Source organism: Entelurus aequoreus, linkage group LG04 (genome assembly GCF_033978785.1).
Source record: "Entelurus aequoreus isolate RoL-2023_Sb linkage group LG04, RoL_Eaeq_v1.1, whole genome shotgun sequence".
Classification (NCBI taxonomy): Eukaryota; Metazoa; Chordata; class Actinopteri; order Syngnathiformes; family Syngnathidae; genus Entelurus; species Entelurus aequoreus.
In genome coordinates this window covers 38,228,929-38,299,781 of record NC_084734.1, presented here as the reverse complement: position 1 = coordinate 38,299,781, position 70,853 = coordinate 38,228,929, and the positions used below count along the sequence as shown (strand labels likewise).

General features: G+C 42.4%; 4 protein-coding genes and 1 non-coding gene across 7 annotated transcripts in view; 2 read left to right on the top strand and 3 right to left on the bottom strand.

Moving 5' to 3' along the window:
- LOC133648573 (mitochondrial peptide methionine sulfoxide reductase-like) overlaps nt 1-7,732 on the bottom strand; it is a 16,742-nt gene extending 9,010 nt beyond the window's left edge. The window contains exon 1 of the mRNA XM_062044800.1: nt 7,519-7,732. Coding sequence (XP_061900784.1) covers nt 7,519-7,657 — 139 coding nt within the window. The 5' untranslated portion in view covers nt 7,658-7,732. The remainder of the gene's footprint in view (nt 1-7,518) is intronic.
- An 8,072-nt stretch (nt 7,733-15,804) lies between these two features.
- LOC133648572 (intraflagellar transport protein 172 homolog) lies at nt 15,805-44,261 on the bottom strand. The gene is made up of 48 exons (XM_062044799.1): nt 44,050-44,261; nt 43,630-43,773; nt 43,382-43,494; nt 43,274-43,313; nt 43,136-43,201; nt 42,913-42,992; nt 42,743-42,830; nt 42,230-42,444; nt 42,044-42,167; nt 41,863-41,958; nt 41,591-41,752; nt 40,183-40,236; nt 39,980-40,083; nt 39,209-39,294; nt 38,796-38,908; nt 38,519-38,686; nt 38,279-38,415; nt 38,060-38,167; nt 36,466-36,550; nt 36,296-36,388; nt 36,121-36,198; nt 35,558-35,806; nt 35,376-35,454; nt 35,174-35,294; nt 34,555-34,699; nt 33,762-33,851; nt 33,579-33,676; nt 33,358-33,493; nt 33,169-33,285; nt 27,831-27,973; nt 27,656-27,749; nt 27,309-27,373; nt 26,942-27,122; nt 26,108-26,217; nt 24,352-24,481; nt 23,752-23,850; nt 23,565-23,674; nt 23,376-23,439; nt 23,129-23,215; nt 22,924-23,040; nt 22,684-22,788; nt 22,475-22,594; nt 22,307-22,402; nt 18,670-18,729; nt 18,171-18,269; nt 17,932-18,085; nt 16,784-16,875; nt 15,805-16,709 (listed from the first exon to the last, which is right to left on the bottom strand). Exons 1-48 carry the CDS (start codon nt 44,086-44,088, stop codon nt 16,620-16,622), a joined length of 5,244 nt encoding a protein of 1,747 aa, XP_061900783.1. The 5' UTR covers nt 44,089-44,261; the 3' UTR covers nt 15,805-16,619.
- Nucleotides 44,262-45,133: 872 nt separating this feature from the next.
- On the bottom strand, nt 45,134-45,205 carry trnaa-ugc (transfer RNA alanine (anticodon UGC)). The gene has a single exon. It is a non-coding gene; the product is annotated as a tRNA-Ala (tRNA).
- A 136-nt stretch (nt 45,206-45,341) lies between these two features.
- On the top strand, nt 45,342-47,369 carry LOC133649194 (dynein regulatory complex subunit 4-like). Its single transcript, XM_062046028.1, has one exon. It carries the CDS (start codon nt 45,549-45,551, stop codon nt 47,367-47,369), a length of 1,821 nt encoding a protein of 606 aa, XP_061902012.1. The 5' UTR covers nt 45,342-45,548.
- A 4,304-nt stretch (nt 47,370-51,673) lies between these two features.
- On the top strand, nt 51,674-69,746 carry LOC133648571 (CAD protein-like). Of its 3 annotated transcripts, none has more exons than XM_062044795.1 (44): nt 51,674-51,983; nt 52,071-52,291; nt 52,782-52,921; nt 52,986-53,115; nt 53,183-53,325; nt 53,403-53,544; nt 54,113-54,284; nt 57,574-57,759; nt 57,903-58,236; nt 58,388-58,519; nt 58,589-58,822; nt 58,901-59,122; nt 59,223-59,411; nt 60,508-60,632; nt 60,704-60,837; nt 60,949-61,061; nt 61,145-61,309; nt 61,375-61,460; nt 61,527-61,773; nt 61,844-61,942; nt 62,014-62,238; nt 62,326-62,508; nt 62,584-62,802; nt 62,872-63,039; nt 63,122-63,304; nt 63,372-63,476; nt 63,566-63,811; nt 63,888-63,969; nt 64,055-64,221; nt 64,294-64,458; nt 64,575-64,706; nt 64,790-64,991; nt 65,067-65,257; nt 65,378-65,518; nt 65,596-65,673; nt 65,750-65,891; nt 65,961-66,154; nt 66,224-66,298; nt 68,041-68,253; nt 68,349-68,474; nt 68,544-68,699; nt 68,782-68,883; nt 69,031-69,125; nt 69,270-69,746. In XM_062044795.1, the coding sequence occupies exons 2-44, from the start codon at nt 52,186-52,188 to the stop codon at nt 69,367-69,369; spliced, it is 6,789 nt and encodes a 2,262-aa protein (XP_061900779.1). In that variant the 5' UTR covers nt 51,674-51,983; nt 52,071-52,185; the 3' UTR covers nt 69,370-69,746. The 3 variants fall into 3 exon arrangements, with proteins under 3 accessions (XP_061900779.1, XP_061900781.1, XP_061900780.1); XM_062044797.1 differs by having other exon boundaries at nt 51,675-52,241; nt 57,903-58,012; nt 58,094-58,236; XM_062044796.1 differs by having other exon boundaries at nt 51,675-52,291; nt 57,903-58,012; nt 58,094-58,236.
- The last annotated feature ends 1,107 nt before the right edge of the window (nt 69,747-70,853 follow it).

The window sequence follows — 70,853 nt, the reverse complement described above, 5'->3', positions numbered from 1 at the left end:
CCTTGCAGTAGCTGGTTGAGAAAGGTTTTTCTAAAAAACTGTTCTACAATTTGCTCACGCATTTGTTGACAAAGTGGTGACCCTCGCCCCATCCTTGTTTGTGAATGACTGAGCATTTCATGGAATCTACTTTTATACCCAATCATGGCACCCACCTGTTCCCAATTTTCCTGTTCACCTGTGGGATGTTCCAAATAAGTGTTTGATGAGCATTCCTCAACTTTATCAGTATTTATTGCCACCTTTCCCAACTTCTTTGTCCCGTGTTGCTGGCATCAAATTCTAAAGTTAATGATTATTTGGGGGGAAAAAAATGTTTATCAGTTTGAACATCAAATATGTTGTCTTTGTAGCATATTCAATTGAATATGGGTTGAAAATTATTTTCAAATCATTGTATTCTGTTTATATTTACATCTAACACAATTTCCCAACTCATATGGAACCGGGTTTGTAAAATCTAATCTTGTATCTCACGTCTGTCTGTCACGATACATGCATGACATGCTGCGTGACTCACTCAATGGACAGTTGTCTGTTTGGTCCAGCTGATCGGGGATGTTTTTTCGGTTTATTTGGGTAAGCACTCCATTTATGTTGAAATAACTTGGCTACAAGTACCACATTTTGCAGCTTCAAGTCACTTTCACTTCCATCTCTCAGCTTCCGTATGCTCCGTCTCCGTCTGTGATGTATTTTTTGTGGTGGGGAATACCGATGTTAGTGTTTTTGGTTCTATTTTATCTTCTGCCTATACATATTAGTGAGCAATATTTAGTATTTATTACTATTTTTTTTGTTTTTAATTACGCTTTACTTCTGTTACTGTTTGTAAAAACCTGCACTGCAACAATGTAATTTCCCCATTGTGGGATGAATAAGTCTATCCTATCAAATGTCTCACTCTTCCTTGGTGCTGGCTTCAAGAACAGTAGTTTATCCTCCATATATTCAGCTTCAAAAATATAAGGTTGTGAATCCTCATTTGTCCAAAAATAGTTGTCTTCGTTGTTTGTTATCGAATCTGCCATGATTAGAAGACACACACACCTTTGACACATAGTTGTTGCCAGAAGTCGGAAGTGCGATGCTATGGAAACGGGAACAAATCTGCAGAGGAATTAGTTCCAGTAATGATTAAAATGACCAAAATGCAGTAAATATACCTCTCATAATGCATAATGATTGTGAACTATAGGCAAAATAAAAAATACAAAAGTGCAGTTCAACTTTAAAAGTCAACCAGGAGGTTTAATGTGTTTGCTGGTTTTGGTTAAACATGCCAATGTGGATATTCAGATTTTTAAAAAAAGACGGACGGACCAAAATATCTCAGCAGCAGAAACATTTCTCGGTTGGGTCCCTAGAGGGCTATTGTAGCTTCACATCATACATTAATGTAAAGGAAAGTGGATGACATGAATCTTCAAGGTGGGTCAAGTCCCAAAAGTGGGTTCTGGACAAGCTCCAAGGAGGTGCCATTTGCATGACTTGTAAAATGGTGTTTGAAGGCATTGCACAAACAACTTAAGCTGCTGTTTATTCGGCCCCCAACCATATATACCGTGTGTCCTGCAAACAAGTTTGCAACATCTCCACTGGTTTTGTAGCCCGAAAAATTCCACAGCATCTCCTCCACGCTCCATCCATCATTTTCTTCTGTGACTGCACAAAGGGAGCTCTGTATGAGGGGCCGTTAGGGACATTATTCAGAATTACCTCTTACATACACTACTGAAATGCTCTCACATAAACAACTGAAATCTTTTTCTTTTATACACACTACTGAAACACTCTTATAAACACTACTGAAATGCTCTTACATACACTACTGAAATGCTCTCACATAAACAACTGAAATCTTTTTCTCTCACAGACCCTACTGAAACACTCTTATAAACACTACTGAAATGCTCTTACATATACTACTGAAACACTCGTATAAACACTACTGAAACACTCTTATAAACACTACTGAAACACTCTTATAAACACTACTGAAATACTCTTACATACACTACTGAAACACTCTTACATACACTACTGAAACACTCTTATAAACACTACTGAAATACTCTTACATACACTACTGAAACACTCTTACATACACTACTGAAAAACTCTTATAAACACTACTGAAATACTCTTACATACACTACTGAAACACTCTTATAAACACTACTGAAACACTCTTATAAACACTACTGAAACATTCTTACATACACTACTGAAACACTCTTATAAACACTACTGAAACATTCTTACATACACTACTGAAATGTTTTTGTCTCACGCACACACACACCTGGAATTATTTTTCACTAGTATGTATAAACGGGTTTCACCTGTGTGTGTGTGTGTGCTTTTTACACGTGTGTGTAAGGGACAACAATTTCAGTAGTATGTGTGCAAAGATTTCAGTTATGTGTATGAGCGCATCTTACCATTGTGTATACGAGCATTTTACCACTATGTGTAAGAGCATCTTACTAGTGTGTGTGAGCGATGTTGCATTCCGGTTCCGGTATAATCCCCGCCCCTTTTCAGACAAGTTTATTTTTACTTTTTTTAAAGCCAAGTTGTGGAGAAAATGTCTGCCGACAAGTAGCTTAACCGAGGCGGGAGCTCCACTTCATAATTTGAGGGCTTCAGCGGAGAATATAATAACACTTTCAATGCAACAAGGGTCGGACTGCCGCCATGGGTCTCCCCCGCAGGACGCGGTACCTGAGCGGCCACACAGCGGTGCCTTTCTCCTCCCGACAGCCGCAGCCTGGAGCACTCGTTCCATTGCGAGTTTGCACCGCACACATGCAACGTTTCAGTTCATGGACATCGGGGCAAAAGGAGGAAAAGGTAATTAGACATTATTTATTTCTAAATGATTTGTTGAATCACACGAAATGTAAGACAACATGGCATTGTAGTGAGCTACAATGGTAACATGTCGAAATGTGAGTCACGTCGTGTTACGTCAGTAGCTAATCATATACTAATGATAATGGATTGCATTTATTTAGCGCTTATCATCGACTAGATAAGGGGTCCCCAAACTACGGCCCGCGGGCCGGTTACGGCCCTCCAAAGTCCAACATCCGGCCCGCTGGGAAAAACAATTTTTTTGTATTATTATTTTCAATCTGTCTTTTCTAATCCAATCCATTTTTTGGTGTTCCCTAGCCGCTCAGGCAAATCATATTGTCTACAAATGCATTTCCCTGTATGACTTATATTGTCTTAGCTGTTTTCATGTGATCTGATTGTTACATTCTTATTTCAGAGTCACCACACAGCTGCATGACCATTTCAACAAGGACGGAATAAACAACCTCTGGATTCATGGAACTTCTTTGCACACAAATATATTAATTGGAATATTCAATAAATTTCACATAGAAACATTGTGAATATTATTTTCAACAGTGTGTTGAAAACAACCTTTTTTGGCTCAGAAAGGTTCCTTATGTCTCATTATTCATATCCTTTCAATACTTGTCGGTGTGTAATTCCAGACATAGATGTAAACATTAATGAGACAACAATGAACATTTTTCAACAAGTGAACCCACTTGAAAATGATGGCAACTATGGAATAGACATTTTCACTTCAATTCTGCACTTTATTCAGTGGACAACATGGGAATAATAAGGTTTGTTAAAATGTTTTCTTCACTTGTGCAGTGTATTCTGCAAATTAACATTTTGTTTAAACATTTTGTAAAAAATAAATAAATAAGGAACCTGTTATACAGACCTGTATGAAGTTGCCCACTTTATTATTGCAAATATCAGAATAACACCGCAATACGTTTGTGCTGTGAACATTTATGTTTCTACGGTTGATGTTTTTAAGTTATTTTATGTTCTGACTAGTAATGTCATCCAGCCCCCACCACCACACACACTTTGTCAAAATCTCCCCAAACTTGTCCCAAACGCTTGTGATACACAATTTTTTTGTCTTATGATTATTGTATTTAGGTTAGGGGCTAGGTGTAAATATTAACACATTAACTTAAACTATAATTTTAGACAAACAATATCTATTGTCTGACTACAAGAAGCATTGAAAAGTATATAAATAATAAGGCATAGGGAACCTTTTTTGAGAAAAAAAAAAAAAGATATTTAATATGTTTATGAGAAATGTATTGAATATTCCAATTAATATATTTGTGTGCAGAGAAGTTCCATGAATCCAGAGGTTGTTTATTCCGTCCTTGTTGAAATGGTCATGCAGCTGTGTGGTGACTCTGAAATAAGAATGTAACAATCAGATCACATGAAAACAGCTAAGACAATATACGTCATACAGGGAAATGCATTTGTAGACAATAGGGATGTGCGTATCGAACCTGTGGTATCGATATATCGATACTCACACGCTACTCATTTGGCATCACTTTTCAGAAAAAAGCATCGATATAAACCAAAAAACGGCGTGTGGGGGGTACAAGCATCACATTCAGATGTTTTTGATGACTTACTTAACTTACTATGTGCTGGGACACCCCTGTACCTGGCAGAGTATAGAGCTGGCCCAGTCACGTCACAGGAGACAGCGAATGAGCGTCGTCAACGTGCAACACACACACAGCCAGCCGACAGCGATGCAGCCAGGCATATCCAGTGTCAGGCATTGTTTATTTTATTTTTTTACTGAATATTTTTGTTTAGATGATTATCCTAAATTCAAATAATTTCCACTCAGGGGAATTTACTGTTAGTTGAAAATTGCTTGAGTATTTAAAACAAGATAAGAAAGAGATACATCTTTGCATCACAGTTTTATTTTTTTCCAAGAAAATCTTGAAATATATGATTGAATGTGATTTTGGTTTTAATCTGTAACATGATTTCTTACATTTCGAAAACATTAGCCTATTTCATATTTCATTAATTGCTAATTATATCACAAACTTAAAAAAAATAACTGCAGCTTCTTGCGATTCGGATTTGACAGTTAATTGGAAAGCCCTAATATGTAATTATTATTATATATAATATATAATTATTATTATATATAATATTAAATTTATTTTTCATATTTATGTTATTTATTTTAATTTTACTTTTATTATATATTGACCATAATACATGTGGTATAAATGGTCTGTATGTGTCTTGTGATTTGTCTTAAATAATAATAGTAATAATATTTTTGACTGACAAAAATTGCCAATAAGAAATTAATGGTATCGATGAAAATGCAAGAAAAAGTATTGGTATCGTATCGAATCCTAAAAGTGTGGTATCGCCCATCCCTAGTAGACAATATGATTTGCCTGAGCGGCTAGGGAACACCAAAAAATGGATTAGATTAGAAAAGACGGATTGAAAATAATAATACAAAAAAATTGTTTTTCCCAGCGGGCCGGATGTTGGACTTTAGAGGGCCGTAACCGGCCCGCGGGCCGTAGTTTGGGGACCCCTTATCTAGTCGATGATAAGCGCTAAATAAATGCAATCCATTATCATTAGTATATGATTAGCTACTGACGTAACACGACGTGACTCACATTTCGACATGTTACCATTGTAGCTCACTACAATGCCATGTTGTCTTACATTTCGTGTGATTCAACAAATCATTTAGAAATAAATAATGTCTAATTACCTTTTCCTCCTTTTGCCCCGATGTCCATGAACTGAAACGTTGCATGTGTGCGGTGCAAACTCGCAATGGAACGAGTGCTCCATGCTGCGGCTGTCGGGAGGAGAAAGGCACCGCTGTGTGGCCGCTCAGGTGCCGCGTCCTGCGGGGGAGACCCATGGCGGCAGTCCGACCCTTGTTGCATTGAAAGTGTTATTATATTCTCCGCTGAAGCCCTCAAATTATGAAGTGGAGCTCCCGCCTCGGTTAAGCTACTTGTCGGCAGACATTTTGTCCACAACTTGGCTTTAAAAAAAATAAAAATAAACTTGTCTGAAAAGGGGCGGGGATTATACCGGAACCGGAATGCAACATCGCTCACACACACTAGTAAGATGCTCTTACACATAGTGGTAAAATGCTCGTATACACAATGGTAAGATGCGCTCATACACATAACTGAAATCTTTGCACACATACTACTGAAATTGTTGTCCCTTACACACACGTGTAAAAAGCACACACACGCACAGGTGAAACCCGTTTATACATACTAGTGAAAAATAATTCCAGGTGTGTGTGTGTGCGTGAGACAAAAACATTTCAGTAGTGTATGTAAGAATGTTTCAGTAGTGTTTATAAGAGTGTCTCAGTAGTGTATGTAAGAATGTTTCAGTAGTGTTTATGAGAGTGTTTCAGTAGTGTTTATAAGAGTGTTTCAGTAGTGTATGTAAGAGTATTTCAGTAGTGTTTATAAGAGTGTTTCAGTAGTGTTTATAAGAGTTTTTCAGTAGTGTATGTAAGAGTGTTTCAGTAGTGTATGTAAGAGTATTTCAGTAGTGTTTATAAGAGTGTTTCAGTAGTGTATGTAAGAGTGTTTCAGTAGTGTATGTAAGAGTATTTCAGTAGTGTTTATAAGAGTGTTTCAGTAGTGTATGTAAGAGTATTTCAGTAGTGTTTATAAGAGTGTTTCAGTAGTGTTTATACGAGTGTTTCAGTAGTATATGTAAGAGCATTTCAGTAGTGTTTATAAGAGTGTTTCAGTAGGGTGTGTGAGAGAAAAAGATTTCAGTTGTTTATGTGAGAGCATTTCAGTAGTGTATGTAAGAGCATTTCAGTAGTGTTTATAAGAGTGTTTCAGTAGTGTGTATAAAAGAAAAAGATTTCAGTTGTTTATGTGAGAGCATTTCAGTAGTGTATGTAAGAGGTAATTCTGAATAATGTCCCTTACGGCCCCTCATAGCTCTGGCCACATTCGAGCATGTGCATTTATATTCTCAGGGCCTTTCACCACCCTTCTCACCTGTGCACTCCACAAATATTCAATCAAGTCCATCTAAAGCACACAACTTTTCCATGTATTTCAGACGTGCATCCCTTTAGTAGAGAGGCCAGTGCGTGTGCCTGTGTGTGTGAGTGGGGGGGGTTTGCATGTGTTTGCCAGGGCAGATCTATTCATCAAAAGCCAACACTCAGCAGCTCCACTCCTAGTGAAGAGGAGGACACTTTGGTGCCAATAGAAGCAGCTGCCAATTTAAAGCTGACATATAGGAACTCTAGTTCGTCCTCGCTCGCACTAACGCACACACACACATTTTCGGTGAAATGTTTCTATGTCAAGCACAAAATATATTTTAAAAAGTGCCATATGTTGTACTTTGGTTAGTTTATTGTTAAAGGAGATGCGCATGCGCACATCTGTCCATAGCAGTTGGAACGTTAAAGTCAAATAATGACAACACTTGTCATTAAACAACGTACGTCGTAATACTCGCGTCTTGTAATGTGTTTTTGGGACAGCAAATGTTTCTCAGTTATAACAACACTAATAAAACAAAGTTATTTTTCGTAGACCATAATTGCCTTGTCATGCCGTAACTAGCATGCTACAGCTAATCCACTGTGGTGAAGTGCAGCACACTTACCAGAGACTCTGAGGGCTTCAGCCCGACCGGGCAGCGCTGCTTCCGGGCTTGGCATCTGAGTTTTGGAGGCCATGTCTCCCATTCGAGTGTTTACTAAATGTCGCCACACCAGACGGAGCCTGGAGGAAGAAGAGACCATTGAGCTGAGAGCCGCACTACAACAGCCCCCGGCGCTAACTCGGTTAGCTTAGCATAGCTCTGTTTCCGTTTAGCTAATAAGAGTGAAGTTGTGTAACATACTTTACATAACTTTAACAACACATATGACGGAATAATATAAAGTAATAAACCCACTAAACATTGACCTATCGACGCACATCCAATTACTCACATACAGTAAAGATGTATGTTGTTAGTTATAGCGTTACTACTACAAAAACAACCATGAAATGACTACATTTTAAATGCGGTTCTGGATGTGTAAGTGTATCATTGTTGATGTAGTTTGCAGGGACATATTTTGGTACAGTAAATATCAGAATAGAAACACAAGACAAAGACTTCTCATTATGTACATTTTAATCAAACCTATTTGAGAACAATTCTAAAAAGGTTTACAGACATGTTCACATTTAGTGTGGACGTGAACGGACAAACAAGACCGTTGGTGTTCAAATTTGGTTTAGGTAGCCTATATTCGAACATGAATAACCCTTTAAATGTTTACATTAAGTACGTCTATTAACATGCAGTACTTTTATTATAATATGTGCGTCTGTGAATGGAACAACACATTTTGTTTTGTTAATATATGTGAATGTAAAAACACAGTTGGGGTTAGGGTTCGAAATTAGGTTGATAAGTATTCTACATGTAAACATAAATATCATTTTAAATGTTGTGTATCTAATTGAACATATCCATTTTCTACCGCTTATTCCCTTCGGGGTCGCGGGGGGCGCTGGCCTATCGCAGCTACAATCGAGCGGAAGGCGAGGTACACCCTGGACAAGTCGCCATCTCATCACAGGGCCAACAGAGAGAGACAGACAACATTCACACTCACATTCACACACTAGGGCCAATTTTAGTGTTGCCAATCAACCTATCTCTAGGTCAGTGGTTCTTAACCTGGGAGCGCTAGGGGTTCGGTGAGTCGGCCTGAGGGGTTCGGCGGAGCCTCCGTCGCAGAGGTCAGGACACACCCGACTCATCGTGTAAATAAAAACTTCTCCCTATCGCCGTATTATGGATACAGCAACAGCAGAAGTCACACTGATTTGCAGGTGTGTAATTTGTTGTGAGTTCATGCATTTTCATGAGGGAACTTTCCTGAAGGAATCAATAAAGTACTATTTATCTATCTATCTATTGTGTTGGTTTTGTTCTTTGAACAAGGTGATGTTTATGCACGGTTCATTTTGTGCACCAGTAAAAAAACATAACTTTGTCTTGAATTTTAAAACATTTTATTTTTCACTAAAGAAGGGTTTGGTGAATGTGCATATGAAACTGGTGGGGTTCCGTACCGCCAACAAGGTTAAGAACCACTGCCCCTAGGTGCATGTCTTTGGAAGTGGGAGGAAGCTGTAGTACCCGGAGGGAACCTACGCAGTCACGGGGAGAACATGCGAACTCCACACAGATATATTACACATAGAACATATGTGTATTATAACTCGATTACGTTCATCATGTCTTCTCAATTAGATGGGTGCAGTGTTCTTTTGTTCAAAGTTTTTTGTGCAAGAGATGTTTCCCGGTAAGCTGTTTTTAGACATGTCACCACACCTAGTCGCTACATCAGCTCTGACGAAGGCTAAAGTGCCAGCTGAAACTGTTAGCCGGTAGGAAACATCTCTTATACAAACAACTTTGAAGATAAGAAATTTGAACGTATGTATTTGTATTAAAGTTATACTAATGATTGTCACACACACACACTAGGTGTGGTGAAATTAACCTCTGCATTTGACCCATCCCCTTGTTCACCCCCTGGGAGGGGAGAGGAGCAGTGAGCAGCAGCGGGGGCCTCGCTCGGGAATCATTTTGGTGATTTAACCCCCAATTCCAACCCTTGATGCTGAGTGTCAAGCAGGGAGGTAATGGGTCACATTTTTAAAGATTTAGGTATTATTATTATATTATGTACGTATGTGAATGGATAAACACACAGCGTGCCGTGCCAGCAACTTGAGGGTTCCTGGTTCAAATCCATCTTCCGCCATCCTAGTCACGGCCGTTGTGTCCTTGGGCAAGACACTTCACCCACCTTGTCCCTGATGGGTCGTGCATTGGTCAGCGCCTTGCATGGCAGTTTCGGCCATCAGTGTGTAAATGGGTGAATGTGACATGTATTGTAAAGCGCTTTGGGTATCGTACTAGTATGGTAAACTGCTATATAAATACAGACCATTTTTATGTGAATGGACAAAAAAGGTTGGGTTGAGGTTAGGGGTTAAAATGTTGTTAAGTAACCTGTATGCGAACATGAATACACTTTTAAATGTTTACATTAACTGTATGTATATGAATAAACAAATTGTTATTATATGTGCGTATGTGAAAGGACAAACAGACATTTATAGTGTGTATATGTGTGAATGGACAAACATAGTAGGGTTGGGGTGCAAATTAGGTTTAGGTAACCGATATGCGAACATGACGACCAGTGCCGGCCCAAGCCGGCACTGGCCCTCATCGGGCTCCTCTCGATGTGGAGGAGCAGCGGCTTAACATTGGCCTCGTTCTGAATGACAGCTTCTCACCCTGTCTAAGTGAGAGCTCCGCCACCCGACGGAGGAAATTCATTTTGGCCGCTTGTACACCCGTCATCTTGTCCTTTCAGTCAAAACCCAAAGCTCATGACTATAGATGATAGGAACGTAGATCGACCGGTAAATGGAGGCCATGTGTGTGAATGGAAAAACAGATATATGCATTATGTGCGCATAGTGGATGGACAAATATTTACAGTATGTATGTGTGCATATGTGAATAGAGAAACATTTACAACAAGTATGCACTCAAAAATGCTGGGTTGAGCCTGTTAGATCATATTTATGGCTTATTTCTAAGGAGTTGGGTAGTTTTTGTAAACCAATCCTTAACCCAGACAGCTGGGTCAGCTCTGGGACGTTGCGCATCCGCAAAACTCAAGTAATAACCCAGCAAGGAGGTACAATTTACCCTGCAGCTGCGGGTTACATTGTGGAGTGATTCTCTACTGAGACGGTGTGTCAGCCTCGGGTTTGGGGAGTACAAGAAAAGGTTTGTATGTATGTTACCTTATAACCTGTCACATATGAGCGAGAAATATCACTTTCTGTATAACGCAAGTCTGCCTGTAAGGGGTCGAGCTTGGCTACCATTGGGTGAGTCTTATTCGCAGAGTGCATTGCAGCTAGACTTTGTATTTTTTTATCAATTTTGGAATACATTTATTATTTTGTTGCTAAAAGTATATTTCTTGCTTGTTTAGAACATTTAATTGCAATCAAACTCAGTTAGAAAGACACAATGTTAAATACACTTTTAAGAAGAACCAAAAAGTTAAAACTATGAGTGATGATGGTGTGTGGAATAGCTAAATCCTTGGATGAGTCCCACAGAAAATTATAGCTTCAACGTGAAGAAATAATTGTAATGATGCAGACCATGTTGAATGGACTTCACAACAAATTGAAACTGGGTGCGAAAGCAGTTCAAAACTACACATACCATTGTCTTATGATTAATTAAAAGCAATCTTCATAGACTAAGTATATGCAGTGTAGTGAGTCTGGTCTACAAAGAAAGATGGTGGTCAAATTAAAAACTTCCAAGTGGAATGTTTTACTTCTTCCTGTAGGCGCCATAAATCATTGTGACGTTTGGACTACAAAAACATGAAAACAACCAATGTATATAGTATAATTAACCCAGCATTGCCATTAAAATGACCCAGTATATGATTTGAAAATACAACTAATTTATTTGGTAGAATTAACCCAGCATTGGAGTTAAAATGACCCAGCATTTGGGTTGATTATATAACCCATCGAGCTGGGTTAAATTAATCCACCATTGGTTTGGTCCAATAGTATGTGTGTATTGTCACAACCTGTCACATCTGGTCTGACAATATTCTTGTGTTTCCTTAGTTTGCTGTTTTTTCCTGTCCAGCGCTGGCTGTTTGCCTCAATTGCCTGGTTGCCAATCAGGCCTCTTAATACGCCAGCCTGCCCTGCTGCCAGGACTGGAAGATTGTTAGCTCTATGCTAATGTTGCTAACTGTTTGTGTTTGTAAGTGTTGCATATGTTTGCCAGTATAATTGTCACCTGTGTTATCCTGCTTGCTTTGTTGAACTTGTCAAGCTTCCATATGCTTTTGTGCACTTCCTTGTTGCTCAACTGCTTGTTGTCCTGTCTTCTGCACCTTGAGGTTACATAGTGTTACCATATCTGAGTTATTGCAGAAATATGGGGAAACAACTACAAATGTGCACTTCATTCACTAACAGTGTTACAAAAAAGATCAATTAGAATAATACATAATGTTGGATATAGAGAACATACAAACTCTTTATTTATTGAATCACAAATATTGAAATTCAACGATTTGGTGCATTTACAAACAGTTAAAATTATGTAGAGAACAAACTATAACCTGCTACCCAAGAATGTACAACAATTCTTCTCAACAAAAGAGGAGAAATATAACCTTAGAGGAAAATCTAATTTAAAACATTAGTATGCTCGTACAACACTTAAAACCTTTAACATATCAATATGTGGAATTAAATTATGGAATGGATTAACCAAAGAAATCAAACAAAGCACCAATATGATTCAGTTTGAGAATGTTCAAACTACAAGTGTTCACAAAGTACACAGAACAAGAATTATGATCAACATCTTGAACCCTTTTTTAAAAAAAATTTATTGAGACAAAGATTCTTTATGTATTTAATATTTGTTTACTTACTATGGTATATTATATGTTTATTATTTATTTGTTCACTGTTATGTTACAGAGAACAAGGGAATAGGATAAAAATGCTATGGTATGAAAAGGGGTAAGGATTGAATAAGCTCAGCTTCTTCCTACTCCTTTTCAGACGTGCTGTAATGAAACTGGAAATATGTGATGAATTACATTGTGTTGTATGCATGTTCGAAATAAACTGAAACTGAACTGAACAACAGTAATGCATGACCGTAACATGTATATGTGAATGGAAAAACATTACAATATGAAGGGAATAACCTTGCGTTATATATGTGTGTGCGTGAATATATCGACAAACACATTTACAGTATGTATGTGTACATGTGAATAGACAAAACATTTACAATATGTATGTGTGTATAGCATTACAAAATCTATTTGAATGGACAAACATTACAATGTGTGTATTGGGAGGACATTTTTTAACATAAACAGAAGCAAACTGAAAAATTCTGATCAGTTTCGATCCGATACTGATACTATATCCATACCATCAATATTTGCAAATGCTGCTTGACCCGTAGCTCCAAAATGAGTGTTGTGCGAGTGTTTTCCATGTGACGTAGAGGGCATATTTACAGTACTGTGCATCTCTATAGGGGTGTATCCTTAATAAGATGGAAGCTGCTGATGCATTTCATGTCTGCAGTGGCGCAGTCCAGCCCCCATCAGTCAGTCTGGCTGGCTGCTGGCTTGAGTGGGGGAGGAAGTTGAGCCATAGCGTGTCATTATTACTCTAATGTGCCAGTCATTGGACGTAAAGAACGGTGCATGAAAGGAGTAAGTGTGCGGTGTTCTATTTTCAAGCCATGCACAAAAACAAACCGCATCCTTTTTCAACGCCACGTAGGCCGCACTTGATGTCCTCACGTGAATGAATGTTTCACAATGGCAGCGTCAATTCCTGAAAGCATAAAAGTATCATTAGTGGACATTCTCCTGCCTAATGTGGCAATTTGGCTGATATTTTACTGGTAATGTTGAATTGACTGGGCCCTGTTCAGCTGGCAGAATCAAGAGAATGCAAATGGGGGAGGGGGTGTAGAGCTGGAGGCTGAGGATGTAACAACCTGGCTTCAGAGGACCACCCCTCCCCTCCCCTCTCCTCCCCTACTCTCCATCTGACTGCACCCAGCTCCTCATCCTCATCCTGCAGCAGCCTGAGTGAGCTACCAAAAATGCTGGACTATTTGCGACTCACGAGCTTCCCTGGACTCAGTTGAGGATGCACAAAAAAAAGGGACCTCCGCATCCCTCTCCTCCTCGGCATCGTCATTCCCGCCTTGCATGGACCTCCGGCGGAGGCCTCCGAGGATCGGGTGGCGCTCGTTCACCAAGCCGCATGAAAGCGTTGAAAAGTCGGAAACGGGCTGTCGCTCGTTGGCCTCTTCCATCGAGCTGCTTTCAAGGATGAAGACGTGCGGGTAAAAAAAAAAAAAAAAAAAAAAAAAAAAATAGCCTGCGGATGAAAGGTAGTGTTGCGACTGTGATTAAGGTTTTTTTGTGTTTTGTTTTTTTTCATTTTATTAATCAAATGTATTGCCTGGTGTGTTGTTGTTGTTGCGTGCCTTTATTAAGCACTTGACATGTGAACGTTAAAAAGACGCAATATGCGGATGTGCTTTGCGCAACTTACGAGACTGCGCACACGCCCTCACCCTAAATATATGCAGCGTTAGAAAGACGTACACATATAATGCGGGCGTAATAACATATCGTGCCCAATAATGCCTTCTATTTAAAATTATATTACAATTTGACTGGTTTCGGTTTGTGAAAAATGATACAGGCAGAACGACCCCCTCCCTCCACAAAGGATAGAAGGCAGGCAGACACCCCCCCCCCCCCTTTCCTCTGCATTTGCTGCACGCTATCTGGGTCATTAGCATGTGATGCTGCATTTGCACACAAAATACTGCAGGAAGTGATGTTTTTTAGGGATGATGAGAAAAGGGAGGAGGGGGTGATGAGGATGAGCAGGTCCCAGCATCAGCAACATTTTCCTCTCCCTGCAGCTGAGCCATTAATGCAGTGGTCTATAAGCAGGTGCATTATGGCTGCTGCAGGATAATGGAGGCTTTAAGTGCTGCCGAAAAGGACCTTCCCACTGCTGTTACCTGTATTTAAATAATAAAACTGACACCATTTGCGCTCCAAGCTGCTCGGCAAGAGAAATCCATATTGCATCCTGTCTAAAAATGCTCATTTTTTGCCTTTAGGTCTCTGGAAAACTGCTGAAATCAACATTAATGACAATTGTATTTAAGGTCATTAAGTGTAAGTAAAGTAAAATGCCACGTGAGTCATTTTGACGTAGCGCTGTATCGGGGGATGACGGACGGATGAGGACAAAATGTACGATGGTGGTGGGTTTTTTTGGCTGCAGGAAAGTAGGCCATGTGACATGAAGCGGGTCGTCTCTCGTCGTGTTCACAGCGGACCTTGATTTAAATGTCCATACAATTAAGGCACGCGGTGAATGCCAAGAGAGGCGACCACCGACAACAAAAAAGACCCCTTAAAAACATGTATTTATTAAAAAATTCAGCCAAGCCAAAATTAAACAAAATGCATTAATTATCCAAGAAAGGCTTTGTATGTTTAAACCTGAATGGATGGAAGGATGGATGTACATTTGTGGTTGTTGTACCTGCATGACTGTACTCCAACCAAAACGGGACAGCCTATACAAACACTAATGCAACTATCCATCCATCCAACCATTTTCTACAGCTTGTCCCAACCGGGGTCGTGTGGGGGTGTTTGGGGGCGCTGGAGCCCATCTAGTGGAGCTAAAAATAAAATGTCAATGAAACAAATGTTTTTCCAGTTAATAACTTTCCACTTCTCGATGAAAAAAGGTTTAAACATCCAATTAGTTTTTTGTAAATGTAATTCTTGAAAAACATTGTACTGTAAGCAAATTTTCATTCGGTTAACTAGTGCCTCCTGAGGTCAAAACGGGTACTATTACAGTAAAATGCTGTCATCAAACACTACTTAGAATATCGCAAAATAGTACCTTACATTTATGTATAAATATCAAACATTTTTAAGGAAAGAAAGCAGTGCTCGTGTTGTCAGTTTATGGTTGACTTACCGTCTTTGTTGCATGTCAAATGTATGTAAAAGTTTCCAGTTTTTTATGAACTATGTAAAACATTACCAACATGTTTTATGTATGATATACAGTATGTTTTCCTTGAATTGTAATTTTCGTGTCTGTAGTTTGCAGAGGTTTCTACTATTTTCTACCCTGTAATGTCACCCATATTAAAATAAAGTTAATTATTTGTGTTTTTTTTGTTTACCCTATTTAAATTTTGTATACAAAAAAAGCAGTACAACTTGGAAAATGCTTTAAAACTATGATTTATTGTATTTTTGTACTAAATAAAATACATTCATACACACAATGCCGGCGACTCTGCGGTCTGTGGCACAAAATGTCGACCTTTAGGATTTGGAGAAAAAAAAAAATTTGAGTCCAAACCGAGCAAAATCCTCGATTGAGCACGGCAACGCCATCCTGAGAGAAAAAGCCCTTCTAGTGAGGGAAGCAAAAGATGGATGATAGCGGGCGGAGAAATGCGTTTCCATGGTGACAAAACGACAAAGTCAGAGAAATGGTCAACAAAAAAAGTTTTGTATCAAATGACATATTTAAGTGTATATAACAGAGTACAAATGAGCTGCAAAATGACTAATTGAACTGAACCTGAGCGTGAAGGCTGGCTTGAGGTTTTGGTTTAAGAACAGTGCATCTTTAGTTGCCACATCACAGTTTAAACACCAAATGTATTGTAGAAGGTAGTGGACGCCTTAATGTGTAGTCTTTGCTACACTCACTACATTTGTTTACATGAAAGGAATGCTTCGACTTGCAGTTAAATAAGATAAATAAGAAATTTGAGTCCACTTCAGTGAGAAAATGTAACTACACACGAATGTCTTCATGTCTGAAAAGATCAAATATTGAGAGCACTTTCACTAAATGTGGTTATTTCAATTCCAGGCTCACATTACTGCAGATTAAAGTTGTTTAAACGGTATACCTAAAGTGGAAATTGCGTTGAAACCTATCACAAAAGACAACTGACAAAAGCAATAGAAAATATGTATAATAAATAAGCAAAATCCCTTAAATAAGGATAGAACCTTCCGATGGGTCTCAGTGGAAAGAGAACCCAGATGCCGGCAGCCCGCCGCACCACTGGCTGATGAACTTGAGGACATCCTGACACTCTGGACTGTGACTGGTCTGAAGGTGGACACAATGGTAAAAATGTTTGAAGGGACAAACAAACAAATGTTTTTGCTTGTGCCCCAACTTACCTTGGTGGCCATGAGGAATTTATTCCAGTCTTCTTTGTTGGCAGCTTTTCCTGGCGAGGAGAAATCAATCTTGTTCCTCAGAACGGGATAGCCTGGAGGAAGGAACACATTTTCAACTTTTTACACCTCAAACTACTTCATTACTTTAGAAGAACATATATTTAGGGCTGTCTTCAAATAGTCAAAAGATTTGACAATTCGATTCGTCGTAGTCTCATTCGACTACCAACCTTGCAGTAGAATCAGCTTATATTGAACCCCCCTTGCCCTCCTCCACGGGAGGGAAGCGAGCTCATACCGCTGGGGCCCCTGCATAAAGCAGCATGTGTTAAAAGAATCAATTGATTGTATTCATCATCACGTCTTCTTTGAATATTAGTAAAATAATCCTGTGTGCAGAAGAGGGGTTTTTAGAAAGGAAGAGATAAATCTTGGTTTCGGTGGTCACTGCGGCCTTCCTCAGAGCATTCGCTGCTTCCTGGTGTGACGTCGAATCTCTAAAATCAGCTGGGTGTGTTTTGGCCTCCCAAATCTTGCTGTCAGACACGGAGCACACAATGCCATCACGCACCTTTGGCCGGCCGAATCCCACTGCTGACCTCGGTAAAAACCCGCCAGAAATTGGACACGATGCAGCGCTGGGACGCGCCGCTTGAAAAAGGTAACAATCCTTCCGCATGTTCACATACAGAAACTTTGTAACTTTCTTCCACGATTTAGTCAAGTTTCATATCCTCTTGGTGCTGCGCCATAGCCGAGGTCCTCACAAACTGTGCTTTAGCCTTTTTTTGTGGAAAAATGTGCAAATTAGAACTCTGTTATGTTCACTTTAACCTATGACTGTATTCCTTTCACAAATACGTTTAATTAACTCTGAAATATTCGTTACGGACACGCAGTGACCAGTCAGTATACACTGTCACATATTATAGTATGTTTATTTTCCTAAAAAAAGAAAAAAAACGCTATATATTTGACTTATTGTCCACGATGGGCAAAATCCAACAATCAGATTCTACTATGAAAATCTTTAGTAGAAAGAAGACAGCCCTACATATATTTAAACAGACAGTAATATAAATATATGGTGTTTCATATTCCCTCTATTTGCATGGATGCATCTCAGCACGACTGTTTATGTGTTTTACCGGTAAGAACACAAGCCAGTGAGCGTAGGCCACTGTTGGCGTCCACCAACGACGCTTCATAAGAGTTTCTCTCATCCCGTGGAAGAACCTGTTCTAACCGGCCGTACACGGCCACCGTCAGGACCCAGTTACGGATCTCCTCCCGCTGGGGGTCCTGCAACACACAGACCAGGTTAGGGTGAGTTTGTTTATGTGTTTATGTATGTTTGGTGTGAGTTTGATTGTGACGTCACCCTTACAGCGACACAAGGTTTAGTCGGGAGCGGAACTTCAAAGGGAATGTCAGTGTCAGAGAAGTCTGTGTGATCCAGAGAGTCCAGGGTTCCCTCTGCGATGGCCTGACACAAAACAGAAGACAATATTATTGTTGTGTGTTGGTGCCATTTCCATAACTAGTCAAATCATTTCTAAATACATAATATTAAAGCTAAAATAGTTGTTTTGATTAAGTGTCCTGCAAAGTGATTTGATAGCATATTTAACTATCTGGGGACATTCAATTTGAATTAGTTTCAAAATCAAACTTAAAAGTCCTTAAGTTTTAAAAAGGTGTAAAAAATGTTTGGATTCACTTTTTTTTCCTCAATTTGCGAATACACCTATATATATGTATAATGATAATATTAAACAATTGCCCCTTTCATTTGATTATTATCATATTGTATGCCAATAAATTGATGGAAAAATTGCTTGTTTTAAGGTTTCTTGCTAATCATTTGTGTAAACGAGGAGACTCACGTCACACACATCCAGGAAGTGGTTGAGGAAGATAAAGGCCATGTTCTCCCAGCCTGCTGCCTGTCAGGGGGAAAAAGAGCAGTAGTACTTAACCCTGGAAGAAACCTTTAAAGGGGGCCTGCACTTTTTGGGCATTTTCTCTATCATTCACAATCCCTATGTAGGACAAGAACATTTGTTTTTTGTTTTTTCCCCCAAATACCGCTACGAGGCGGCTACAATGCATCTATTGCGCCCATAAAGCCCTCTAAAAAACGTACAAAAAACGCCTCTATTTGCAAACTTGTGTCGCGTTGTCAGCCATTTTGTACTTGCTTGTATTGAAGAGATTGACGAAGCCCGCTTGTACAACAGCAAGTTTTTAATTGTGATGAAAACAGACTTTTCTGGGGAAAAATACCAAAGCGGACTTATTAAAGAAGACTGACTACCTCTCGTTCAGCAGCACCTCTTCCAAGAGCACATACACACACACCCCCGAACCTCTCCCTTTCCCCTTCGGTCTGCTCCTTTCTCTCTCCTCGTGAGCTGCTTCTTTGCCGATGTGTACTGTAAATGGATTTTACTTTTTTAAATGTTATTATTGTAGCAATATGGTTGTTAAAGATAAAGATTTTTGTGATTTTTGGTTGTTTGTGAGGGCACCAAAGGGACTTCTGTGTGTGTACGTGTGTTGGCAGGGCAGTGCATACAGCATAGTTCAGATTGTTTTTTGTTTTTTTTAAGTTTGTTAATAAAGAGACAGTTCATTCATTACCTCCTTGTTATGTTTGTCTTTTATACGGTACTGTATGTCACTTAATATTGTGTTCTAAAGTGTACAAACCTTATCTAAAGTAGGGACTTTTGTCGAGGCTGGAACCAATGTTCCCTATAATTGTTCATGTGTGTGAGCAAACGCAAAAACTCCCTGAGCATTCAGTGGAGCCCATGTGAGCAACATCAGACGTGCACACAGTGGCTACACCAGCAGCACACCTGTCCCAAACCTGACTTAATAACAAGTTCAATCTCCATCCATCCATCCATTTTCTACCGCTTGTCCCTTTCAGGGTCGCTGGAGCCTATCTCAGCTGTATTCGGGCGGAGGGCGGGGTACACCCTGGACAAGTCCTCACCTCATCGCAGGGCCAACACAGATAGACAGACAACATTGTCTTATTATTATAATCAAATGACAGCAGTCATTTCCATTTCTAATGTAAGTGTTTAGGCCCACTTACAATGACAATAACAAAAAATATTGTTTTTCATGAACTGTGTACTTGTATTGTTTGTCTGGGTGGAGGTCCTGCTTTGGAAATAATTTGTACCCCTTTCAGACATTGCATTTAGTTCCCATTAAAACATTCACATGTTGCACAATGAGATGTAAGCAGGGGATCATGTGTACATTCCTGCAACTTCCTGTTTGTAAAAAATATATTTTTATTAGTATTTATTTAATATACTAACAGCATTTCATGATTAATATTTATAAATTAAGATTCCTAGTAAATGACACTAGAATAAGCACACATTTGATTGGTAAATCATAGTGTAACGACCTGGAATGACACTTTATGTGTGGAGTTGGAGTTGTCCGACTTTTTGTGTGGCTGTAAACACATCACTGGCTAAGTGCCATATGTGCATGTGTTGGCGCAAGTGAGAAAGAGCGAGCGACTGCTGTTGATATAACAAAGTTGCTTTTGGTCTGGTTTGTACTGCAGAAAATGACCAATTTTGCTAGATATCATTTTTTTTACTAATGTTTTGGTGATGTGTTTATGGCCAACAATAAAGAGTTTTGCTCAGTAAAGTGATGGATGGAATTCATGTCCTCAAAGCGTCCCGACAGACATTACAATATTTGAACAATGATGACGGAAACTGTTTTCTCTGTCGTGTCCGTGTGTCGAAAATTGATATGCGCTTATTTTTTTTTTTGATTTTGTGCGTGGCATAGATTTGCCGTGCGCAGAGGACGCTTGAGCAGTGCGCAATTGCACAGGCACACACCTTAGAGGGAACGTTGGCTGGAACCCATTATTCATACTTGCATTGTTTCTTATGGAGAAATTTGCTTCGCTATACAAATGTTTCTATCTTAAGAATACTGTTCAAGAACCAATTAAAGGCCTACTGAAATGAATTTTTTTAATTTAAACGGGGATAGCAGATCCATTCTATGTGTCATACTTGATCATTTTGCGATATTGCCATATTTTTGCTGAAAGGATTTAGTATAAAACAACGTCGATAAAGTTCGCAACTTTTGGTCTCTGATAAAAAAAAACCTTGCCCCTACCGGAAGTAGCGTGACGTTGTCAGTTGTTCACTCCCTCATATTTTCCTATTGTTTTCAACGCAGCTAGAGCTATTCGGACCATTACCCCATTAATTTGAGCGAGGATGAAAGATTCGTGGACAAGGAACGTTAGGGTGACGGACTAGAATGCAGTGAAATACATATTTTTTTCGCTCTGACCGTAACTTAGGTACAAGCTGGCTTATTGGATTCCACACTCTCTCCTTTTTCTATTGTGGATCACGGATTTGTATTTTAAACCACCTCGGATACTATATCCTCTTGAAAATGAGAGTCGAGAACGCGAAATGCACATTCAGTGCCTTTTATCTCCACGACAATACATCGACGAAGCTCATGCTAATTAGCATGAGCTAACGTGATAGCATCTGTCTCAAATGCAGATAGAAACAAAATAAATAAATCCCTGACTGGAAAGATAGACAGAAGATCAACAATACTATTAAACCATGTACATGTAACTACACGGTTAATAGATCTCAGCCTGGCAAAGCTTAACAATGCTGTTGCTAACGACGCTAAGGCTGACTTAGCAACTTAGCAACCGGACCTCACAGAGTTATGATAAAAACATTAGCGCTCCACCTACGCCAGCCAGCCATCATCTGCCCAGCTCATCAACACCCGTGCTTACCTGCGTTCCAGCGATCGACGGCGCGACGAAGGACTTCACCCGATCATCCGTGCGGTGGCCGGTTAGCATCGGCTAGCGCGTCTGCTATCCAAGTGAGTACCGGTAATCCTTGTTGTGTTGCTACAGCCAGTCGCTATACACCGACCCACCTACAACGTTCTTCTTTGCAGCCTCCATTGTTCATTAAACAAATTGCAAAAGATTCACCAACACAGATGTCCAGAATACTGTGGAATTATGAAATGAAAACAGAGCTTTTTTGTATTGTATTCAATGAGGAAGGCATACCTCTGTTCCCCGGGCTACGTCACGCGCATACGTCATCCTCCGAAGGCTTTTTCAACCGGAAGTGTGGCGGGAAATTTAAAATTGCACTTTATAAGTTAACCCGGCCGTATTGGCATGTGTTGCAATGTTAAGATTTCATCATTGATATATAAACTATCAGACTGCGTGGTCGGTAGTAGTGGGTTTCACTAGGCCTTTAGGTTCGTAAATTGTACCTCCATTGTTAGCTGGTTTTTGATAACTTTTATTTACGAGTTAGAATGCATAAAAAATAAAAACATAGTATGTGTGCCTGTCTCACATAAGAATTGTAAATGATAGGCAAAATTCCAAAAGAAGTGCAGTCCCCTGTTAAAAAAACAATGTCAAATGACTCTCAATGCATTAGGCCATGAAGTGCTCACCCTACATGCCAGGCCTGCCTCGTAGAAGGCTCTATCTGCAGGAACGAGGTCAGTGTGACGCAGCAGAGATACACACAGCTTGGCCGATATGCTCGTCTGCAAACAAACAAACACACACTTTGAACAACGAAGACATTACCATTACCAAAGTGTTTTTTGGTCACGTACAAGCTCTTCTATCCCCGTGGTGGCGGCTCTGGCGGCGTAGTAATGCGAGATGAGTAACATCTGTTCAAAGTCCTCATGAGCCGCAGAGTTCTCTCCCGCTGACTTGGACAAGTTCTCACACTGACGTCACACACAAATACACATACACTTTTAACCAGTTTTGTCTTAATTGCAGTTTTAAGGTGATGACATTCAGACTGTGGTTCTACCAGCTGCAGCAGAACGTTGCGGAGGTCTGCCCACGTGCGATACGACTCTGGAGTCTCAGGGAGGTGAATCATGTCCAGGAACAGGCGCTTGTAGATGTTAAAGTTCTGCCGAGGATACATGTTCAACTGTCTTGTGACTTACATATATATATAGTTGATGAAATGTGTGTGTGTGTGTGTGTGTGTGTGTGTGTGTGTGTGTGTGTGTGTGTGTGTGTGTGTGTGTGTGTGTGTGTGTACCTGTGGGTTAGGTGGCGCTCCGTGCTGCACGTACAGCTGCAACGCTTTCGGAGCGTCCCCCTCCTTGATGAGGTGTGTGGCGTACAAAGCCACATACTTGTGGAGGATCTTAAAGTTCTGAAATAAATGCATCTGTTCAGCAACATTTAAGCGCAATGTGTACGTGAGCAGTAGTCAGCTATTGGGGACTGAAACATTCATCAACCTGCTTGGACGCCGTCTCCAGACATTTGTCCCACTGGCCTCTCTCTGCATACATGTCCAGAGCCGCCATGACATCTACGCCCACCAGCTGAACACAAAATATTTATGACAATTTTGTCAGAGACCGATTAAAAGCAGGAATGTACACATTTTATTTCATCTAAAAAATTATGTTTATGTCAATGTTATTATGTTTTGTAGCAAAAAAAAACCTGTGTTAAATGTAGTTAGAAACACATGGGACACACCGAATCCACTTTGCCCTGATTCTTCAAGTGCTCCTTGTACTTCTGGTCCACGTAGCTCTTGTACCTGCAGGAGACAAGAGTGATGCAATGGAGAGAGGAGTGTGTTTCCATGCAAAAATAAAGCATGTGATGAACATAATAATATAGCGTAGATGATTGAAATATGTACAGTATGTATGTTTAGCACACCTAGGCTCCAGCTCTTTGGCCACCCTCTTGGCTTTGTTCCACTCCTCCCCCTCCATGAGGACGTCGATGGCATCCTTGATCAGGCCCACGTGTAAATACTGCTCGGCGGCCTTCAGTGTGATGCATGTAGAGGTTAAGAATAGTCCCATGGAACTAAATAAATCAACCTGTGTTCGCGTTGACCCACAGTGTTGTACTTTCTCAGCTGAGCGAGGCGAGGCCCCACCACCTGGACCACCTTGACTGCTCGCTCCTCACCCAGGAACTTGATTGACAACTCTGCAGCCTGGACACATATACATTCATGGAGGTAGTACGTTCAGATTGCATGTTGCACTTTTCATTAACTGAGCCACTTGGCTGCAATAATGAATCCGTCTGATGCACAGAAGCAGAGGTCACATGTTGTCATCTATGACAGAGGGCAACCTATGATGAGTCAGGGATTGTCCTGAAATCTAACATCCACATTTAGCTGCCTTATTGACTTGCTCCTGAGCAAACACAAGCTCTGCCTGTGATGCAACATTTGCTGCCTTCTGTCAAACTGCCACGTTATTGATCTTGACAACCCTGTGATCTTTGCTTTAGTCAAGTCAGTAAGGGTAGAATTGTTGATTGGCACTTTTGAGCCCGCAGCAGAAAAAAGAGATCACGTGACCTTCATGTGACACGCTGACCTTTCCTACAGGAAACATCTTTTCCATGGTAGAGACATCAATCTAACTGTCTGGCACCGTGCTCCACTGCAAGCAGGTAAACACACGACCAACCTGAAAATGCTCACCTTGATCCAGCACTTCTCCATGAGTGCTACATTAGGGTCGTCCTTCACCTTTAGGTAACATTCCACCGCCCGGGAATATTCACCAGACTGCTCCCATTCCCGCGCCTGTTCCAGCAGACCTTGTACACCTCTGGAAGCACACATACACACACACACATGTACACAATACACAAAAAATCAGTAGCCAAATCAAGTTGACATTCTGATGTGAATGTTAAACCTCGATTAGAAACTTCCATCCATCCATCCATCTATCTTCTTCTGTTTATCTTAGGTCAGGTCGCGGGGGCAGCAGCCTAAGCTGAGAAGCCCAGACTTCCTTCTCCCCAGCTCCTTTGTCCAGCTCCTCCAGGGGGATCCTGAGGAGTTCCCAAGCAAGCTGGGAGACACAGTCTCCCCAACGTGTCTTGGGTCTTCCCCATGGCCTACCACCGGTCGGACGTGCTTTAAACATCGCCCCAGAGAGGCGTCCGGGGGGCATCCTGACAAGATGCTCAAACCACCTCATCCGGCTCCTCTCGATGTGGCGGAGAAGCGGCTTTACTTTGAGCTACTCCCGAATGACAGAGCCTCTCACCCTATCACTAAGTGGGAGCCCCACCACCCGACGATAGAAACTCATTTTGGCCGCTTGTACCCGTAATCTTGTCCTTTCGGTCATAACCCAAAGATCATGACCGTAGGTGAGAATGCGAACATAGCTCGACCAGTAAAGTGAGAGCTTTGCCTTCTAGCTCAGCTCCGTTTTCACCACAACGGATCGATACAGGGTCCGTACCACTGCAGACGCCGCACCGATCCGCCTGTCGGTCTCACCATCCACTCTTCCCTATCCACTCTTCCCTCACTCGTGAACAAGACTCAGAGGTACTTGAACTCCTCTACTTGGGGCAAGATCTCTTCCCCAACCCGGAAATGGCACTCCAACCTTTTCTGGGCGAGAACCATGGACCGGGACTTGGAGGTGCGGATTCTCATCCCAGTCACTTCACCCTCAGCTGCGAACCAATCCCGTGAGAGCTGAAGATCCTGACCAGATGAAGCCAGGAGGACTACATAATCTGCAAAAAGCAGAGACCTAATTCTGCAGCCACCAAACCGGGTCCCCTCAAAGTCCTGACTGCCCCTAGAAATTTGGTCTATAAAAGTTGTGAACAGAACCAGTGACCCTCACTGGAAACGGGTCCAACTTACTGCTGGCAATGCAAACCAAGATGTGGCACCAGTCATACACGGAACAGACCGCCACAATCAGGCTGTCTGATAGAAAAAAAAAAAGGAATAATATTCTCTTCCAAGCATTTTGTCCAATTTCAACCTTCAAATTCAGAGACAATCTTTTTTTCACTTGATTCCTTTTGACAAGGATGCGCAGGCCGTATTCAAGCTGAACAAAAAAGTAGCAGCCAGAGTTGAATAATTCAGTGTGTTTTTGCTTAAAAGCAACATCTTCCTCCATCGTTTCCACAGGCAACATTTGATGCTCTCTCCCACGAGTCGTTAAGAGTAGAGACGAGCTGCAGCTTGGCCAGCTCACACATCACTCCTGGTTGGGGAGTTTTGCGCTGGACTGAGCTCTTCAAGCTCAGGCTTTGTGTGTACTGCTGGGCCTTCAAGTGACCCCAGAGACTTGAAAGGTTTAATCCACACCCAAGCTAACATCTTACAGCATCATTAGGTACTGAGGTGATTAGCAGCTGAATGCTAAAAGCAAAGCTAGTCTAAGTTCAAACGGAGTGTTGATGTTTGTTCTCACCGCATGCCCTTCTTGGTGGCCTCCTTCTCGTACTCCTCCTGAAGAAGGGAGAGCTTGTTGGGGAGGTACTCCTTGCAAATGCGAATGGCGTCGCTCCACATGTCAGCATCCTGAGAAACAAAGCAACATTACTACACAGCTTTAAAACACACTTTTATGCAGATCCAGAAAAAGGCACTCATGAAGCTTGCATCAACCTCTTGAGAACCAATGTCCTCGGCAGTAGACATTCGTTTTAGGTGTATTTCTTTTGTCAGTTACGAATATCTAAATAAATGTCCAATGCAAAGGATCTCTAATAAGATTGTGTAGCTACTAGAGGTGGGAATCTTTGGGCACCTCAAGATTCGATTATGATTCAGAAGCTATGATACTATTAAAAATCTATTATTGATGCATGTTTAATTTTTGTATATTGATGCAGTTTTACGATTATTTTTGTTTCACTAAATAAGCGTTTAACACTTGCAACTTAAAAAAACACTTAATTTGGAATAAGAAACAGTTCCATTAATTCCCACATGTATTAAATGAATGAAAATGTGTGCAAAACTGGAACATAAAGGCCCTATAACAAAGAGCTGGTCAGATTTCTCAGTAAGGTGGCTCGCTGCAGTCAGACAAATTTTAAAACTGTCTGCATTACTTTTACAATAAATAAATCGATTATTTACTAATTGATTTTATAATTGACCATGTCCAAATTGCGATGCATCTAAAAATCAATGATTTCCCCCACCTGTATCTAGTAGCTACTGTAGCAAAACAAGCAAATAACATTAAATGAAAGTTAACTGTTATTTATACAGCTCTACTACCTAAAACTCCAGTCACCTTGTAGTATTTAACAGCCAGGTCGGATCTCTCTGCTCGGAGCAGGAGGGCTTCAGCCTTCTGGTAGTCTTTCTGTTCAAAGCAGAACTTGGCGTGGCCCACCAGAACCTCCGGGATGCTCTCTGGATCGTGGCTCTCGGCCACGCGCTGCGCAGCGGCCCAGTCTTTGTTGTGTGCATACCTGGAAGAAGGGTTACAACACAAAAATAGTCTCTCTTTTTTAAAAGGCCAAAATGTGCTAATACTGAAGCAACTATCTTTTCATACAAAACTTCTTGTCCACAATTGTTGCATCACTCTGAAATTATTTACAATGGACGTAAATCTGTAGAGTGATGACATCAACAGATCAATCACATGTACTCACATATGCACGGCTTCTTTGGGCTTTCCTGCTTTAATGAACTCTAGCTCAGCCTCTGCAAACTTGCCCTGGAAGGCAAAAGAGGAATATTGAGATGGTTTATGGCAGGGGTGTCAAAACTTGTTTCCAGAAAACAAATGGGATTCCACTTTGATACTTTTTATAGGTGACAAAGCAAATAGTGTATTATCTTATAATACATCCCATTAATATTAAATGACTGGCATTCTTAGACTATTAGGGCCAATATAACAGACTGAGCTTTAGTAAAATGGCCAAGAGGCTGCTGGTTGGACACCCCTGACTTTTGGTGTATAGCAGATGGAGACGGTAGGTATCTACACATGTACCTCGTCTTCCAGATACATAGCATGTTTCAGGTGGATCTCCGGTATCTTCTCCTTGTTTGAAAGACGAGCCAGTTCGAAGGCAAAGTCGAATAAGCTGCAGAGCACAACACAGAAATAAGCTCACGTAATTTTTGGACCATGCAGCTCGTGCTCGCTGTGACGCCTTGCATCTTACAAGTTGTTTGACGCTGATTCGATGCCGTATTCCAGCAGACCAAATTTGGTGAGCAGCTTGACGGCTGCCTCTCCTCCCAGACTCCTGGCCCACACATAAGCCACCTGCTTCTGAGCGTTTGCACCGCCATGGCTTTTGGCGATCTGACAAACACGCACACACGCACGCGAACAGACGCACAAACACATACAAACATCACATGGTTGTAAGGTATTGTGACAGCAATGACCTTTTAAGAGTGTAGTGCAAAAAACGGTAATAACCATTGCCCCGATATTGAGCTGACAGTTTATACCAATCTCAAGCAGGAGGTAAAATAACATTTTCTGAAAAAAAAGAAGACTTATCTTTTGCATCTCACTGTTGCATATTCTGTTTGAATTCAGAAACAAACAAGCGCCATGGTCTCTTTCTGGCACAACCAGACAAATTCATCAGACCAATTAGAGCATCGAAATTTGATGACGTCATCCAACATCAGCGCCCATGTTCTGTCGCTTTGTGTCTGTTTTGCCGTTATTGTAGCTAAATTAAAGCATCATTAATGAGTAACTTTGATAAAATCAGTGAGCGTGTGGTGCCCTCATCTACTGGGCGCAAAAAGATCTGCCCTGATAAATCTGAGCGGTACGTGAGCAACAAAGATCGACACAGTGTGATCAGAAAATTCCTGTTGTTGATTGATGACTTCTTGCAATCTTCTGGACAGACTCACCTGGCCAAAACATAATTCAAGGTGAGCAGAACCTTTCTTTTTAGATAAAATCTGCTTTAGGAGTCTGTCCTGAAGTCTGTAAGTCAAACACTGTTTTGTAATCCCAAACGCAGAGTTGTGATTTCGATAGATTGATTGCATTTTTGCAGAGCCTGCCATTGCATTAAAATTGTAAATAAGTGGTTAACTCACGTCATTGTGTCTCGATTACCGTGACGGGCAGTTTCATTGACGAGTGAACTAATAGTTGGGTGTGGCTCACCCTGGGTAGTTGGTCGCCGCCTAAAAGAGTAACGGGTTGAAAGATCCCAGTGAGATAAGACACTGAAACGTAAGGAAGCGGGTTGATAGATCCCAGTGAGATAAGACACTGAAACGTAAGGAAGCGGGTTGAAAGATCCCAGTGAGATAAGACACTAAAACGTAAAGAAATAGACACAATGGCCTTGGAGTGTGACAAACAGAAATGTGATGGCGGTGGGGCAAAATGTGATGATTGGCTGCCTTTCAATGATCAATTGAATGTGCTTTTGGTGACAATGGAGGCCGCGGGGCGAGACAAAAAGGAACGATGTAAAGTAGTTAAGGAGATGACTCGAGCACAGGGCCAGGAACCTAACGGTTCCTGGCCGTTAGGTTAAGCGTTTGACGAACGAGAAAAGGAAGCTAGAGGGAATTCGAATAAGCGGAAGCTACAAGGAAAAAAGAAAAGCAGCTAAAGAACTGATAAAAATTGAGATAAAGAGGAAAAAATGGACTGATTGGTCTTTTGCCTGCCGCGCATGCGCAAGACAACTCAAACGACCCCCCCAGACTTTGACTAAGCCACCCCCCTATGAAGTAAACCCGGTCCCATCTCTATACCCACTTGACTGTCACAGGAGGAGCCCTAGTGGTCGAAGCAGAAACAAACCTCTCTGGTCCACCCCCTCCTCCTGTGACAAGTGAGGGCGGTGCTAAAGCAGCTGCTGCTCTAAATTCAAACTCTCCTCCAAGACTAACGCTAACTCCTGAGTGTCAATCATCTCTGGTGCCTAAGTCCCAAAATAACAGCCACTCATCAGAAAACCTTCCGAGTATGCCTAATCTGACTAGGCAGCAGATAGTGCATGGGTCAATGCCAAATTCCTCACGGTGCATGCCAGACCATTTTGTTGACATGACTGACTGTCTCCAACCCCCCAAATGCCCTCCCCCTTCCTGCCCAGAAGAAGACAGCCTCTCACGTGCACATCAGACACAACAGAGCCAGCCTTTGTGGTCTCCTGTAGCTGCTAGTGGCTCGCTACAAGGCTACATTGACAATATCCCGGACGAGCCCCCAAATTGTTGCGTAGACCGCTCTTCCTCCCAAGGATTTTAAAGCTGCTGTCCACTCCCAAGTTCTTTTGATGGCAAATAAGCTGATGTTAAATTGACCACCAAAAGCAGTAGTTGGTATTTCGTTGTTTATTGGCAAAGCTTTGCCAATAATGAGACCAGCCTTGCACAAACTATCCCGATGCGTGGCTCTATCCGGTCTGCCTTCTTCTTCCCCTCCCCGTACTCTTCTACCACATTGTTTTGTCTACCGTTTGCATTCCAGAAGCTTCAAGGCCTCCACACAGTCAACCTTTTACTAAGCAGACAAATTGGAAAAGCACTAGCTGTTTTGTAATATGACTATGGAAGTAAAAAGTAACACAAAATATGGATATATGGAAAAGACCTGGTTCCATCACTCCCCCTTTAAGATCTTTTAATAAGATCTTTACTACTAGTAAAACACTTCTAAAGCACGCAGGTGCAGGGAACCTATGGCTCAGGTGGATGACTAGCATGGCTAAGAGCCAAAACCTGGGTGACTGTGTTGCTTGTTCTGCTGGACGTCCTTTTCCCCACACTTACCCCGCCCCTTTTAAGTTGACTGACATAAATGGCTCAAACTGTCTTATTTCCTTGTTCTCTAAACCTATGCCACCAGGGTGCGATTTGTTGGCTAGTGTGTACCCTCCTGTTGACAATTCCACCCGACTTCTTCCATTTGTGGCCCAAAAGCTGAATTACACGTGTTTTCAATTCAAAGGACCCTCTTCGTCCCCCAACAAATTGGGTGACATTAACCCTTCCTGGTGCACCACACTGATAGATGGCTCAAGGATAGGCCCTTGGGCACGAGCTAACTTATTCTGGTATTGTGGGGAGCACAGATTGTACATTAGAATTCCAACGTTATCCGTAGGGCTTTGTGCTATGGTTAGACTGGTGACCCCACTCACCCTAGTGGGTACCAAATTAACTCCCCTTGTAACTCCTGTCTCAGCTGCCACTCTAACTCCCCGCCGACGCCGCCATGTTTTATCTCGGAGGAGTGTAACGGGCTCCTTCGATTTGATGAGAAACCCTGATGGTGTTTACTTTGATGCAATAGGCCAACCTAGGGGGGTCCCCTCACAACATAAATTGTGGTGTGAATCCTGTGCAGGTTTCGAAAACCTTCCTATCATTGGTGCTATTTTCCCTGTGACGGCTACTAAAAATGTTGAACGCATTAACTATTTTTTTTATAATCTGTTGAGACTGACCAACCTGACTCGTGACGCCGTTGAGGGACTTGCTGAACAACTTGCCCCGACCTCCCCCATGGCCATCCAGAACCGCATAGCCCTTGATCGCATCCTAGCCAAGGAAGAAGGTGTGTGTGCAATGTTTGGTGACCAATGCTGTACCTTCATTCCTAACAACACTGCCCCCGATGGCTCAGTTCAGAGGGCCTTAGAAGGCCTCCATGCCCTGTCCAGGGAACTTACTGAAGTTTCAGGGGTCTCTGACCCCTTCAAAGATTGGCTCCAGAGCACATTTGGCAGGTGGACTGACCTAATTAAGTCTGTCCTGGTCTCAATTGGAGTTTTTTTGGCCATCATAGCCTCATGTGGTTGCTTTATCGCCCCTTGTGCTAAATCTTTATGCACCCGCATCATTGTTAGAGCTGTAGAAGGTCAACCCCACCCTGTTTCTGGACTCGTTATGTCTCTGAAGGGGGTCGAGCAAAATGGAGACTTTCGAGAAATGTTGGTTTCCTTCCCCGACCATGACGACTGTGACGTGGACTCCCTCCATCTATCTCCAATGTAAATATGCTGTTGTTTTATTGCTAGCTTGCTCAAAGAAAAAAAACAGCACCTACTTTAATGTGGGGCGTGCTTTAGAAGTGTTTTACTAGTAGTAAAGATCTTATTAAAAGATCTTAAAGGGGGAGTGATGGAACCAGGTCTTTTCCATGTATCCATATTTTGTGTTACTTTTTACTTCCATAGTCACTTTTTACTTCCATAGTCATATTACAAAACAGCTAGTGCTTTTCCAATTTGTCTGCTTAGTAAAAGGTTGACTGTGTGGAGGCCTTGAAGCTTCTGGAATGCAAACGGTAGACAAAACAATGTGGTAGAAGAGTACGGGGAGGGGAAGAAGAAGGCAGACCGGATAGAGCCACGCATCGGGATAGTTTGTGCAAGGCTGGTCTCATTATTGGCAAAGCTTTGCCAATAAACAACGAAATACCAACTACTGCTTTTGGTGGTCAATTTAACATCAGCTTATTTGCCATCAAAAGAACTTGGGAGTGGACAGCAGCTTTAAAATACTTGGGAGGAAGAGCGGTCTACGCAACACTGTCCATTGTCTGTGTACATAATGTACACTACTTTCGAGAATGACAAACGGAACAGTGTGTTTACTACGTTGTTGTTTTCTTGTGATGCAGCTGTCAATGTAATGATGTCATGATGCAGCGGTCAATTAAAAACCTCAAAGCCTTATATCAGGGATCACCCAAAAAAACATTTGTTTGGAAGAAATTAATTCATTACAGTGATGGGAAATAAGCATTCCTTTAAAATAAAAGGTCTGTTTTCACTAATTTTTAGGGCAAGGCTGGCACCATATAGGATTACCCGTAGTCTGTTTTTGCAAAAATAATTGTTTGGAGTTTGGAGAATTTGTACAAAAATATAAACATTTTATTTTTGCAATAAATGTTGTATTTTTCATTTTGGTTGTTAGAAATGATTCAATTGTAACCCACATCAGCAGAATGGCTGTTTCAATAAAAGTTCCACAAAAAACATTGATTTGAACCAGTGATTCTCAAACTGTCTAGTGGTACACAGGCTCTATCTAGTGATATGCCAAAAAAAATCACTTAATTAAATATAATTATTTTATTTTATTCATTATTTAAGTGCAGTTTTATTTTCCTATATTCAAACACAGTTTTACTGTTCAAACTGTGTGTAATGTTACAGTGGCCAGAAATATTTAATATACTTGTTAAATAAAATCTCTGCCTTGTTTTTAATGAATACTTAGATGTACTACGCAACTATTTTAATGTTGGTCATTTTGGTGGTACTTGGAGAGCCAAGTGTATTTATTCTGAGGTGGTACTTGGTGAAAAAACGTTTTGAGAACCATTGATTTAAACAAAACAAGAAAAAATTATTTATCTGTTTTTGCGACTCAACTTTACATATGGACAATCGTATTGGGGCACATTCTACCTGCATGAAGTAAAAAGTTCAGAAAATATCCAATTACTGATTCATTGATAATGAGACGATTTGATCCAAACATAAAGGAATGTACCCTATATGCATCCTCCCACATGTCATGAAGTCGGTACATGTTGACAGCAGCCTTCCAGTCTTTAGCTTCCATCAGATAATGTTCCGCCTCTGAGAACTTGGACTCTCCCTCCAGCTCCTGCAGTCACCACAGAACATCAGTCGTATACAACCTGTAGCCAGTATGGACAAGGCAGAATCCGGAGCTCACCTTGGCCAGGTGGAGGTGGGTCTCAGTCAGTAGGTCGGGGTGATGTTTGGCTACCAGGCGCACCACATCGTCAAACATCTGCTTCTTCTTGTACATGGTGATGGCCAGATCCGTCTGGCTCACTGTGGAGAACAACCTGTTTGGCCATGCGGACGTGGACGTGTCAGTCATTGGATAAATTATGTTCCACTAACGATAAGAAAGGCAGAAGCTACATTGACCTCTCAGCCTCTTTTAGTTTGCCATCTCGCTCCATCTCCTGAGCCCGGCGCACGTAAAGGTCATTGACCTCCTCCTTGCTCATGCACTTCAGGGCCAGCTGTGTCACAAAAGAAGTACCATCAATAGACCTGCAGCGTGTTTAATACATCATTATATATTGATAAATCCTTCAACCTACTGACTTTGTGAGCCTCCTCCCAGCATCCTGCAGCGGTGTACATGTCAATTGCATCTTTAATATGGCCTGCCCTCACAAACAGTTGCTCTGCCACCTACAGAACATATTGAAAACACATTCAGCAACTATTGACATTTAAAATGTCCATGTTACATCTGCTGTGGCTGTATGAATAAGCATGGACTGATCAAAGTTTTGATGGAAAGATGGGAGAATTAGGGAAGCGAGGAGACAAAACTACTGAATGCGGCACATTTTGCCAATTAAAAAGTGTCACGTCATTGCTTCTTCTGTGAAGTGGCAGGTATGGCTATGTGCGCAGCTTGTCTTTGTTAATATAGTTTGCAGACAATTACACTTTCCTCCAAAATGCACAGGTTGGGGAGCAGCAAGCTTGTTATCTTAATTACTTTGCCAGAACGTTCCCGTGGCGCAAAGAGACGCAAATAGATGACTATTTTCAGTCTGGTACCGCCTGCAGAGGCGGTTTTGCTCAGCTAAGCTCATCAAAATCACCCTGCATTGCTTTATTCCTCACTTTGTATTATCTAATCTTCTTCTCACCGTCAGCACTAATTCCCACCGCTGTGACAAACTTACAAACACATGTCGCTAATAAATACAAAGTGGCACCTAAGGGCTGTCAACATGACATTTGTCTAGTCAAGTACTGCCACATCTGCAACTTTGGCTACTCAGCAATATTAGTGCTCAGTAAAACATGTTCAAAGCAGGCTACCGAAGAATTGTGAATAGATTTTTTCCGGTGTCAATTAAATTATGTAAACTGTGCTCACCTCCAACTCCTGCAAGGAGGCGTAGTGCTGTGCTATCTTCAAGCAGTACACTGCGGCGGACGGATCCTCATTTAGCTCCAGGATGTGGACCGCTTTTTTCCACTGGCGAGCTGCGATGGCCGCCTCCACGGCTTTTCTGGTGCAGCTGCAGTGTATCCAAAAGGAGAAGTGACATGTAACATGTGGACATTGTTCAGTTTTGATTGACAGTCAGAAGGTATTCCTTTAACAATACAGAAGATCCCCACCTATTCACGGTATCACATTAGCTTTGTTTGCTTATTTGTTAGTGTAAAATTTAACCTAAAATCTGTTTAATAAGTCGAAGACACATATTGGGGTTAAAAGTATGATTAAGGTAGGCATTTTTTTTATTTTATTTTTTTTAAAGGTCCGTAGGGAGTGGGGGGTTCTTGGAAGGTAACCCAACAAATAGCAGGCATCTACTGTGTGTTTATTATTCTTGTAGTGTCTCTAAAATGTTGTCCCTCTGATGGAGCTACACAAGAACATTTTCTAACACTGCAAACTGCAAGCATTAAAGTAAATGTGACTCATTCTTCCTGCTTTCCATCTGCCCAAGAATGTTTCTCTTCACTCGTCCTTCCCCCCTGCCTACCCCGCTTCGATGAAGTGGGTGATGGCTGCGTCCATCTGTTTCTGTTGGATCAGGTAGTCCCCCCAGGCCTCCTCCAGTTTCACTACCTCGGCAGGGAAGGCGTGGCGAGCCAGCTCCACGGCTACAGGATGGACCGTGCCAGATAATAAGTTGTTCATTTTGCTAACACACAATCAATGTGTTTGTGATGGTGATGACCTACCTTTACTGAAAGCATCTCCTTTGCGAAAGCACTCCAAAGCTCTCTGGTGGTTGTGTGTCTTCTCGTACAGGTCGCCAGCCTGTACAACAATGCACATTCACCGTGTTGTTGGTTCCGGGTCACACGAACCATTGATGACAACCTGTTTTATTTATAAGTTGTTGTGCCACGGACATCGCTACCTGCTCATAGTACTCAGCCTTGACGAGGTTGACGGTGATGCGGCTGACAGTGTCGCTGTTATTGACAATGTTCGACTTGCTCATGGCCAGGCGGGCGGCTTTTGCGGGAAGCCCCGCCTTCAGGTACAAGTTAATGGCGCTCTGGAAGTCTCCCTCGTTCTCCTTGACTTCGCCGGCCTTCTCGTGCTGACTTGTGTCTGTTAACCACTGGTAATAGTTTCCACGCAGGGTCTCCAGCTCAGGGTGGCCCTAAGTTCAGTCAACAGAGAGCAACAGATTGGGGCGGTGTGGCTCGGTTGGTAAAGCGGCCGTGCCAGCAACTTGATGGTTCGAGGTTTGATTCCCGCTTCTGCCATTCTAGTCACTGCCGTTGTGTCCTTTAGCAAGACACTTTACCCACCTGCTCCCAGTGCCACCCAAACTGGTTTAATTTTAGCTTAAAATATGTCACTATGTAAAGCGCTTTGAGTCTCTAGAGAAAAAAAACACTATATAAATATAATATTTAGTCAGTCAGCGTGTTGCAAAACTGGATAAAGAATCACAGACTGAGGTCTTAGTACCTTTGCTTCAGCTACTGCGATACATTTGTCCCACATGTGGAGCTCCTGGTACATCTCTATGGCCTCATCGATCGCGTTCTGCAAAGACAAAGGAGACCCCCCAACACACACACACACTCACATTTATTGGAATCATGTTAATCTAATTGCACTACTCCCAACATATCTGACAGACCTGCTCCATGTAATGCATTTCAGCCAGTTCAATGTTCTTATCCAGCATGGCCATGCGCACCTGGACTTGATAGAACGCCATGCCATCACCGCCCTGGATGAGGCACATCAAAGCCTTATTAACTTTTTATAGACGTCATCTCATTACACATCATTAGACATAAATCCCACCATTTCCTGGGAAACCTTCTCAGCTATCTGGTTGGTTTGATGGAGGTAGCGAAGAGTGGAGACATCTCCCAAAGCTGCAAAACACCTGCAGCACAACTCAAGAAAGTCAATGGCTGGGATCTTTTTGTAATTGTATTTTAAAAATGTATTATATATAAATCTCATGGACACTGTTTAAAATTATTTTTTACAGAAAACTGTCAGTTTTGATACAAACATCTCCTAATGAAAATGTGATGCATAATTCGGCATGACCAGTTTTGGTCATTTTACCTTAAAAAAGTCGTTAGTTAGTTTAAATTACTTCTCCCAAAAAGTAATTGAGTAAGTAACTCAGTTACCTCATTGTAAGAGTAATTAGTTACTCAGCAAGGTTACTGACCTTATTTTTCTTTTTGGTATTTGTATACGTTATTACGTTTGATAACATCTTTAATGTCAAAGATGTTTACGTTAACTGATTTAAGAACACAACACTATATACGGTATTTCAGAACCTTTGGCATTTATCTGAACGCAATAGATTGCAGTCTGCCATATGACATGCATAGAAGTAAAAATGTATTAAAAAAATAAATATTCCGTAAAGTAACAACATTAAATATTGAAAGTACAAAACCCAATATGGTAACAAAAATTTTAATTTAGGTCAAAAGACACAAAAGAACATTTGGCCTTTAAATAGTACAATTCTCTGCACCTCTATACAAAAATACAGCCTGTAAAAACTTTAGATAAAACCTTTTACCAAGTTTTGGGCAAACAAATGGTATTCAAGTGAAACGTTTAAAAACGTTCCTGGATGACATTCGGACAATAATTTGTGTATAAATATTGGGGTCTTTTCTTATGCTAATTTTAATCATTAAAGCGAGTAATTCTCTGATTCATCATGATTAATCCAAATTCCAAAATGTGAGGAATCCTATTCCAAAAATTGGCTGCATTTCGGCTTGGGTTTTGGGTTAGCAACAGCAATAAGTGCATGTTGGTATGTGTTGATGTGAGGTGCGATTTTAGTTGCTTGAGGCAGACGTGGATAAACGCGTTTTTCCTGGACATAGCGTGCATGTTACATAAACATTCTTGGCTTTAATTTCAATGAGCAAAAAGTAGTGCCGGTACTTGGAGTTTGACAACGCTACCTTTGAATTTCTCTGGCTACGGCTCGTCGCTATTATCGCGCGTTTGTTGCTTGTCAGATAGAACGTGCAGTGAGAGAGCGTGAGCAGGGCATGATCCGCCCACCCAGCCAACATCTTCAGTGCATTTACAATGGCGTCATCATCTCCCCCGTCCCCTCTCTGCAGGCAGCTTATGTGTGGCCGAAACCAGACACCTTGCGCTTCATTCAATCAAACTGTAGTAACGAGCCACTTCACATTCTCAGTAACAACAACGGCGTTGCAACGATGGCAACAGTAATTAATTAGATTACTCATTACTGAATAAAAAACTTTAGTATAACGCCGTTATTACCAACACTGAGCATGACATCTTGTTTTTCAGCACAGAGGAATAACACTGCAGAGAATAGGGAGACAAGCAATAATGTGCTATGGTAGGTGTGTGCCTGTGTGTAAACGATGCAAACCTTTCTGCTATGTGAACCTGGCGGGCCTCAAGGGCCAGATTGCGGAGCGTCTTCCACATGGCTTCAGTCTCTGGTGACATCTCCAGAGTCTCAAGGAAGGCTGTGACACTGAAGACAACACACACACACACGCTGCAATGTTATGATTCTTGAAGACTCTTAATGGCAACACTGTTTACAAAAACACATTATAATATGAACATGGCGGAGTAGGCGTACGCTCCGTAGTCGCCATCATTGACCGCTGTGCCAAACTCGATGAGGCTTTCATCCAGTGTATATGTCACCGTATTGACACCTTCGGTCACAATGACGTCCGTCTTCCCTTCGGCTCTTTCCAAATCTTTGATGTCCCCCTGCAAAAGAGAGAGAACGCCAGGAGGACCTGGTTATTATTTTATTATAATTTGTTTATTCAGGAATTGTGAAGGCAATGACTTAACAGTGCTATCTCGTCACCTTGATGGGGAACATGGTGATGCTCTCTGGGCTGTCGATGCTGTACCATATGCAGAGGTTCCCCCGGTTCTGTGCCACCACCACGTCACTGCCGGGCACCCACTGGACGTAAGAGCTGAAACTGAGCAGCGTGGTTTTTACACCGCTCTCTATGTCGTACAGGTGCAACTGGAAAACAAACAATTGCATTATCATCACTATCATCTCTCGCTCTTTTCTTTGCCAAAGTGACGGTCTGTGCATTTTCTCCAACTTTCTGCTGAGGTTTCACTCTCACCCGCAGCTTCTTGTCCCGGAAGAGCAGTTTACAGCCGGTCTCATTGAGCTCCAGCCAGTCCACCTTGGAGTCGTGGCTGATGGTTCCCAGGGTGGACCCTGCCACCAGGTCCACTGTGGGAGGTGACATAAGAAAATAGCAGTTCTTAAGCTCTAAGAGGTCACTCCTGGCGTTGTATGAGGAGTTTTAATTAAACAAGCAGCCACACTAAGCAGTTTTTCTGCTTTAATGGGATTATTGTGATATCAGTTATGTGATGCATGGGGCCTATAGTATCTTTTTAATTCAAAACTGACTGTCAGCCTCCAAAGAAAAAGAATACATAACTGCTGTGCTGATACAATATATAGCTCACTGGTTATACAAACACACACACACACACACACACACAACACACACACACACGCATTTACCAACAGCGATGGTCTTTAGATCGACCAGGTATGCCAGCTTTTTGTTGATGTCAACTCCTTTTTGCTTCCTCTCATTGACACGCACGCTAGACACACAAAAAACAGACATCATTAAAACACAGCACTATACCCCCATCTAGTGTACATACCAAAACACATCCCTCTACCCCCATCTATTGTACACACTAAAAGAGAGCACTATACTCCCATCTAACGTACACACTAAAACACAGCACTATACTCCCATTATTGTACACACTAAAACACAGCACTATACTCCCCTTTTAGTATACACACCAATACAGAGCATTGTACCCCCATCTATTATATACACACTAATACAGAGCACTGTACCCCAATCTATTGTATACACTAAAACACAGCACTATACCCCCATTTAGTGTACGCACTAAAACGCAGCATACCCCCAAAACACAGCACTAAACCCACTTATCGAGTGTACGCACTAAAAAAACTTCCCTATTCCTCCCAGCAAGAATACAGACTAAAACACAAAACTAAACCCCCATCCCCATCTAGTGTACGCACTAAAAACATCCCTATACCTCCCAGCTTTTATACACACTAAATCACAGCACTATGCTCCCATCTACTATACACACTAAAACACAGCATGTACCCCATCTATTGTACACACTAAAACACAGCACTATACACACTAAACAGAGCATTATACATGCTTTTGTGTAAATACAAGTGGAAACACAAATGTGTGCTTTTGTTGTACACTGATTTCATTAGGTACTGTACCTGATGAGGTGAGGGTTCATGAATTCTGTTCTGACTGATCCCAGGACCTGGTTGTCGCTATACTCCACCAGGCTCAACTCCCCGGCGTTAAAAATCATGCACACCTATGACAAGACAATAAAATATAAACTTCTATTTACTGTATGTCTAATTTATTTGCTGCTGTCATTTAGTTCAGTTTAACTAGAAAAGACAGTACTTACTGACTCATTTTCAAAAAAAAACTTCTCGTTTCCCCCACCACCAGGCCACGGCACCTGAAAAAGAATCCTGTTATGAGTCAATTCTCTGCACATTAATCAAGGAAAACTGGACAGTGATACCTGTTCTCACGGTCTAACATTATTTTTCTTTATTGTATCTCAGTTTCTGTTCCAATAGGTCCCACAAAAGCTGAATCGTATGAAAACTGAAGCAATTTTTCCCATAAAAAATAATGTAAATCCAATTAATCTGTCCAAGAGACCCAAAAATATAAACACTAAGCCATTTTTTATAAACAATAATTATAGTTTTATGTGCAGAAAACAATGCAAATACAAATAAATGGCAGATGAAATCGATAAATAAATATTTAACATTAATTTATCTTTATTGAACCGCTTGAATAAGAGGTTTTTTTTCTTCAAATATTGTTGGTAAAGACGACAAGGGTTTTCCTGACATGTAATTAATTGTGGCGCCCCACCACGGCAAAATAAAAGCTGCCATAAAATAAAATGGTAGTGTTTTACTTACAAACCATTGTTAATTTTGACAGCAGTTTTTAATTGAGTTTTAGTCATAGTCTTGACAAAAATGGATTTTAGTTTTAGTCAAATATTAGTCATCTAAATTGATTTGGTTTTAATTTAGTTTTAGTCAACGATTACATCACCTTTTAGTCAGCTAAAATTACAGTAGATTTACTCATCACCTTTTAGTCAGCTACAATTACAGTAGATTTACTCAACAAAAATATTAAGTATAAAAGATGAGGCCTCTTTAAAATGTATTTATAAGCACTTTTATTTAGACTACCTGCAAAACATTTGTTTAACACAAAGGTTGCATGATATTATGGTCAGGAATGATGCAATTAGTCATTTTTTGCTACACAGGTTAATGCCAATAAGTATCTTTCAGGCAAATGTTATTATGACGTCATATTGACCATGCCTCGAGTCACGCGCTCACCGCCACAGGTAGATTGCCAATCTGGTGGAAACCCTGACAGCTATGAGCCGAGAGACAGAGAAGAAGAGGCGAGAACCTCACAAACGTCAACGTTGTAATATACTACAAGTTCAATATAGTGTGCTGGCACACAGAATATTCTTTGGCCACATGGTGAATTATTTTGGGGTTGTGCTCAATAAAAAAGCACAGAGATTGAGTCACTAACGCGTGGGATTGTTTGTTTGGGCACTCAATTTTGTGAAATGATACGCCGGCAAACAGACTAGTTTGTCACACAAAATGTCTGATCGTGTAATAAACACAACATTTTGGCAGTAATTTTCTCCATAAAAAAAAATGTGTACGAAATGTGTAGCACTAAATCTAGCTACAGCTGTAAACAAAACATTTTTTAGCCAATCACGCCCTGCCGTGGACAAAGTAAGCACCAACCTCACTGAGTTTGTTGGCCAGCATGTCTCCCAGCAGCAGCGTGTCGGAAGTGTGAGCCACCAAATAACGGTCTTTGCCCAGGATTTTCACCTCTTCTATCTCATAGCCATAGTAAGACTTAAGGACCACCCGTGCTTCTGTCGAGAGGTTCCTCACTATGACCTACAAAAGGACCAGGGAGGACATGTTGAGTCTCTAAATTTGTAGTTTTGGTTAAAAAAAATACATCAGTTAAGCGAACAGCAAAAAGATGATTGACAGTTTGTGTGTACCTGGCTAAGTCCCACATAGGTTACTTCAAACTTATTCCTATAGATGGTCCTTCGCAGACAGCAGTCAAATAGCTCCACACCTCCACATAGCGTCCCCTGTTACAACACCAGCAAATAAACAGCATCTATTGTATTCAGACATCTTTGCAGCTTACTGGGAATCACGAGTGGGAATATTTACAGCACAAAGACGAGACCCGTCCTTCTTCCAGGCCAAGCTGGTGATGGTATAGAGGTTGGTGATCTCTTTAGGCCTGGCCTCATCCCACACACCCCTCCTGGGAGCCCAGTTAAACACCCGCAACCTGGACGGGAAAGACAAGCGGTACATAAAAGGTCTCGACGGAGGACGGTGTCGCTCACTCACCTGTCGTAGCTCCCCAGCACCACCGACTGGCCGCTGGGGCTGCTGGCGGCCACCGTGAAGTCCCTCTCGGTGCGGTCGCGGCTGTAGTCGAATGTCTGCAGGATGTGACCTTCTCGGCTATAGGCCACAACCCTCTTGTCACAGCCTCCGACCACGATGCTGTTTGCACCCCAGGCAAGGGCGTACGGGGGGCACACGTGCGTCAAAAGCTTCCCCTGCAGTAGTGAGCAACCACCTTTGTTACAAACTCAGTTGCCACTTTGTTAGGTGCACTATTAAATGCCATCCATTACAAATAATTCTGTCCTTCACAAGGTAAAAAATGCTTACTTTTGTTTGACAATAATTTAATAATTAATAACAGTCAGTCGATGCAATAAATCTGTTTCTTCTATTTTCACACGTGTATGTGAAGTCCCTGTTTATGTGCAGTACTGTGCCTCTAACCCGATTGGCGGCCAAATGCTGTGTGTATCCCGTATGCTAAGGGACAATTGCGTCCTTCGTTGCTACCTGAGACTCTCCTGAACCTTCATCATCAAAGAAGTAACGAACAACGTTCCCGTTAGCATGTCCGCACAGGATGCCTTTCCCAGATACACTGAAAAGTAAGGACATAGGCTTAAAATAGATACTCGCACAAAAAGTTTTTTTGTGTTAAGCTATTAGAAAATAAGATTTACTTGGATGCGAGCGAGACAACACAGGACTCTGTGACGTAGATGGTTGACGACTTGTTGGTCACAACGTTGGCAAGGCGAACCTGTGATGAATTATAATTAAATCTTGATGGCGGTGAAGCACAAATCAAACTGCAGCGACACGGTGTACAAAAAGCATATATATTTATATTCATACCCTTCATAGAAAATACTCAGCTGATAAGTGTTAATGTCACTCTTTTACCTTTCCATCCACTAAACCATAAACAATGGAGTGCTCTGCAGGCCACATCAAACACGTCACTGTACTCTGAAAGAAAAATGATCATGCATGTCAAAAGCAACTTCCCAATGATGAACACAAACATGCATGTTTACTTACAGTTTGAATAAATTTGTTGCAAATTGTTTTCTTGTCCCCCCTGGAAAGCAAAAAATTTTTTTACAGCAACACATACAAAGTGAGGGATTTATGTGTTTTTTTTGCCACCATTCTTCTCCAATCCTGTAGACATAAATGATATTGTCAGACTGTCCGATGGCGATTCTGGTAGAGTCTGGTGAAAACGCCATGTCGTTGACCACGTAGCTCTGCTTTCCATACTGACAATAGACCAAAAGACACAACAGGCATCATGTAAACATGTAAATTATGCATTATTTGATGATAATCAAGGGAACGTTCTAGCTAAAATGAGAACTATATGCCAATGGGTGCAAATGAATCAAGTGTGCCACCTTAGAGTCAATGGGCTTAGTGGAGAACTTGTCCCTCCTCTCCCCCTGCTCGTCATACAGCAGCACCACTCTGTCCACAGTGCAAACTGCTAATTTGCCGTTATTTGGGGCCCAGGCCATGCAAGTCACTTTGGCCGAACCTTCCTAGGTGACAAAAAACATTCAGTGTCAATGCTCGGCATCATTTAACAGTTGCAAATGGTGGAGCTAGTGTTTAGGTAATGCAGCACCAGTTGACACGTCGAAGTAATACCACACCACATCCGTTATAAAGCCTTTAATATACCACAAATGCACTACATATATGTTTAAATACACCAACAAGCAAACCACATTATATTCTAGCCGCATTAAGTGTGACTTTTTAAACATCGCTTTTTAGCGTCAGCGAAATGAGCTCAAGCTAACCAGTAGTCTTACCTGCGGGGTTAGGAGTGTTTTTAGGTGCTTCAGTTGCATGGTGGCACCTCTGGCGCAGCCTCGGTGGAGTTTAATACTGTTAAATTAGTTGTTTTTTGTGACAAGCATTTTGAGAAAAACAACAAGTTGCGAGCCTAAATCCGAGGCGTCACCCGCTGCCATGGAGGCTGAGTTTGGGTTTTGCGTCCTCGGAAGTCCAGACTTTTTGCTATGGGAACAGTCGCCATCTTTATGACGTCACGACGAACATTACGAAATGCTATCGTAATTCAGACGCCACTGTTTAATTCTGATAGGGGAACTAAATCCCTACTGTCGAAACATGAATAATCTATGTATATATATTCGAAAATGTTTAAAACATGCTCAGAAGACATTCGAGCATTAGGAATCTGTGACGATACCAACCAAACCTACCCCCCCCCTCCCCCTCCATATCCCACACCCCGGATTGTAAATAATGTCAATAATTCAATGCATATACTCTGATGATTATCTTGTGTGATGACTGTATTATGATGTTAGTATATATTTGATAGTATATATCTGTATCATGAATCAATTTAAGTGGACCCCGACTTAAACAAATTGAAATACTTATTCGGGTGTTACCATTTAGTGGTCAATTGTACGGAATATGTACTTCACTGTGCAATCTACTAATAAAAGTTTCAATCAATCAATCAATCAAACAGTGCGCTGTTGCGCTGACTGATGACGTTAGCCATGTACCCGTTCTGAGAAATGGCGGCCTTCTTGTAAACAAACTGATCTCCTTAGTTACCGCGAGGCGAGGGCTTGTGGTGTGTTTAAAATACATGGTAAAGCTTGGTGTTTTTCCTAAAACAAGCACATTATATGTTTGTATAGGGTATGTTAATGCTTAAAAATACACGTTCACATACGTTGAATGAAGTTGTTTCTAAATATAATAATCACAACTTCAAAGGGCTATTAGCCTGTCAGCGCCAATGTGCAGTAAAAATACATTTGTTGACATACATTTCAGTAATTATGGATTTTTAAGATTTTATAACACGCAAATAGAAGCAACAGTTAATTGGTTTAAAAAAAAAAAAAAGAGTGGAGATGCCGGGGATTGAACCCGGGGCCTCATACATGCAAAGCATGCGCTCTACCACTGAGCTACATCCCCTTCCGGAATCTAGTAGTCTCTAATGTTATTTTGTATTAGTCACAAGTAGGCTTAACGTGTAAATGATGTTGATGCATTAAGAAAGCACTGAAATAGTAAAGTAGGTCTTGACCATGATGACACGTGTGTTTGTTTCCACAAGGAAGATGACATGTTGCCACAAGGAAGATGACATGTTGCCACAAGGAAGATGACCTAGCAAAGCTTTGAAGATGTCATTGGTGTTCACAGGTTGTAGCATATATGCTGCAAAAATACATATATGGTGTGTAGGGACTGTGGGTCTCCACGTAGCTAGTAGTTCTTACACTGTCCTTAGAGTCTGTAATTGAGCATAGCGAGCATGCCTCCTAAAAAAGGCAAAGGCAAAAAGGAAGGAAAGGCTCGTAAGGCCAAACCACCCCCAGAGCCTGAGCCTCCACCCGAATTGTCTGAGGAGGTGAAGGCCATGATAAAGCAAATCGAGCAGCTCCAAAAAGATGTGGAAAATGAACTAAAGGAGAGAAACAAATTCCAATTGGAGGTGGACATGATCCGCACTTTCTGGGAGGGCACCGGCCAAAAGCTGGAGGAGGCCAACGCCCGGCTCATCAACTTGTACAGCGAGATCGAGACAGACGAGCTCAACCACAGGCAAGAGATCAAAGAGTATTTGGGAGAAATCAAACTCTACAAGGAGGACTTCAAAAAGCATCAGAAAGGGTTTCACAAGCACGTGCACAAAGAGGAGGACGCGGATGTGAAGCCCTATGAGAAGGAGCGGGGTGAAATGATCCTGGACGAGCAGCTGGACATCGAGGACACTGTCAACACGGTAAAGATGAAGCACAACGACGACCTGGCCAAAAAAAAAAAAGAGATGAGGGAACAACTGCTGCAAACAGAGCAGAAGTACAAGAAAAAGCTGGAGCTGCTCCAACATGACCTGACTAACAAAGAGAAGACCAAGCTGAGTGAGAGAGAACATTACTGGAGCAGCCTCATTCACAGTCTCCAACAAGACCACGACAAAAGGTACAGAGAATTTGACGCTTTCCTTGATGAGTGCAAGAAGAAGGACCTGCGTCACAAAGACAAGGTCAGCAAACAAATTCAAGTGTTTGTCGCCACGGAAGAGAACAAAAAACAACGTATGGTTGGATCGCTGGATGCCATCATGTTAAAACAAGAGAAAAAAAAAGTCCAGACGCAGATCACAAAACTCCAGAAGCTCCTGAGAAACCCAATCAGGAAGAAGCACCCCAATGAAAAAATCAAACGTCAGGAACTGAGTGAATTGAAACAAGATTATGAGCTGCGTGATCAGAAGTTCAAGCAGCTTCAGCTGGACATTGACGAGCTGCACAGGAAGTTCCAGCAGAACATCCAGGACATCAAGCAGAGAGCAGATCAGGAGAACGCACAACTGGAAGCCACACTCAACTCCCTGACGGACAAACTCAGCGGGATGCAATCTCGAATTTGCTCGCAACTCTTCGGCATCAACCTCGCCACCCTGGGTGGACTGATAAACACAGCGGGGGACAACCTGACCTCGGCAGACCCGGGAACTACCCAGGAGCACTGGAGCCGGAATACCAGGCTCAACCAGACCGTCGCCTGGCAGCTACAAAATGTGAAAGAGCTTCTGCAGCGAGATGTTGAGACTGCAGTCAAGGAGAGGACCGCTCTGACCAAACTGATCAATGAAAAGATTGATGAGCTGTTCCAGGCAAAGAACGAGCTACAAAAAGTCACTTGGGACCTTTTGGAGGCAATAAAGATTAATTCTGGAAAAGTCCTGCAGGATTCCGCTACAGAACCCGTGGAGCCAGAGGTCCATCTCCAGGACGACAGGCAGCCGATGGGTGGCCTGATGGACGAGATTGGGAAAATTGCATGCAAGAATCCTGCGGACGATTTCGGAGCCAATGTGACCTCCTTGATATTTGACCCGGTCATGGACATGCAGCTGAGAAACACAAAGGAGCTCCTTCAGAGTCACACCGAGATGGCCACCAAGAGGCGGACCCAGCTGATCTTGCTGTTAAATGACAAAACGCACGAGCTGCACGACATCCAAAGCAAAGTCAAAGAAACCTATCTGCAGCTGAAAAGGCAGAAAATAGTCGCGTCTAAAAACCTAAACGTAGAGGATGCTTTGTTGCTCCTCACCATAATGTGACGGCCATCTTGCATCAAGTCAGTCATTATAAAACGATTGTGCATAATAAAAAAAAACATTTGCCGTAATGTTCTTAGTCTGGGTCTGTGTCTGTCTGACTTTTCAGTTCTGAAAATAGAACCATGAAAAACAATCTTAGTGAGACAAGCTAAGAACAATTGAGATTGAGGAAAGGCAGCAAGAAAAAGTACTGCAGTAGCGCAGGGGAGACTATGGAGTTTATTACTGCATCCTTTACAACTAAGGCACTTTAACAAGCTTGGCAAATGTCTGTTATCCTTATCAAGCAGACCTTACCTTGTCAGTGTCAATACAGAAACTCATTTTACCAGAAACATACCTACTTTACTATTAACCTTAGATGTTCCTTGTTTAATGATTGTTAGAAATATGGGTTACTTCACCTGATGAGCAAATGAGTTGAGCATTGACTGCTAAAAATTAAGAAGTGCCCTCAAAAAAGGTATACTCTCACAGTATAGTAACCCTCATGGTCTGTGTTAAACTTTACCTTAAAAACATTTCAATTGCTGAAGACCAGTCACATTTAGGGTTGTCAAAAGTATCGATACTTTCAAAGCTTCCTTTCATTTCAAAGATTTTAGAGAAAGAATTGCTTTTACAATGTCAGCTATTGAAATGCGGCTATTGATGTTTTTCAGTCCGGTTTTAAAGCCTTTCATAGCACCGGATCTGCACTTTAGAGGGTTTTTAACGACTTTTTAACATCCACTGATTCTGGCAATTCTGCTATTTTAATTATTTCAGATCTAAGTGCTGCATTTGACACAGTAGATCACACAACTCTCATTAGTCGCTTAGAACAATGTGTGGGTTTAAGAGGCACACCCTTGAAATGGTTCAGGTCATATCTGACAAACAGAACTTTCAAGTTCCAAATTGATGATTCTGCTTCAGTCTGCGCTCCCTTGTTCTGCGGTGTCCCTCAGGGCTCGATCGTAGGACCAATCCTGGTTCCACATGTTTAAAATCACTTTTAGACACTTGTGATTTAGGGCTATATAAATAAACATTGATTGATTGATTGATTTTAAATTGTCTAGACGACGTAAAAGCTTGGTGGCAGTAAACTTCTTAAATTTAAATGAAAACAAGACGAAAATAATTTTATTTGGCTCACAAGTAAACCAGAATGCTCGCCTCAGTGATCTGGACCCGATGATGCCTTTTTTAAACCCACAGTCAAAAATTTTGGTTTTAAATTTAATAATGATTCTACATTGGAACAGGAGATTAACTTTGTTGTACAATCCTTTTTTTTCATTATTTAAGATTTTTAGCACAAATTAAATCTGTTCTATCTTTTAATGACTTTGCGCCATTTTGTATCATTCAAGATTTTTTGCACAAATTAAATCAGTTTGATCTTTTAATGACTTTGCGTGGGTAATCCATGCTTTTATTTTATCACGTGTGGACTACTGCAACTCCCTCCATGCTGGTATGAACCAGGCCTCAATCGCTCGATTGCAGCTTGTCCAAAATGCTGCTGCTCACCTTCTAACAGACCAAAAAAAACATGAGCACATTGAGCCTGTGTTAGCATCCCTTCAATGGCTCCAGTTCATTGTAGAATTCATTTAAAAATGTTATTGTTTTTAAATCTAACGGATTAGCGCCAAAATTTATGTCAGACCTTCATGCATTTTCTGCTGTGGCTCTAAAACTTTGTAACCATATCCGTCTTGCTATTCAGACGGTTCCCTCTTTAATGACTTTTAAATCACGTCTTAAAACACATTTTTACTCCTTGGCCTTAAAACTTGCATGAGAGTTGTGTGATTTTAGTCCATTTTGTTTTATCTACTTTATGTATTCTCTTTTTAAGTTTTTTTTAATTTGTTTTACAAATGTGTGTTTTAACTCTTTTGCAGCACTTTGTGAAACTGTTATTGTTTTTTAAAATGTGCTGTATATAAAATGGATTGGTTTTGATATTTTGACATCAGCACCCAAAAAATACAATGATACCTGCTTTTTTTCAGTTTCGTCTATCGAATACCGTGCAACAATTTTTGCTTGAGCTGTGTCAATACTCGGCGCTTGAGCACTGAGTCTTGAAAAACTTAGCCAGTTTTTCACAAATATTTATTTATTTGTGCAAGCCAGTCTCAAATTCGGATTTGAGGCTTACTGTTTAGCCTCATTCATAAAAATGGAAGAGTGGCAATGTGGTGTAACTGAGGTGTGGCGTAACTCTTCTTCACAACACTTCATATGCGCCTGGTTTGCCAGAGAATAGGACGTAGCAGAAATGATCTGTCATGCACTTCAACGATTTTGTTGCTACATTCAGCGAGCAGGGATACATAATATTAAAAGTGAAATAGGTGTATCTTGCTTTATGCATTTATTCGGTAATCAGATACAAGTGGTCATGAAAGTATTTGCCCTGTGAGCAAGAGCAAAGATCCGCCACCACAAGCCCAGGCAGCGTGCATTACCACAGCGAGCAGTTAACCTACAGAAGTGAGCAACCCAACCTTCTATAAAGTGCTAAGAAAACACAGCTTCGAAACACTATTCTGTAGTTTGGTAACACTTTGAAGAACATAGCTTTACTTGTTTGACCAGGATTGCAAAGTGTAGCCTGGGGGCCATTTGCTGAACGCCGCTTCTATTTAACGGGCCTGTGGTACATTGTAAAAATAAAAGTTAAAAAAAATAAATAAATCAGCAAAAATGGAAAAAAAGAGCAAAAAGGCATAACGTAATGAGAAAAGACTGAAATGAGGATACTAATAACAAATGAAAACACAAAGATTTGTCTTTAAATATGTACTTCAGTCATTGTAGCGGGCTATTTCAGTGGCTCAGTTGAGGGTTTAAGGATCGATCCCTGCTTCTGCCATCAGTTGTATTTGTTTTGATATAGACTGCTGGCAGGCTATATGCCACTGCTGTTCTAAATACTTGACAATTTAAAGATACATGGCTTCTGGTTTTTTCTTTCTTCCATTGCGGTATTTATATCGACTACTGAATTTCCTGGGGCAGCACAGAGGGGTTACTGCATTTGCCTCACAATACGAAGGTCCGGGGTTCAATCCTGCGCTCGGGATCTTTCTGTGTGGAGTTTGCATGTTCTCGCTGTGACTGCTCCTAAGGGTACTCCGGCTTCCTCCCCCCTCCAAAGACATGCACCTGGGGATAGGTTGATTGGTAACACTAAATTGGCCCTAGTGTGTGAATGTGAGTGTGAATGTTGTCTGTCTATCTGTGTTGGCCCTGTGATGAGGTGGCGACTTTTCCAGGGTGTACCCCGCCTACCGCCCGAATGCAGCTGAGATGGGCTCCAGCGACCCCCCACCATCCCAAAAGGGACAAGCGGTAGAAAATGGATGGATACAGAATTTATTGTATCAGGCAAACAATACAAATAACCAGTTCAATTTAATTAAACACATGCAGCAATCTGACTGAACTATATAATACTCAAATTCATCACTTATAATAAAAAATAGATTAGCAATATTGCTTTCTGTTGCAGGATACGGACAAGAAAGCCACCACCCTAGTTCAGAGGTCTTCAACGGTGGGTCCGTGACTCCTAGGGGGTGCGTAGAAGTAGTGCAGTAAGGTTGTGACATTTGAAAAAATAAATTAATTAATATAACATTTTTGATCCAATTGCTCCAACACATTGTAGAGTAGTTTAAAAATGACAATGTCATTGTACCTTGACTGTCTATCCATCCATCCATCCATCCATCTTCTACCATGACTAATCCCTCTCTGGGTCGAAGAGGGGCTGGAGCCTATCCCAGCTGCATTTGTGTTTAAGGCAGGGTACACCCTGGACAAGTCGCCAACACAGTTAGACAGCATGTTTAAAATAAAAACATGATTAAATAAATCTGTGTATTATTTAAACATTATAGTCCATCTATTCATTTATAATCGCTTGCACTTCTCAAGGAGGAGCGGGAGGGGTGTGTGTTGCTGGAGCCTATCCCCGAAGTGCCTGGAGAGAACCCACGCAGTCACGTGGGTTCTCCGCGCCCGGGGAACGAACCTATACGATCTTGTCGTTATTGGACAATAACAAGCTACATTGAGTGCCTGTTTAAAACACAAGTTTGTACAAGATATGTAGGGGTTCCCCGCACCACCTCCCTATCAGTTTGGGAGGGGGGCCTAACGTTGAAAACTCCTGCCATAGTTGGAACGAATACAACCAAATCCATCTGCTGTGAAATTGCTGCTCACAGGAGCCCCGCCTCCATCTGACGTAGCAAGGTGACGTCAGAGGCAAGGCAAAAATGCTTAAAGCTTGCAATTGTGCTACCGGAAGAACATTATCTGAGTGTACAACGGGCACGCAAAGTGCACAAAACGACAACAATGATTAATATATGTCTAAAAAACGACTGCACAGTAAATAGTCTAAAATACATTTGACCTTAGTAGCAATGAGAATGCGTATGTAGTACTTTAAAGAAAAAAACAACCGGAAATAACATTGTTGTGAGTCAAACTTGCTGGTTCCGGCTACGACGGTTCATGTACTGTGGCGGCCGTACATGTGGGGAGTCTGGCAACGACTGGCTAAACACACGGACCGGAAAACAAATCAAATAGACTCTACGTCTGGTTTGTCAGATTCATTCAAACATCCGCTGTTTTTGTTTAACATCCGCTGAGGGTGACTCTCGGTGTTCGACTTTTTTAAACTTCCAGTCCGATCTCCATCTCGGTCGCGTCGGCGTGACTTTCACGTGGAGAGCCGCTGGATCGTCCCATCCACCAGAAGTCAACATCATCCAAACAGTCCGTACCGACAGTTCCAAAGATCATGTCCGATGAGAAGATGACCACCACGGCGACCCTGATTCTGGAGGACGGGACGAGGTTCGAAGGCCGCCTTTTTGGCGCTAAAGTGTCTGTGTGTGGTGAAGTTGGTGCGTGACCCTCGTTGTCTTTTTCACAGTTCAATATTGTGTTATCACTCTTCATGTTGATCCCCACTTTAGAGCCATCTTGCTGAGACTAAGTTCACTCACATATCTTGTCAGGGCATCTCACTTGTCCATCCATCCATTTTTCTACCGCTTGTCCCTCTCGGGTCGCAGGCATTTCACTTGTATGACAAGAAAAACAGCACTAACCCTGCAATAAACTTGTGTGTCAAGATGCAAAGTGTAGCCATTGACACAAGTCACTTATAATATATGACATAATAAAATATAATAAAATATACTTTAAATGTATATATTATTACAGAATGTGCGCTATATCAAAGCTCATGTCACAAATTGAAACGGTCAGAGGTATTAATTAAAAAAATATGTAATATTGTGGTTTTATAATTGTACTGCATCATACCGAGCATGTGTACTTGTATTTTTGTTGATTCGGTAAGGCATTCAAATGTATTATCTTTCCACCCAGTGTTCCAGACGGGCATGGTGGGCTACCCTGAGGCGCTGACCGACCCGTCCTACCACTGCCAGCTGCTAACACTCACCTACCCTCTGGTGGGCAACTACGGCGTACCACAGGATGAGCAAGGCGTGTTTGGACTGAGCAAAGTAGGCGTTCACAAAGACAATGAAGAAGTATGGAACACCTATTAATTGATCTTGTCGGTTTCAGTGGTTTGAGTCGTCAAAGATCCATGCCGCCGCTCTGGTCATCGGGGAGCTGTCGGAGAGTCCAAGTCACTGGAGCTCAGTCAAGTCGCTGGACCAGTGGCTCAAAGAGCAGGGAGTTCCGGGGATACAAGGTGAGAACAAACGCTTGCTGCGAATGCAACACTGGACATAGTTTGAGCCTTTTGTGTAACATTGTAGGCATCGACACTCGCTGCCTGACCAAAAAGATCCGCGAGAAAGGGACAATGTTGGCTAAGCTGGTGTTGGACGAAACCCCTGAGGAGAGCATTCCCTTGGATAATGTCCACCAGAGAAACCTGGTCCAGGAGGTGTCCATGAAGGTAATTTAATAAACCTATTGGTTTTTTTTAAAAGAAAGATTGGGTTTCTTTTAAATCACTTGATTTTCTGTTTCCAGGAGACCCGTGTCTTCAACCCCAGCGGTGGTCTACGGATCACCGCGGTAGACTGCGGCATCAAATACAACCAGATTCGCTGCCTGGCGGAGCGAGGGGCCCGCGTCACTGTTGTACCCTGGGACCACCCTTTGGACAGCACAGGCTAGTATCACATGAATTTGGCCTTTTTTGGTGCCAGTTGACATCTGGATTATGTCGATGAATGTTCTCATTCATCCAGGTCATTTTAATCTCAGGGCATTCAATCGATCACAACTGGCCTGTCCACAGCGATCATTGTGCCACACAATACCTCGATGCTAACAAGGGGAAATTACACTTACACTGTCGTTGGGTTTGGCAGTAGGATTGCTCGTTTGCAACAAAACAGTGTTTTTTCTCACTACGATAGGGTGAAACCATCTTTGCCCAGGCACACCCTCCTGGTTTTGGAGTATAAATAGTTGGGGTTTTGGCACCAGTCGCTAGACTAGATCTGACCAATCTAAGTCTATGAGCATGAACTGATGAAGCCTACTGAGGTATTGGCACCAGCCGCTAGACTAAATCTGACCAATCTAAGTCTATGAGCGTGAACTGATGAAGCCTACTCGGATGAGAGGCGAAACGTCTTCTAAGACAAACCAAACAGTCCAGTTGCAATTGATCGAATGCCCTGAGATGACATCTGGATTAGTTTTATGGTGAATTTCTCTTTTGTCCTCTCCAGACTTTGATGGTTTATTCATCAGCAACGGTCCCGGAGATCCGCAGCTATGCCAGGCCACCATCAACAACGTGAGGAAGGTGGTGTGCGTGGATCACCCCAAGCCGGTTTTTGGTATCTGCCTCGGACACCAGCTGCTTTCCTTGGTCATCGGCGCAAACACCTACAAGATGAAGTCAGTGGCTCAAAAACACGAAAGCAATAAAATAAATCATAGTCATTTCGAGTTTGCCTTATGGTGGAAAAAAGTGAAAGTTGTCAGACTTCGCCAGATCCCGACAAACCACCATATGTCTGCTTGGAATGGAAACTCTGGGTACACATGAAGTAATAAGTATCAGCATATCATACACTGTTGTTACTAATCCAGCATAATTCGGTGGTACCTCAGTTATCCAGTCCAAAAGGTCAGACAAAGACTGAATCGTACCAAAACCTAAGGAATTTTTTTCATAATAATGTAAATCCAACTAATCCTTTCAAGACACCCAATAATATTAATATGACACATTTTATAGAGAATGATACTTTTAAACACAGAAAACAATGTGAAATACAAATAAATTAATTAAATGGATAAATGAGCATTTTAAATCACTTTTACCTTTTATTGAAGACTCTTGGTGAAGATGGGCATACAAGTTTTTTTTGTGGTTTTTTTAAAGAGGAACTACACTTTAAAAAAAATGCTAATAATTCACTATCCTTATGAACAAATGTTTTTCGTTTTTCATGCATTTTAATTCATAATGTACGGCTAGTACGAGGTGGCTAACAAAGAAGCTAATGGGAGTATTGTGCCCATAAAGTCCTCTCAAAAACTGCCAACAATACTCCATTTACATCTTGTGACCTGACTTTTACCCAAGTATTAGCAATATTATTATTATTATGAGAACTAACGCAGAGGAACTACTTTTAGCACCGGTTAACTAGCTTACGCAGCTATTGACATACAGACCTGTTGAGCTGCTGCATCGCCTCTAAATTGGTGAAAGTTAATTCTATTATAAATCATCCATTTCATCTGTATAGTAGAAGGTTGTGGCCATGAACCGAGAAGTTGGTCAACTCTGACATTCAACTTAAACCCGGAGATGGCGAGACATGAAAGACACGAAAATACGCCTTTTTTTTTTTTTTTTCCGAGAGGATTATGATTCATTCTTCATCTAAACGGGAAGACATGAACAGCTCATCAGTCAGAATTGCAGTGAAAGCAGACATTGTACATTAAGTAGGGTTGTCCCGATATCAATGATTTGGTACCGGTACCAAAATGTCTATCGATACTTCTTACAATACATTAAACATATGTTTCCTATTGCACTCAAATAACAATTTTGGAAGGTTAAAATAGAAATTAAAGGCATAAAACACATTGGGCTTTTCTTGTTGCACTCAAAGAACAATATACCATTTTTCATATTACATATAGTCTGTCATAATCAAGGATTAGATTAGAATAAACATAATTTATTGACATTATATTAAATTATTCATGATTTATGATTGCCACTCTTGGTCTGTGCTTTAAGAAAAATACAATTATTTGTAAATACTAGAAACAAAACTATGAATACAAGTACACAGATAAGCTATGTAGCAGGTAAAACACACATTGTTAAAGATAAAACACAAATTGTAGGAATTTCTTACAAAATTCAGTAATTTTACTTGCAATAGTTAACGCTAAATAACTGCTAATATTTAGCATCAAGCCAAGCAGGGGACAATAGGGGAGTTGGTTAACTGTCATGAGAGTAGAGTATGTGTGTTTATAAGAATGGCAATGTGTTGGCTCAGTGACGTCAGTGAGTGAGTGGGCAAGTAAAGAGAGAGAGAGGTAGCGTGTGCGCTTTGCACTGCGCAGTAGAGTAATGAACGTGTCCGGTTATGTCCTAAAAAACTAATAATAAAGCGATTGTCACAAATTGGCGGCCTCGTCACTCTGACCCGAAAGGTGAGCTTAGCTTTTATTTTACTCATTTCCGGGTAAAGTGAAGGGTGTTACCCCTGACAAAAAAATCGGCCCTGGAGGGAACATTTGCCCTGTGCTCCAGGAAAGGTGTAACAACTACATTATTACCTGTCACTCTTTACAACTCCTTGTGCCGATCTGAATGGTTATTACAATGTTTACCTAAGTTGGAAGCAAAGGTGGTAATGCTAATCGCCACGTTTGGCGAGGCATGTTTTAAAGCAGATCTTGCAGTGCGTTGCCTCTATCGTCACCTTCATTGTTAGTTTTGAAGCCCAAATACCTTCATATTGCACTTCACCACACCCTTTACTAACCAGTAGAATTGTCGTTTTTTTCTCCTCCATGTTATTTATTGCTTGTATGCGCTATGTGTGCGTTTTGACACACTCAACATCATGCGCCTTGGCTCTGTAGTCACTGCCGCACAGCACCATGCGAATGAAAAAAATGGCACCGGTATTTTTCAAAGGCAGTATAGTACGCTTTTCAATTAATTAGTATCGTCGTACTTTATTAGTACCGGTATACTGTACAACCCTAACAGTAAGTGATTGTTTTATTATGTCCGTATGTTTGTATTTCTTGTTGAGCACAAAGCAATAGTGCTACTTGCTGGATCTGCTCATCACTCATCAACTTGTAGCTGATCTGGACTGGTTTGTTTGGTGCAATGTTTTTGCTGTACGATAACCAAGACCGTATACTGTGGCAAACCTTTAAGGCAATTTCTTGTCAAATCATGTGAAAAGTCAAGCGTCTATAAACCGAGGTATAGTGTTTCCTTGCCACCTCACCGCTCACTTACTGCTGTCTTAGTGCATGGCACATTTGAAAGTATTATTAAATGTGATGAGATTTGCGTACCCATCTAGGTAAGTTTGAGAGTGAAGTGTTTTAAGAGCATAATAAGTGTTTATAAGTGTGTGTGAAAGCTGCATGGAGGGCTTATAAAGACTTCAAATGCATATAATATTCATTAAAAAAATAAAATAGCGTCTCTACTTTGCGGTAATTCACCCGCAGTACCACTGCACTGTTTCCTTCAAAAAGGAAAACACTTAATTTTGTTAGCATAGTGCACCTAATTTCCCCTTCAGACTTTGTCATATTTTGGATCAAAAGCTACAAAATACGCTAGATGAGGAATGATCTCTGATTCAGGTTTGCCTTTACGTGACCCAAACGAGGTAATCTGCCACACTGCGTCGTGATGTGAAATGCGTCTACTTGCTGTTCTCAGCCATCTGTTGACTGACTTAGCGGTTCTGCTTATTATCGCTAGAACGTCTGTGACGACTGCTCTTATCAGGCAACTAAGGTCAGGCTGACCTGTAGGACAAATTAAATGAGAACTTTTAGATTGTGCTTGTGGGAAAATGTAACTTTTCTCGAAAACAAAATACCATCACTTTCCAGGGAGAGAAAATATTGCTCCAATGTCAATCCTTTACTACTTTCTATTTATTTGTGTGCCTGAAAGGTATGGTAACCGTGGGCACAACCAGCCTTGCATCCATAAGGGCACGGACCGCTGCTTCATCACCAGTCAAAACCACGGTTTTGCTGTTGACCCCGACACTCTGCCGAGCGACTGGGATGTCCTCTTTACTAACGCGAACGACCACACCAATGAGGGCATTGTGCACAACACGCAACCCCTCTTCAGGTACAACAAGGCAGCTGGTTTTGTCATTTCTCCCTAAAGTGATGTATCATGTTGATGCATGTTTGAAATAAACTCAGACCATAAACCATAAAGTCAGCCATGATCGAACTGAATGTGATAGACAAGTGTGTTTCCCCTTCCAGTGTTCAGTTCCATCCCGAGCACATGGCTGGCCCCACCGATCTGGTTGGCCTGTTTGATGTGTTCCTCAGCACCGTACAAGGCCATAAAGATGGCGATGTTGGCAAATCTGGTAACCTGACATCCTCATCAGGAGCATCTTCTAGTATCAAGTGTTTTTGTGACATGTTGTTCTCCCTTTTGGTTTCTCCAGTAAAGCAGCGTCTCATGAACTATATCTCTTACTTGGGTTCCTTGAAACCTGAAAAGGTGTCCCGACCAAAGAAGGTCCTCATCCTTGGCTCTGGAGGACTGTCCATTGGCCAGGCTGGCGAGTTTGATTACTCAGGCTCTCAGGTCTGTAATAGAACGTTTCTCCTCTTAAGATCTTTCTAATTTCCCAATAATAATTTACCCTTCACCGTAATGGAAATTACAAAGGACAATTTTCAAACTACTGGGAATGGTAGGAGATTGTCCTAAGTTAGCCTCTCCGCCTTCTTTTCAGGCAATTAAAGCTTTGAAGGAGGAGAAAATCCAGACACTGCTGATCAACCCTAACATCGCCACCGTGCAGACCTCCAAAGGTCTAGCGGACAAGGTTTACTTCCTGCCCATCACGGCAGAGTATGTCACTCAGGTATGCCTTGTCTTTGCTATCACAAGTGTGAGGGTCATCACATTACAGCGAGTGGCTGTTCATCTTCAGGTAATCAAAAACGAGCGTCCCGACGGCATTCTCCTGACCTTCGGTGGGCAGACGGCGTTGAACTGCGGCGTGGAGCTGACAAGACTGGGCGTGCTTGAGAAGTATAACGTGAAAGTGCTGGGAACACCAGTGGTCTCCATTGAGATGACCGAGGACAGGAAGATCTTTGTGGAGAAGATGGAGGAGATCAACGAGCATGTGGCACCTAGCGAAGCGGCTCTATCTGTACAGCAGGTGAGCAGATTTCTGGAAAATTATCGTTATAGGTTACAACGCCAACTTAAATAAAGACTTACTGTGCACTCATTCTAGGCACTAGCAGCTGCAGAGCGTCTGGGCTACCCCGTCCTGGTGCGCTCGGCCTTCGCGCTCGGCGGCCTGGGCTCTGGGTTTGCTAACAACCATGAGGAGCTGACCTCTCTGGTGACGTCAGCCTTTGCCCACACCTCGCAGGTGCTGGTGGACAAGTCGCTGAAGGGCTGGAAGGAGATCGAGTACGAGGTGGTGCGGGACGCCTACGACAACTGTGTCACCGTGAGTTTTATTTCACTCCTATGCATGCTCCTTCCCTGGTGGATGTTATAGAGATGCTCTTCTTCTTTTAGTTACTCACACATGCTCTCGTCCTGTTTAGGTGTGCAACATGGAGAACATTGACCCCCTGGGCATCCACACTGGAGAGTCTATCGTCGTGGCACCCAGTCAGACGCTTAACGACCACGAGTACAACATGCTGAGAAACACAGCCATCAAGGTTATCCGCCACCTAGGCATAGTGGGAGAGTGTAACATCCAGTATGCTCTCAACCCCGAATCAGACCAGGTGAGAGACTTAAGAACACAAGTAACGACTAGGGCTAGTGGGCTACCCATTTTTTAATTCTACCATTGGGCAGTAAATATCACCAGATTGTCACTTGAAATATGCATATGAGGGTGAGGAATGTGAAATTTGGACACAAATGGACTTAACATCCAACCCGATGCCTTTGTTGACCTTTTCACTGCCTTGTAGTTATAAGGACCAAATCCAGTTGTGAAGTATTCTCTTAAAATATGGCTTCAGTTCAGAAAACATTTCTCTGCGGGAAAAAGTAGATTTTTCCCAATAGCACAAAATTTATTTTTTACACTCGAGAGTAGGCGATCACAATTTGGCATAATAAAGGTTTAAAGTTTAACTGTTCTTAGACAACAGTGTAGTTATTTCTTCATTTCACTCAGATATAAAACTAGCCCCCATTTTTTGTACAATGACTGAAAAAGGGAACCTACTGTCTTTCCTGCCATAGGAGAAGCTCAGATACAGACTATTTCCAGCTCAACAAGAATTATCTGAGACCTGGAACCTTTTCACTGAATTTGTGAAAACCTTCTCTTTCAATATTTGAACGAACAAACTCTTAAATTAAAATTAAACCGTGAATATATTTTATGTAGGTTCTCATTCATCCAGGTCATTGTATTCTCAGGGTAGTCTATCGATCGTAACTGGACTGTTCGGTTTGTCTTAGCAGACGTTTCGCCTCTCATTCAAGTAGGCTTCATCAGTTCATGCTCATAGACTTGCATTGGTCTGATCTAGTCTTAGACTTAGCTTGGTCAGATCTAGTCTTAGACCTAGCTTGGTCAGCTCTACTATAGATCTGGAGAGGCGAAACGTCTTCTCAGACAAATCAAACAGTCCAGTTACGATCGATTGAATGCCCTGTGAAAACATTGTACTACATTATATCAAAACATGTCTTTAAGCCAAGAAAGGGGGGTACTCTGTTTTACAAAAAGTGACTTGTAACAAATGTTGCTATTGTGGAAATTGATAAAGTGTTTAAAAAAAAAAAAAAAAAAGAACACTAGTAACGCGGCCACACTTGCAATTTGCTTGTTCTCACCAACCTGTTTTCTGAACCTTTTATCAGTATTACATCATCGAGGTGAACGCCCGCCTTTCACGGAGCTCCGCCCTGGCCAGTAAGGCGACAGGTTATCCTCTAGCCTACGTGGCGGCTAAACTTGGGCTGGGAATCCCTCTGCCGCAACTCAAGTATGTCTGGAAAGACCGCACTCATGTCTTTATAATGTTTGATAATAATATATTTTTTGCTGTCTGTAAAGGAATTCTGTGACTAACTCAACCACAGCTAACTTTGAGCCCAGTCTGGACTACTGCGTGGTGAAGGTGCCTCGCTGGGATCTGAGCAAATTCCTGAGGGTTTCCACCCAGATCGGAAGCTCCATGAAGAGCATTGGTAAGAGGCAGAGTTTTATTGGCCTCATTTTTTTGGGTGGGGGAGGAGGGTGGTATTCAGCTCATTTTTCAGCATTCACAATTTATCTGATTTGAGTGTTGATCTTTCTAGGTGAGGTGATGGCTATCGGCCGTAACTTCGAGGAGGCGTTCCAGAAAGCTCTGAGGATGGTGGATGAGAACTGTGTCGGATTTGACCACACCATCAAGCCAGTGTCTGACCAGGTAAGCATCTGGCTTGTGTAGTAGGATGTCGTAAAGATGGAAGCGAGCCTGATTGCTTTGTTATGCGCCTTTCCCGCTCATAGGAGCTGCAGATGCCGACGGACAAGCGGATCTTTGTTCTGGCCGCTGCCTTCAGAGCTGGCTACACGGTGGACCAGCTGTACCAGCTGACCAAAATCGACCGCTGGTTCCTGCACAAGATGAAGAACATCGCCGACCATGAGCGGATGCTGGAGATGTACAACCAGGTGAGACGAGCTCTCAACAAAAGACTCCGAGCCAAATTCCAGATTCTCATTTGTTTCCCTTGCAGGATGAGAGCACCATGCCACCAGAGGTGATGCGGAAGGCCAAGCAGCTGGGCTTTTCAGACAAGCAGATTGCTCTTGCCGTACAGAGGTGGGCATAAGATCAATACCACAGATGTTGTATCAGGGTCACACTGCAAACTTTTTCTATTCTCAGCACCGAGCTGGCAGTGAGAAAACTGCGTCACGATTGGTCCATCCTGCCAGTAGTCAAGCAGATTGACACTGTGGCCGCCGAGTGGCCGGCCTTTACCAACTACCTGTACCTAACCTACAACGGCACTGAGAACGACCTCGACTTTGAAGATCAGCATGTCATGGTGATTGGCTCAGGCGTGTACCGCATCGGCAGCAGCGTGGAATTCGACTGGTGCGCCGTGGGCTGCATCACGGAGCTCAGGAAGGTGCGTCCTCAACAGCCCCTCTGGCGGTCCGTCATGGCCGTTTTATTATCATTCATCTTGTCTCCTGCAGATGGGCTACAAGACCATCATGGTGAACTACAACCCTGAGACCGTCAGCACGGACTACGACATGTGTGACCGCCTCTACTTTGACGAGATCTCCTTCGAGGTACATCTTTCTTGAACATCTCTGTCATATTAGAGTGGAGAAACTCAAGACGGCGTTTGTGGTCCTCTTAGGTGGTGATGGATATTTATGAGAAGGAGAACCCTGAAGGCATCATCCTGTCCATGGGAGGCCAGCTGCCCAACAACATCGCCATGTCATTGCACCGCCAGCAGTGCCGCATCCTGGGAACGTCGCCTGAGTTTATTGACTGTGCCGAGAACAGGTTCAAGTTCTCCAGAATGCTAGACACCATCGGCATCAGCCAGCCTCAGTGGAAGGAATTGTCTGACACCAAGGTAACGTTTGAAGGCTCCAGGGTGTGACGTGTGAATATAATACACTCAGCTTTCACACTTTCTGACAATCATGAATTTCCCCTGCAGTCGGCTATGGGGTTTTGTGAGACAGTGGGTTACCCCTGCTTGGTTCGTCCATCCTACGTGCTGAGCGGCGCCGCCATGAACGTGGCATACAGCGACAGTGACCTGGAGAAGTACTTGAGCAGCGCTGTGGCCGTGTCAAAGGAGCACCCTGTTGTCATCTCCAAGTTCATACAGGAAGCTAAGGTCAGCCAGAATGAGACTGGAACTGTTGCAGCTAAAGAAACAAATATGAAGAATGTTGTTTTTATGAATGAATAGGAAATAGACGTGGATGCTGTAGCGTGTGACGGCATTGTGATGGCCATCGCCGTGTCTGAACACGTGGAGAATGCTGGTGTACACTCTGGCGACGCTACGCTAGTGACTCCTCCTCAAGACCTCAACCAGAAGACCATGGAGACGATCAAGATAATTGTCCACGCCATCGGTCAGGAGCTTCAGGTCACGGGACCCTTCAACCTGCAGCTTATTGCAAAGGTGAGAAGACTTTGTGTCACATTTAAATGATGTCATCGTCCGTAACCAATTGTGTGCCTCCATTTACAGGACGACCAGCTGAAGGTGATCGAGTGCAACGTCCGCGTTTCCCGCTCCTTCCCTTTTGTATCCAAGACATTAGGCGTGAACCTTGTTGCCCTGGCGACGGCAGTCATCATGGGCGATGAGGTGGAGCCTGTGGGCCTCATAAGAGGAAAGGGGATTGTGGGCGTCAAGGTAAAGCCTCACGCCGAGCTCTTATTCTACATGTTTTAAAACTTTGTTGACCTTGCCTGCACTGTCCACGTGTTTTTCTCAGGTTGCTCAGTTTTCCTTCTCGCGCCTGGCGGGGGCCGATGTGGTGCTCAGTGTGGAGATGACCAGCACTGGCGAAGTGGCCTGCTTTGGTGAAAATCGTTACGAGGCTTACCTCAAAGCCATGCTTTCCACTGGCTTCAAGATTCCCAAGAAGAACATTCTGCTCTCCATCGGTAGCTATAAGGTAAAAATAAAACCCCAACTTTGCTTAAAACCCTTGACCTTTTGATGCTGATGTTTGATGTTTGTAGAACAAGAGCGAGCTGCTTCCCACCGTTCAGGCTCTGGAGTCGCTTGGTTACGACCTATACGCTAGTCTGGGCACCGCCGATTTCTACACGGAACATGGAGTCAAGGCGAGTGGACTTTATTACAATCCACCAGACACCAAATTGAATGTTTATCCAGTGTGTTCTGACCCCACACGTCATTCACGTCTCGCCAGGTGACAGCTGTGGACTGGCCTTTTGAGGAGGAGGAGAGCAATTGTCCCCCCAAGGAGAAACAGCGCAGCATAATGAATTATCTGGAGGAGAACCACTTTGACCTGGTGATCAACCTCTCCATGAGGAATGGCGGAGGTCGCAGACTATCGTCCTTCATCACCAAAGGCTACAGGACGAGGCGCATGGCCATCGACTACGCGGTGCCGCTCATCATAGACATTAAGTGCACCAAACTCTTTGTTCAGGTATGCGCTTTTACTTAATCTGTTATTTTTCTATTTAAAGCTGTCGAGGAATGAAAAGCAAGATGATTGTTTGCAGGCTCTTCATCAAATTGGTAGAAGTCCACCGGTGAAGACTCACATCGACAGCATGACGTCCCAGACGCTGGTCCGTCTGCCTGGTAAGTTACCAAATTATATTTTCAGACCAAATTCATGATTGCCATGGTTGCATGCAATAATTCTGATTTCTGTTTGGACTCCCAGGTCTCATTGACGTCCACGTCCATTTGCGTGAACCAGGTGCCACCCACAAGGAGGACTTCTGCTCTGGTACAGCTGCGGCCCTGGCAGGGGGTGTGACTATGGTGTGCGCTATGCCCAACACCTCCCCCGCTATCACAGATGCCACCACTCTGGCCCTCGTGCAAAAGGTAACCTTATCAACGTCTCTTCTGTGATTTGTAAAAATGTAACGCGGACTAAGTGTTCATGTTGGGTCACAGCTAGCTAAAGCCGGCTGCCGCTGTGACTATGCGCTGTACTTGGGCGCCGCCTCGGACAACGCGTCCACCCTACCATCGATCGCCAGCCAGGCCGTTGGCCTGAAGATGTACCTAAATGACACCTACTCAACACTCAAGATGGACAACGTCTCCCTGTGGATGGAGGTGGGTGCCATAGAGCAGAGGCTATGCTAGCTGCCTCACACGACGCAAACACTTGACACCGAAAGTCAGTCTCTGTGCGTATTTGCGTCATTTATTATAATTTATTTTCTCGGAAGCACTTTGAGAAGTGGCCCAAGCATCTGCCCATCATGGCGCACGCTGAGAATCAGACAGTGGCTGCCATCCTGATGGTTGCACAGCTCTACCAGCGGCCGGTTCACATCTGCCACGTGGCCAAGAAGGAGGAGGTAAGACTCTCTTCATGCCGCTCAAGAGTAAAAACGCTGAATAAGTGAAGAAGACTTGACCATTTTCTGCCACTTTTTTTCAGATCACTATCATCCGAGCCGCCAAACAGAAGGGCATCCAGGTGACATGTGAGGTGGCGCCCCATCACCTCTTTTTGTGTGAGGACAATATAATAGAAATTGGCGAAGGGCGTGCTCAGGTGCGACCCATGCTGGGCACCCGGGAGGACATGGAGGCGCTGTGGGAGAACCTGGACATCATTGACTGCTTCGCTACAGACCACGGTCAGGAACACCTCACTTCCAGTATCGACAAATATCTTAGTTATTTTACTTTTTTTGTTTCGATGGTGTTTTTAGCTCCTCACTCTGTGGAGGAGAAGACCAGTGACAATCCGCCTCCAGGTTATCCTGGCCTGGAAACCATGCTGCCGCTGCTGCTAACCGCTGTCAGTGATGGACGACTGACTTTGGACGACATCGTGCGGCGTCTTTACGATAACCCGCGTAGGATCTTCAACCTCCCTGTGCAAGAGAACACCTATGTGGAGGTACAAGTCAGAATGGGATGTTTTTATGTGTCTCACTGTAGTTTAGAAATTGTAAACATGCTTGGAATACCATTGATGAGCATTCCGAGGATGTGACCACTCAGGTTATGTGTGTCTCAGGTGGACCTGGAGCAGGAGTGGGTTATTCCACAGACCATGCAGTTCACAAAGTCCAAGTGGACGCCTTTCAGCGGCATGAAGGTGAAGGGCAAAGTTCGGCGTGTGGTCTTACGAGGAGAGGTGGCCTACATCGATGGAGAGGTAATCCTCAGTCCTAAACATCTTAATTGTCTTTTATCAAGAATGATGTAGACAAGTTGTTGTTTTGCACATGTCAGGTCTTGGTGCCGCCAGGTTACGGTGAAGACGTGAAGACCTGGCCGACGTCTTTCACCCTTTCTCCTGAAAGCCCCATTGTAATAAATAATCACACTATTCGAAATATGGTACATGTAGTTTGCGTACATGCTGAGGTGGTTTCTCTTTCAACAGACACCTGAGCATCCTCGCCCGACTCCTCCCCGCGAGGGCTTGGTGCGAACCCGAGCCCCCAGTCCTCGTCGCTCAGCAGGAGAGGGTCGCTACATGCAGCCCCCTCGTACCCACCGCTCCTCTGACCCAGGGCTTCCGCCAGGTGCTCCATGTCATACGTGACAATGCATGGCTAATTGAACGTCCCTAAAAGTTGTGGTGCTCTTTGCAGAGATGGTCATGCTGCCGCCCACGGGGGCTGCTGATGGCTACAGCCACCCCCCTCCCCTGTTCAGGCTGCTGTCCCCTCAGGCCGGGCCAGGACAGATTCCTGCTGGCCAGCTGTCCCACTACCAGATGTCTCCTCTGCTGCACCCTTTAGTAGGCCAGCATATCCTGTCTGTCAGACAGTTCAGCAAAGAGCAGGTGGGATCGCCATCCTCTAGCACATTGGACATGTTCGGTGTACAACACTCACGTTCATTGTCTTCGCAGATGTCTCACCTCTTCAACATTGCACACACACTACGCATGATGGTTCAAAAAGAACGCAGCCTTGACATACTGAAGGTTGGTCATTGACTGCATTTATTTTGTGCTAAGCTGGGTTGAGCGTCAATTATCCGAAACTTCTGCACAGGGTATCCGCGGGGTCGTTAAAGTCTAAAAAAGTCTTAAATTCAATACTTTGAATTTAAGGCCTTAAAATCTCAAAAATTATCCTAAAATCTCATAGAAGGTCTTAAATACAATTTTGAAAGGTCTTAAAAATCTATTGATGTTACTTTTATTTAAAATATGCATAAACTTCAGTCTCGCTTTGAAATGTTTCCATTTTTGAAGATGCTATAACATAACTACACAGCCGAACCAACTGTGCTGCCCGGTCAGAATTTATCGAACACCGCCAGCTATTGTTGTGCGCGCGCAGCTGTGTGTTGACAGTTTAGTTAGCATAGCAGCGGAGAAAACTTAATGAAAGCCCACAGCAGAGCCAAATTACTTGCATAAGATGGGTAAGTAAAAGTTCAAGGATGAGTGTCTCCAGAACGATCAATTTAATGCATGGTTGAAGCCGGTGGATGGAAACGTATAAAGTGTTTAGTACCCAGATGTGCAGCCATCGAGAGAAGCGTTTGTAAACATGGCGGTGAAAGTGATTGGAATGATTATGTAAAAGTCAAAAATCGCGAGAAGTCCGTGTCAAAAGATGCTGAAACACCACACAACACCACACTTGCACAACTTTACAAAGGTAAACGTAACCCCCTCAAAGGAGTGTTATGTGTGTTAAGTGGTGCCAATTGCCAAAGGAGATCAATATGAGATGTTTAGCAGTGAAATCATACTATTACATACCGTACAGTAAGCACACACTAATTTATCTGTGGTAGTACTGTACTCAGCAGTAAAACTATACAAAAAAAACATAATTCTCTTATTATTTCTATTATTTGTTCCCAGAATTTCAGGTCAGCTTCTCATGCCTAATCTTTTCTCCAAGTTTATACAGCAACCGACATTAAAAGCGGTTGCCTGTTTAGTGTTTACACTCATCTTAATGTGTGGGGGGAGGAATGCAATGGAGATTTGCGAAAGTCATTTTCTCATGCCTAAATAAAAATAATCCTTGTGTATTAGCAATATGTTTTCAAAAAACAGGTAAAAATGTATCTATACACACCAGATACAAAATGAGCTGAGCACATTTGAATGTTATCCACATTATTCACATTCAAATTCTGTTTGAGGCTTGCACGCCATAATTACCATCCTTCTTTTTAGACAATCGCTCTCTGCACACGCTGTTATTCACAACTTTGTGCAGATAGTAGTATTGTAGATGTTTTTATCGGTTTGCTCAATTCTGACAGCCAAAAAAAACATTACCAAAGTTAGCCATTTAGCTTTAGCAGAGATGCTAACTGTCCCTTTCATAGACAATATATTGTTGTGCTTTCTTCTACCATTGCTGATGTTGATGTTACATGAAAACACTTGATATGAAGCACACTGCACCTTTTGCAAGAAAACTCTTCTATGGCAAATCTGAAAATGTATTAGTTTACACTAGAGAAGCTCCTGGTGTATTTAGTTAGCAGAGCAGTGAATGAACTCATACTTAAAATTCATTTTGGACCTCTGATTTTACTTTGTCGTTGTATTTTTTGTCCGTATGGATGTGAAATGGTCTTAAATCATTTTCAAGATGGTCTTGCAGTCTTAAAAAGTCTTAAATTTGACATGTTGAAACCTGCATAGACCCTGCTGCATGTCACCTAGTTAAGGTGTGATCACGTCCTTCCTTCCAGGGTAAAGTGATGGCGTCCATGTTCTACGAGGTCAGCACCCGGACCAGCAGCTCCTTTGCGGCGGCCATGCAGCGCCTGGGCGGCTCCGTCGTCCACTTCTCTGAGTCCACCTCGTCCTCAAAGAAGGGAGAATCTCTGACCGATTCAGTCCAAACCATGAGCTGCTACGCTGACGTGCTGGTGGTCCGCCACCCGATGCCTGGCGCTGTTGAGGTTTGAGTTCAAAACACCTCTGTGGGATGATATGCGACATATGTCAAGTATTCAGAGTCTATATGTTTTTTATACCTTGTTGTGACATCATACAGAGCGCATCACGCCATTGTCGTAAACCGGTGATCAACGCTGGGGACGGTGTGGGCGAGCACCCCACCCAGGCTCTTCTGGATGTATTTACCATCCGAGAGGAGTTGGGGACGGTCAACGGCATGACGGTGAGGACAGACTTCACGTAGACAAAAATGGGACTTCAACTTGTATTTCATGTCTTAAATGTGCACCAGATAACCATGGTTGGCGACCTGAAACACGGCCGCACCGTTCATTCGCTGGCCAAGCTGCTCACTCAGTACCGTATCACGCTGCGCTACGTGGCCCCCAGGAACCTGCACATGCCCGCTGACATCATAAACTATGTGGCCTCTAAGGGCATCAAACAGGTAGCAATCATAAATGATGGACGACATGTCATCATTGAGTACTTTGAAGACTTACCACGTCGGGTATTGTGCCTGTTTGCAGGAGGAGTTTGAGAGTATCGAGGAAGCGCTGCCTGATACCGACGTCATCTACATGACCAGGATCCAGAAGGAGAGGTTTTCATCTGAAGAGGAGTACAAGGCCGTAAGTACACACTGCTGCTTTAATCAATAACTGTCAAGGGAAAAGAAGAATTGCATTCAAGCATGTAACCCTTAATGCTGATGTGGCTGTAGTTTGACACCTGCCCTCTAGAGGGGAGTAAATGTAATCCTGTTGTGTCCCTGCCAGTGCTTCGGCCAGTTCATCCTAACCCCTCACATCATGACTGGAGCCAAGAAGAAGATGGTCGTCATGCACCCGCTACCCCGAGTAAATGAAATCAGGTGAGACTCAACCTGCTGAACAAGAGACAATTAAAGCTAAATAACCACTAAAAATAGTATTTACCGGAGACACGGTAAAGTACATTTTTAATGCGTGTTTTGTACAATAACACTATGCTTATCAATCCTTTGTTTCCGTTTCAGTGCCGAGGTGGACACGGACCCAAGGGCGGCCTATTTTCGTCAGGCAGAGAACGGCATGTACATCCGAATGGCTCTGCTGGCCACCATACTGGGAAGATAAGCAAGTACCTGCTGTTGGTTACAGGGAGTAAGTGGTTGACTCCCAATTTTGTCCATTCCATGACAGGTCTTTGAATACGGGTTTCAGTTACATGTTACAAATTATATCATGCTGCTATACTTTATTTTTTACTGTCTACTTTGCAGTCATTCCTGCTAAGTTGCAATCACATTTATTTTTGGCCTAATGTGTCTTTTGAGCTTTTGTTGATCAACTACATGCTTCTTTGTACCTTTGATGATATACCTCGTCCACCTTACCATGTGTGGCACTAATAGGCGTCGTCTTAGATTTATCGAACATGTCAATTCTATTATATCTTGTTGGAGAATGTTTTTGTATTGTTGAATAATTAAGAATAAAAGTTGGTGTTCTTACTTATCACTTAATATTGTGGATATTCAAAAGTAATAAGAAGCTTTTTACTTTTTACTGCTGAAAAACATTCATGTGTTTAGACAAGTGTCTAAACTTTTGCCCCCGAGACAGGCATCAAGAAAAACGTAAGGGGGTGTGGAGCCAATGCGGGGCCGCCCCTCACTAAATGCAGATCACACGCAATACGTCTGTGGTGGGCCCCCGTCTTGCGTGAAAAAGCATGTATAATGTCAATTTATGAATGATTTATGCAGACGTATTGCTGGGATTTTAATGATGTCGCGTCCGGCTAACCTCCTCCCAATGAATACTGGTGGTGATCAAGGTAGCTCTGTTTTCAATGGGTACCAGGCGCCATTTAGCCTTTCTCAAAGAAAAAAAGAGAAGAATTCTGTTTAGCGCTACTTGGGAGCCGAAATCTTCCGCCTCAGGTCATTGGTTTTTCCGTGCCAGTCTCCGTGCTCCTAAAATCAACGGATCCTATCAGCCTCAGTCGACCGAACCAGACGTCTTTTCTTTGGAGTCTTTTAACTCCGAATGCGGGGTTTTTACCCCGGTGGTGGTGGTTCCTATAGCGGCATGGCGAGGGTGTATGGGGGAAATGAAGGAGAAGATAGACGTCTTGTTTCGAAGCAGTCGGAATTGGAAATGCGTACTGATGACGAAAAGAAGGTTGTCCTTTGAGACCACACCCCCGACGGAGTACGAAAGGACCTCCCCTGCCAATACATCAACCAATAGTATTTGAAAACAATCTTTCTACTAGTCTGATTGGTCGAAACTTTTTACGGGACTCCGCCCGCTTTTGAAAACAATACGCCCCGCAATTTTTTGACCAATCCACAACGGTTTCTTTTTTTCGTACCCTTTAAAAACAAGACAATCCTGCAATTTTGACCAAGCCACATCGGTTCCTTTCTGAACGTGCGATCTCTCAAACAAGAAAATGGCAAACAAGACAAGCAGACGCGTACAGACTTCTTTTATACCACAGGACAAATTTAAACCATCCGTACACACTGCTGATGAACCATCCAGCATTACGGCTGATGAAGCAGCCATGAGAGAGATTTTTAATCCTCCCGAGACGATGGTGGATGCGAACG

What these genes read in the sequence shown, in the direction of transcription:
- LOC133649194 (XM_062046028.1), top strand. Translation starts at nt 45,549, where the DNA reads ATGCCTCCTAAAAAAGGCAAAGGCAAAAAGGAAGGAAAGGCTCGTAAG.
- LOC133648571 (XM_062044795.1), top strand. Translation starts at nt 52,186, where the DNA reads ATGTCCGATGAGAAGATGACCACCACGGCGACCCTGATTCTGGAGGAC. An exon ending in TCAACCCCGAATCAGACCAG is followed by an intron (nt 59,412 to 60,507) that starts GTGAGAGACTTA and finishes ACCTTTTATCAG; the next exon opens with TATTACATCATCGAGGTGAA. An exon ending in CGATGCCTGGCGCTGTTGAG is followed by an intron (nt 68,254 to 68,348) that starts GTTTGAGTTCAA and finishes GACATCATACAG; the next exon opens with AGCGCATCACGCCATTGTCG.
- LOC133648572 (XM_062044799.1), bottom strand. Translation starts at nt 44,088, where the DNA reads ATGCAACTGAAGCACCTAAAAACACTCCTAACCCCGCAG. An exon ending in GCAACAAATTTATTCAAACT is followed by an intron (nt 43,202 to 43,273) that starts GTAAGTAAACAT and finishes TTTTTCTTTCAG; the next exon opens with AGTACAGTGACGTGTTTGAT. An exon ending in TGGAGAAGTGCTGGATCAAG is followed by an intron (nt 23,851 to 24,351) that starts GTGAGCATTTTC and finishes ATATGTGTCCAG; the next exon opens with GCTGCAGAGTTGTCAATCAA.